General features: G+C 35.7%; 2 protein-coding genes and 1 long non-coding RNA gene across 3 annotated transcripts in view; 1 reads left to right on the plus strand and 2 right to left on the minus strand.

The window, feature by feature from the left end:
* Window positions 1-19813: 19813 nt before the first annotated feature.
* LOC140146097 (uncharacterized) lies at window positions 19814-32093 on the minus strand. Its single transcript, XR_011858187.1, has 7 exons — window positions 31939-32093; window positions 30131-30222; window positions 28969-29069; window positions 28189-28247; window positions 25891-25997; window positions 25153-25263; window positions 19814-19949 (listed from the first exon to the last, which is right to left on the minus strand). It is a non-coding gene; the product is annotated as an uncharacterized lncRNA (long non-coding RNA).
* A 174-nt stretch (window positions 32094-32267) lies between these two features.
* LOC140146096 (sodium- and chloride-dependent neutral and basic amino acid transporter B(0+)-like) lies at window positions 32268-53213 on the plus strand. The gene is given in 14 exon segments (XM_072167850.1): window positions 32268-32499; window positions 35704-35890; window positions 42437-42568; window positions 42860-43068; window positions 43070-43191; window positions 43900-44032; window positions 44579-44713; window positions 45299-45402; window positions 46060-46184; window positions 46659-46771; window positions 47176-47307; window positions 47811-48026; window positions 48542-48709; window positions 49492-53213. Coding segments are annotated over 14 exon segments (2019 nt in total). The 5' UTR covers window positions 32268-32472; the 3' UTR covers window positions 49708-53213.
* A 6383-nt stretch (window positions 53214-59596) lies between these two features.
* Window positions 59597-72089, minus strand: part of LOC140146098 (sodium- and chloride-dependent glycine transporter 1-like) — a 71427-nt gene continuing 58934 nt past the window's right edge. Inside the window, 5 exon segments of the mRNA XM_072167851.1 lie at window positions 59597-68121; window positions 68124-68229; window positions 68569-68736; window positions 71060-71275; window positions 71725-71853. Of these exon segments, the coding sequence (XP_072023952.1) occupies window positions 68030-68121; window positions 68124-68229; window positions 68569-68736; window positions 71060-71275; window positions 71725-71853 (711 nt within the window). The 3' untranslated portion in view covers window positions 59597-68029.

A 72089-nucleotide genomic window follows, 5' to 3' on the forward strand; every position in this document is an offset into this window, starting at 1 on the left:
AATGAGCCCTGCCCCTGGGGGAGGGTAAAATTGGGGGGGAAGAAAGTTTTGGCAAGCTAAAAGGGGGCAGGCAAGTGATTTTTGGCACCAATTCTTGGGGCGCCTTTTAAATAAAAGGCTCCAAAAGGCTTTGGAAAACAGAACGGAAACGCTTAAATATGTAAATTTTCCTGCTCGCTGCGCTCGCAACATGTATATAGACCATTTAAGGTTTGCAAATTGGGATCCCAAAATTTTGGCATGTTCAAGGGGGGGGCAAAGATTTTTTTTGGCAGGCCGAGAGGAGGGGCAAGCAATTGTTTGCGGGCCGAGAGGGGGGCGGCAATCAATTTTAGGCGAGCCATTGGGAAATTTTACCCCCCCGGGGGGGCTCATAATTATTGCACAGCCCCTTATGAAAGATCAAAATTTTCAATTGATTGTTGACTTTCATCCCAGCTAGGTTGAGCTACATACACTTTAAGTATTGGTACATTAGATTTAAAGAGTTTACTGAAAGGATTGTTTTTAAATATAAAAAATATCAATTTTTAATCATTTGCCATAAAATGTTTATTATGTCGCAAAATTTCAATCAATCAAAATTATTTGAAAGCATCAGTACATTCTTTGTATTCACAATGCAATTCGATATGCCTGTGCAAGCAAATATAAATGCATCAACCCCTACGAAATATAAATGCGTCCAAGAGCATTTCGCATACTACGCACCTGTGCAATTATGCAATAATTATGCACTGATTAGTTTTCACTAGTTATCAAGGAGTTTAGTCCCTTCGCATTTCATTCTTATTGCAATGAGTGTGTCTTGTAAAGAATTCCCGTAATTTGATTGGTTTTCTGGTGTATAATATCTCACAATAGTTGATAGTGATATTAGTCAGGGCACGCGCCGTCACGCAACAGCGGCACGCTTGTTGCTCCTCAATGATCGCACAATAATGTGTTCGCGTAATACATGTGCGAGAACTAAGAACGCGTTTCGGCGGCTTAGATGTTCGTGATGGTTTCGATCATTTAAAACAACAGGGATGTCCTCACAAAAGTAACTTTATTTTTTTCTGAAAAAAGGCATTTTTTCTCGCAAAAATTACATTAAAACTGAATAAGAATGAGAATAAACGATAGGATTTTTGTCTTTTGCCTATCAATATCAGTGTCATAATGGATGGGCTGGCCAATATTTTTATCGTGGTGTGCGCGGTATCCACTACTCAAAATATTGGCCAGCCCATCCATTATGACACAATATTGAATAGGCAAAAAGACAACATCCTATCTTTTATTTAAAATTATTAGTTTCCTGTTTACCGCCCGCGTCCAAAATTGAAAATTGATGAATGAGCAAAGAGTACAACTCCACCTTCACTATTTATAAAATCAAATATTGTTGTGAAATAATTAAATGCCCACGCTTGTCAAAACGAGTCAATAATTATTGCTTGTAGTAGTTCAAACTAAATAAAGAAAATAAAAGATTAAAAATAATTAATAATTAAAAGTCACCTCGTCCCTTTTTCAAAATCTTTAACAGGAAACTAATAATCAAGTGCGAAGGGACTTATGAATTGTTATTTTTTTGTTTTAACAGGTTATGGTCTCTGATCCAAATTCACTACTGACACCTGCACCCCAACCAGGACCTCAAATTCGACCCCCTGCATCATCTATCCACCAACACCCTGGACTGCCACCACCATCTCTTTCCCAACCCCCACTGCTTCTTCACACACCCCCTGGACTGCGACAGCCATATCTTCTGCAGCACACTGGACTGCCACCATCAGTGCCAACTCAATCACATGTGAGTGTCCATAATATCTGGATTTGAAAGAGTATTTGTACAGGATTTGTGACTACTGTCTGTTCAATTAGCTTAGATTCTTGAATTTTTAAGATATTTGAAAAAATTAAAAATAGCGGTCAAAGTCATCAAAGAAAAGTGTTAGCACAGCCTTAGACCTAACGTGATTTATACTTTTCAAATTCACAAGTTCAATTTAAAACCCCATTTCTTTTCAATTTTGCCTCATTTTAGGCAGTTACTTGGGTCCACCAAAAGGGTTCGCGACCTTTTTACAAATCGAGTAGGACGGTCCATTCTCAACTTAGGGCATAGACCCTATCCAATTTATCAAAACAATCTGTCCACCAATCTGTCCTGCCATTTCAATTGTTATTCCGTTCCGGTTATTGGATAGGTTCTATAGGTGATGATGGTCCACCGGTTTTTGTTATATGAAATTATATGTCGCGACTACGTTTTATGCATAACATTATTCTGAACATTATTTTTTCCCTAAACAATGACATTAAAATTATGGATTTCGTTCTTATTTCAACTGGTTTACAATGTAAATTGAGTTTTGTTTAATACCATCATTCCTTCCCAAGAATATCAGCATTCGCTTGACATTTATATAGTGACTTTACAAGAATTGTTTTCTGTAACCTGATTGTTTCATAATATTTTCTTGTACAAAAGTTCTTTTGTTTCCAAATGTCCTTCTCATAGTTTGTATATATTCAACAAACAAAACGAAATAACAAATTGAAAATAAATGTGTAGTTTTATAATAGGCCTATAGGCCTACACCTTCTCAGATCCATTCGCAAAATAAATAAATAAATAAATAAATAAATAAATAAATAAATAAATAAATAAATAAATAAATAAATAAATAAATAAATAAATAAATAAATAAATAAATAAATAAATAAATATATAAATAAATACGCAAGAATGTATTTATATAAGCTGGGCCTGACTTAGTTCAAAAATAAGAACGTAATGTTTCAGCAGTAGGATTTCAAACAATAGGCATACTGGCAAATATAGCTATTTTGCTGGACAATACTTCTTGATGCGGATGGTCGAATAAATACTATCTCAGCGCATTATGACATTCGTCCCCATTGCTCTAAATGGATTGATTCAAAAAAGTTTATGGTACCCGACGTTCTACGGCTTGTTATAAAAATATCGCGGGAAAAGACCAAAATTGAAAAGAAATGGGGTTTTAAATTGAACTTTAAAATTTTAAAAGTATAAATCACGTTAGGTCTAAGGCTGTGCTAACACTTTTCTTTGATGACTTTGACCACAATTTTGTATTTTTTCAAATATCTTAAAAATTCAAGAATCTAAGCTAATTGAACAGACAGTAGACAGAACAGTTAAGGGATCTAAAATGAGCGTTTATTATGCGTTTCGACAGTATTTTTGTGGGACATGAGAGCACCTCAGACCTATCGAATTGCATTCTGAATACGAAGCATGTCTTTCTGATATCAAATAATTTTCATTTTTGAAAATCACAATATAATACAAATTTTATGACAAAGTATAAAAATTTGATATTTTTCAAATTTTTGATATATAACAGTCCTCGAAGTAAATTATATAAATCTAATGATATATTCTTAAAGTGTATGTAGCAGGGAGGAAAAGCCGACGGTCAATTGAAAATTTTGACCTTTCATATTGAAGATATAGATTTTTTCCCCAAAAGACCTAATTTTTTTGGTGTTTTGGGAAAAAATCCATATCTTCAATAAAAGGTCAAAATTTTCAATTGATCGTCGGCATTTCATCCCACCTACATACATCGTTAAGTATAAATCATCAGATTTATAAAGTTTACTTTAGTACTGTTAAATATCAAAAATATCAATTTTAATGATTTGCCATAAAATGTGTATTAAATTGCGAATTTCAAAAACCAAAATTATTTGATATCAGAATGACATTCTTCGTATTCAGAATGCAATTGATATGTCTGATGTGCTCTAATGTCCCAAAATAAATACTGTCCAAACGCTCATACCCCAGCCCTTAAATTAATAAAATAAAAAAGTCCACAACACTATTTTTTGGAATTTTTATTTTTTATTGAATGTCATACTGGTAACATTTTAACATGGATCTCATAATAATATACGAGGGGGTATCCAAAAGTTTTTGACATCACCCAGAAGGAAAAGAGCTATATTGATGAAATTTTGTCAGTGTACAATCACTGGTCCTTATGTACATTATGGTCCAAAAATGGTCTCATAAGTATGTTTAATTTTTTACAGGTGGCGCTATGATGGGCAATAGGCGCATAACCTTTTCATGATAAGATCCGCCACTTTTTTGAGTTTCTTCACTCTGGCCGCATCATCCGTAAATGATTGACGTCCACTTCTTGGCTCATCTGTAAGGGAAATGAGGCCGGTTTGGAAATTCCTTTTTCAAAAAGCAACAGTGCCATATGATGGGCAATCATCACCGTAGATTGCTTTCAATTCATCATAGATTTTCTGAGCATTGTAGGCCTAAACCTCTAAATGCAGAAACTTAATCAATCAGCGTGCCTCAATTTTCACCATCTTACAGGTTATGCGCCTACTGCCCATCTAGCGCCACCTGTAAAGAAAGTAAACATACTTAGGAGACCATTTTTTTAGACCATAATGTACATAAGGACCAGTGATTACACTGACACAATTTCATCGATATAGCTCTTTTCCTTCTGGGTGATGTCAAAATTTTTGGATACCCCCTCGTAGTACACATTTTTTATGAAGTACATTTTGAACTATAACAAAACAAAATATATTATCACATATAAAATCCATTAAACCTTATTCATAATCTCATTAATATACGCTGCAAGTGCGATCCAATCACAGATAATAACTTTTAAATACGCGGACGCAAATGCAGGTCATTGAAAAAGTATAATGACGTAGCTATAAAGTACGCTCTACAATGACCGCTTTACGTGATGTGTTACTCGATTGAACTATTTACACGGATGACGGCCGCCCGTATTTGGACATCACATGATTGCGTGCTAGTGTGATTGGTCGCTAGCGGTATTTCCTTAATGGGCTATTCGATTTTTGACAGGCAAAACAACAGATAAAGTTAAATTTGTGTTCTGTTTTCCAATTAAGAGAAGAAAATGTGACATAAATTTAATTAAAAATAGTGAAAAGTGACGGTTATGAATGAGGTTTTAAAATGACTATGCATCAGTTATTTTCAGTTATGCATCAGGGTACTGTGAAATATCTAAACATTGTGTTTTGGACCTCGCAATATCCTTTGGTTCCAAAGCATGAGGTTTAGATATTTCGCAATACCCTCAAAACAACTGATGCACAGTCATTAACCTCTAATCAATACTTGCAATGGTTACAGCACTGGATAGTTTATAGTAATTTAGAATGTATAAAATGGTTTTATATGAAGCGTGTACTGAGATGTCAATAACTTGAATTATAAAGTATGTGTACTATGGTTTATTTGCAAGTTTATTTAAAAAATTTGACAAATGACATTTTTGTATGATGTGACAAAAATTGTTAAAAGATAAGAGAAATAAATGTTAAAAATAATCATGAGTTGTGTGTCAATTTCTATGACAAATATACTGTTTAATAATACCGAAATAAGGTATTTTTACCAAGGCATGAACCCCCTATATCCCTCCAAACATCGCAACAGTCGGCCAATTAGCGTGAGCATATTCCAATCAGAGTATATTGATCGGGATATTGAACACCTTATTTTATTTAAGGTGGTATTACACCCCCTGATAAATTTGGTTACTAATTTTACATTTTTCTCAAAAAATAACTCCACACTGGTATCATTTAGTAAGGAATCCAATTACTTCACCAAAATTTCAGTGATTCAAGACAAGTACTTTATTATATATTAAGAAATGAGGTACATTCTAGTACCTCTTTTATTATCATAAATAATGTACAACTTGTCTTGAGTCAAATTCTAGTGTAGTAATTGGATTCCTTGCCCCTATAATATACATAACTTTTTTTACCAGTGTGTGCAAAAATAGTCACAAAATTTATCAGGTGGTGCACATGTAGTACGGTACCATCTTACTTTATCAAAATAAAATAACATAAAACTGACTAAGAATAAGAATAAACGATAGGAATTTTTGTTTCTAAACTCAAGCCTGATATTGCCATCCAAAATAAGCAGGAAAATTCCATCCATCTTGCATTGAGTTGACTCACTTGACTGTGCCATTTGAAACCAACATATCAAAAGCCCAAGAGCGAAAACAAACGAAGTACCTTGACCTTGTGTCCGACATTTCAGATAATGGGTTTACATGATTTGACATGTTTTGAAGTCTGATCACGTGGGCTCATTACCCATGAAAATGTTGGACGCATTGTTGAGATATTTTCTTTTGTAGGCAGATCCAAACCGTCCAAACAATTCATGAAAGAACTCAGCAAAATGGCCCTCCTGTCTAGTTATACGATCTGGAATTCTAGGCAGGAGCCAGCCTGGGGCACCGAAGATCGGCCCCACATCCGTTTGTGATCGCACCTGCCGCCCTGCCATTTTGTTGGATTCTTTCAGTCCTGCTTGGTATTCCTGGTGTGTTAATGTTCGGCTTGTTTGTATATATTCTTGTGTATTTTTGCTAATGTATAATTTGTTACCCTGCATTAATTTGGGCATCTTGTGTAGATGTTGTCCTGGGTTTTTGTTCCTCCTTGTATTCTTGCATTGCTTATATTTTGTATTTTGCATTCCTGAATTCCTGAAGGCTGATATAACCACCTCTACTGTGTGATAGACGCACCAGGCATACTTAAACAGGTAGAAACTAATAAAAGTGCGTTTCAGTTTGCAGTTAAGTACCGAATGATAGTATGGAATGTAAATATATCTCATGGTATCAGTTAAACTCTAAAGTTCCTAGAGCGATTTTTATAAACTCATCACAAGAATACTCTGTTAGCAATATGAACAAAAGAGTTTATCCAGTATTCATGATACCAACATGGTAGCCCTCATGATAAATGCCTGGTATTGTCTCTAGAAAATGCTCTAGCTGTGCCTGGTACAACCTTGAATAAAGGTACAATGCAGTCTTGGGTTTGAGTCCAGTAGAGAAATAATAATTTGGTACGTGGTCAATAGATGAAATATTGCTGTGCAGCATCCACTACCCAAAATATTGGACCTGCCTGTCGTCTTTCTCACAGAAGAGGATAGTAAAAACAAAAATTCCTATCATTTCTTCTCTAAATTCCCATTATCCCACTCGTACCCGTACACTTATAGTCGAGCATTATTTTATCAATTACGCTACTGACAGTATGCTATCATTTTAACATTAATAATCCTTATTTTTTTCTTTATCATTTCAACTTTCATAGATTTTAGAGATTTACAAGTGTCCTATTTTTATAACTTGTGATACTGTTAAATGTTTAACTTGTACCAACTAATACACACACACTGAGATGTTGATATGCCTAATGCAGGATCTGTGCAGGCAGGCCTTGAAAAAATGGGGAATTCAGGAATCTCATTCCAGGACAATTTGGTAATCTGGAGAGAAATTTTTTGGATAAAGAAGAAATACGTAAGAAATGGTGGGAAATCCTAATATGATGGAGTGACATTTGTCTACATTCATGGAAAAGTACATTTTTTCCAGGCCAAGGTATTACAGACACATCAGAATCTCAGTACAAGTGCATCATTTTGTAGAATATATTGAGCAAGAAATAAGACACAATTTATTTCATACACAACAAAGATACTGTGATATTTGCTATTTTTATATCAAAATTGTCACTGAAACAAATATAATTCTATCAAAAATGACTCAATGACGTGCCTGTACTGTACACAAGTAATACACTCCTGGCATTTTCTAACGTTTGCTCGAGGTTCTCACTATCTAAGGGTGTATGAAACATTATTGTCTATTGTTTATTATATTATAGTTTTTATTAATAAGAAAATAATTGTTTTCCCTGGACATGTGTATGAGCTTCCATGTGATGTCCTGCAGCCACAAATTGCATAGACTATAGTAATACAGACTTTTTTTTCCAACAGTCAAAATCCCTGAGTTTTGAATGCTGTGAATTCCCACATATTCAAGAGGACTGATTGTTTGATTGTATGTGTTTAACAAACAATCACACCAGCATTGTGTGCTTTCGTGTATATGAAATAGAGTGTTACATCTTCACAAAAGATCGTAAATATACGTAGCAGTTTGGTCTGTTGCAATTCATGGAACAAATGGCCCTCATTGGGTGATGCTAAGACTTTGACTGATTGGAGTTAGTCTGTATCTCTTTAGTCCATGCCTACACTGACCAACTGGGTGAGATGGTGCCTAAGATTTATAGGTTAATGAACGCGTATTACTTGTTGGGAGAGAAATTAGACAAAATAATGCACACGCGCTGATGTTGATGCGTTTAATGCATGAGCCCCGAGGGGGGGGGGGGAGTGCATTAGATGCATCAACATCAGCGTGTGTGCATTATTATGTCTAATTTCTTGAGCAACAAGTAATACGAGTTCATTAACCTATTTCATAAACGAGAAGAAAAAAACATGTATAGAACCAAATATAAAATGCATCAACCCGCCCGAGAAATGAATCAATCCTACACGACGCGAACGAAACACTGCGGGTAGTACGCGGAGTGCAATGCATCAATGATTTTTCTAACACTTGCTGATTAACAGCTAAGAATGTCAAATGCAAAATGGCCAAACTCTCCATCATGTGTTGAACTTTTGGTTTTAACAACTAACTAAAGAAATATTATTTTCACCACTAATTGCATTTATTTTATTTTTTAATTGCTGCTATATTGTACATGTATGTCAATTTGTATTGATTTGAGCATTATATTGGTATTAACTTCACCATCAAAGTGATATAATTAGAGAATAAAGGTATTGTTTTTACGCCAAAAATAATGAGGTCGCCCGTGTTATATGAGATGATAGATGCACGACAGCGGCTAAAAACAATATCTTTATTCCCATTCTTAATTCAAATAAAAAAATCATAAGTATTACAAATTTTAATCAAATTAAATCCTACATTTTGCAAGGAAAGAACCAATAAGATTGCAGGAATGTTCTCAAGAGTTTAAGAATCTTGCATCTTGTAAACGTTATTTGCAACCCTAAGGTTGGTATTTATAATATAATAATCACTAGCCGTTTAAAAAATCTGGACATGTGTTGGACACTGTTGCATATCTATTGAGCATCCAAATGTTGTCCCATTTAGAGAACAATATATTAATATTTGCTGTTCATTAGTTCAATGGTAAGAACATTTGCATGGGTGAAATATGGACTGTTCCATTTAACAAGGCTTTGCCGATTTGTATAAATCAGTTCATATTTCACCGAATGACAATAGTCTTTCCATTGAGCGAATAAAACATTCTACATTTATTTTTGAAGTGGCACCCACACCTATAATTACGGACTCGAGGTGGTCACCGCACTAGCTATCCTTTACACGTATGTCAGACTCAGTGTTGCCATGGTAGCTGTGTGTGAGTGATATGGAAAATTGAGTGCAATAGTCCTTTTCTAAATATATCAAAAATAATCCATAGTAATTGACCAATCAAATGTCAAGAATCTTTGTACGAGCTATATAATATTACCTAACACACATTAAATATTGATAACAGTTTCAGCACATCAAATCCAAAGACCATTTTTCAAATTTTATCCATGGCAGACAATATGAATTTGGTTTAAAATTTCCCACTTCGGCATACAAAACCCATACAAACTCCCATCCCAGGGTCCAGCTTTTTTAGGCGGTGAATATACATAACAGAATTCCAAGGAGAATCTGGATGGGAATGAATGTTTTAGATATGCGTCCGTCACATGTGGCAGTTTTTCATTTTTCACTATTGTTCAACAGGCTATCAAAATATTGAAGTGAATGCATTGACAGGAGCTATCGACAGTTCAAGATTGCACAGAAATTAAAGCTATTATAGCGGTATACTGACACAATCTAGTACAGCATTCACAAGCAGCTTGTCAATCCAGAAATATTAGTTTCAGAGCCTTTTTTTTAAATCATGCAGGTTTCGAAGCATGCTGGATGCAAATCTTCACTTGCAATGGATAAGATTAAAAACAGGGAAAATATGACACAACATTCAATGGGTGAATAACTTTGTTTTATGAGAGTTTTTATTAACTTTGTTTATATATTTTGTTTTTTTTTAAGTTGTTTATATGTTTTATATCAAAAATCATTCCTTCATATTGTGTCATATTTTCGATGTTTTTAAGTTTTTAGAAATATCCAAATAATTCCTTGATTACTCTTGGTGTGCTCCACTTTTGTGTTCTTCAGGATGTACCAAAAACATTCTCAATTCCCTCGATCATGCATACAATTTTGTAATACCAGATTTTCAAACCTTGTGAGATCCATTTATGTGCCTTAAAAGTAGGGTCTTTCTGTATCCCAAAAAAATCTTACATGCAACTCCCCAATTTACCAAACATGAGAGCAACTTTACTGCAGATTTCCTTATTTAGAACAGGTTATTAACCCTAACCGCCTAGGGGCTTTTTGGCAACGGGAAGGGAAGGAAGGAAAGAATAAAGAGAGAAAAGAAAGAAAGAAGTTGTTTGCTCTGGGTGGGATTCGAACCCGAGACCCCTCGCATGCCAAGCACTCGGTCGGCGACACTTTGCCATGGGTCTTGGGCTTCGCTGGCCAGCAAAACCGTGCCTATATATCACTTAGGGCGATTGCGTCATCACACCACGTGGGATGCATGCACGAACAGCGCATATATCAAGTAGTATTTTGTAGTATTCAGGAGGGTTAGGGTTAAAGTACAGTTCTGAAATGCAATTTTCTACTAATATCCATATTTGTTTAGCAAAGATGCCTATCAGTGGTAATAAAAATATCCTGTGTAAGTCCTGAAAAAAAAGCACCCTAAGATACTGAAAATGCCCATTTTCCTATATCTTGTACAGGGAAGAACTGATTTAAAAAACCTGAATTCAGGCAAAAACTTTTTAAAGTGGCATCTCTGGTTTAAGCAACATATGTTAATGCTTTCTTCTTTATCTCTATAGTTTATCAATAATGACATGTACTTTCAGCAAGATTGTATGAAAATACTCAACTAATCACCTTTTATGATGATTCAAGGTCTCAGAGTATTACTGCCCTATCTCTACTGCTCAGACCAGTATTAACATACAAATCAGTGTATCCCTCACAAATCATATTTCACTCTAGACATACCACACACTGCATTCACCAGATTTTAACCAGTACTATAATGCAGACAGTGAATCAAGGTGTACATGCAGTACAATCCCATATTCATCATGGTCAGTAAATGGAGATAGTGCACTTATGCACTGAGACCTTGATATTGTTCTATGTTCAAAGAAAGTAATTAATACACTTCTAATACAACCAGGTAATGTATGGAGGATGGCAGATGATAGATGCAACAAGCAGTGCAGCTAAGTATACTTTTTCTATTTTAAAATGCATTTTTGCCAGACTATCACCTAACATCAGAGGTTTGTCTATGTCACTGTTATATGGGAAAAGAGGATGGTCAGGAAAATCAATCATCTTGTTTCGTCATCCATGGAGGCAAAATAGTGAACTTCCGACATTTGTGTATACAAACGAGCAAGAGTTGCATCTGCACTCTAGTGTGGTGTAAATAAATGTGTGTTATCTGCACAACCCATTACATGTCTAATGCCCAACAACCACACACTTTAAGCCAAGTTTCGTTGTGTGCTTAATGAAATATTCCAGAGTTACACAAATTGGGTTTCCATGAGCGACACAAGATGGCAGTGGAGTCAAGGATCTTGACCTCTGCAAATAAAAGAGAGAGTAAGCAACAAAAAGACCACCCTAGTAGAATGAAGTACAGACAGCTTTATCATAGAGGTGATAGTCTGGTTAAAATGGATGTAATAAGAGTTGAAACAATTATGATCCACTTTTCATTTTCACAATACAGCAGAGATGTTTTCACTGATATTGAAAGCTCATTATTAACTTCTGCCAAGACACTTCCAGGTTCCACAGCTTTCTTTGATAGAAGATTTTATACACCAATTCCCATATCAAATTGAAAACAACCAGCTGATATTGGTTAATGGCTGACATTTTGTGTCTGTCTATTAATGAATGGATCAAATTTGTTTTATTTCAATCTTGTTCATTTCTATGAATAAAAGAAGTAGACCTAATTCTGATTGACACATTTGCAAGCACTCCATCTGTTGAAGGTATTTGTTCAATCAGGTTTTGGTATATTCTACATATATACATTCACAAAATGCAAAACAAATAAAAGAAAAACTCCTTGAAAAGCAATGGTTGATACTAATTGCCATCATACTACTCAACTCACACTGATGAAAATATGGGGCAATATCATGATGAGAGTGTGATGTTTGATATGAATAAATTGGGCAATATCATTGTTATCAAGTTGTTTTCAATAGAAATGACTGGCACAAGATGGCTAATATCAAGTAGCGTATGCATGTTTGTCGTACAGTGATCTGTAACTTCACAAAGCTCTTATACACTAGCAGTTCTGGCTATGTGAATGATCAATTCATTACAGTTAATAATCTTACGATGCTAAATACACTGATCTCTTGTAAAAACTCACATGAAAATTGCTAAGTTAAGATTACTGTTACAGTCAATAGTGCCATTATTTCCATTGGATACCTTGTTTTGTATCTAAATATTGTTTTATTTAAATTTTTATGTACATTTCAACCAATCAGTAAAATTATTTTATCAAAGAATTCCTGCTGTATGCTTTGCAATGTGGTCACAGCTTGGTAAACTGGTACCCTTTCAAAGATTCTGCATAAGTTTGTGGTGTTCTGTTTATAAGCATAGTTTAATTTTAATATAAATTATTGTACACATTTTTTTTACAACATGTGTACTAAAGGGCATTTGTCCAATCAATATAGCCTCCACATAAATTCTGCACTGTTAACATTAGATAAAGGGAATGAATGGTAAGAAAAATATTCAAACCATTTCAAGAACATACTTAATCCAACCATATCCAAGGCCTAACAATGAATTAGAAGTTACACATCCCGGCCAAATGTAAGATAGCCCCTCCTGGGCCGACAAAATTCAGAATCACAAAGACAAATCATTTAACAATTTTGCTGAATGAAGATCAAAAGATCTAAATATGGCCATGCGTCATGAACTGGTATGTCATTTAGAGTGGCTATGTTTCATCGTGTTGTAAATTTTGAGCTGTTTCTCATTAGACAATACCTTTTGTCTGTGTCATTTTGATCAAATAAGCACTAATTTTCTAGCTTGTGGGATAGGCTTTTTACGACGGGAATTCATAACAATTAGTGGGTTTTTAGCGGGTTCGCCGTCGGACAAGTTTAGAACTGTCAAGCTTTCGTCAGGAGTAGCTCTGACTTCTTCAGGACAAAGTACCTAGGAATGAGACATGTAGACCACCCCTTGTCTAGTGATGACTCTAACAAGAGTCGTTCACTGAAGACTGCCCCTTGTCAACAGAGAACAAGCAGATCTCGCCTATCTGCTAATATAAAGGTTTTGGTGGCTCTGAAAAGAGCAGTTCAATGAAGACTGCCCCTTGTCTACAGAGAACTAGCAGATCTCGCCTATCTGCTGATTTAATAAGTTTTGGTGGCTCTGAAAAGAGCCGTTTGCTGAAGACTGCCCCTTGTCTACAGAAACAAGCAGATCTCGCCTATCTGCTGATTTAATAGGTTTTGGTGGCTCTGAAAAGAGCCGTTCACTGAACACTGCCCCTTGTCTACAGAAACAAGCAGATCTCGTAAATCTGCTGATTTAATAAGTTTTGGTGGCTCTGAAAAGAGCCGTTCACTGAAGACTGCCTCTTGTCTACAGAAAACAAGCAGACCTCGCCTATCTGCTAAGTTTAAGGTTTGTTGGCTCTGAGAAAGAGCTGTTCAATGAAGACTGCCCCTTGTCAACAGAGAACATGTAGACTGCATATACTGTAGTAGAAGTATACGGCTTACCAGGAACCGTTTGGCCACTCATGGACCGATTGATTGATTGTATGCACGATGAGCATTTATATCACTTAATTGCGGACGTGGTAAAGATTAGCGGCTCTGTGATTGGTTGTTTGAAAATAGAGAGCGCCACATACAGTGAGATAAAGATTAGCGGCTCTGTGATTGGTTGTTTGAAAAATTTTCTAGCTTAGAACGTTTCCTCTAATTTTACACCAAAATGATTACAAATGGACCAAAAATTAATCAATTATCTCTAATTAAGCTAACAAAGACGCAGGGTGGAGGAGCTCGGACATGTGTGCCGGGACACAGTACCATGTAATATGTAATGGGAGGATTGAGCAGCCCCTGCTCGTTTTGATTTTCTTGATCAAAAGAATAGTTAAATTTGTCAAATATGGTCTGATTTTAAAGCCTAATGAATGTTTATTTCATTCATTATTCATGAAAACTGCAAGTCACAAGATCCACAAATTTTCCCTATTCATTACACACAAAAGCAAAGATTTTCAGTGCAGCCTGTAACAAAATTAGATTGCTTTTCGAGGGTGTCATAAAAGTACCAAATGCAATAAATTACCAATTTACTAGTACAATCAGGTCTTTTTCATGATATCACCCTTTATAGTTTCTTACACACCCTGTATACCAACTTGATTTGTGCAGTTGGATTCTTTGGAACATTAGCTTTCCATAAATGTATACTTTTCCTGTAATTGGGTCTTAAGTTTTAAAGGTACATTTCCAATACCAAAAATAGATGTGTAAGTATCTAAATTTAACTGATAAAACAAAAAGTATAACCACTTTAAGACACATGGCCACATTTGTTACAAGCTTGTGGTTATTAATTTTGGGTATTCAAAGCATTTTGTTGTACACTTATAGAGAATAAAGGAATTGGTTTTAGCCACTGGAGTGCATCTATCGTCTCATAGAACACGGGCGACATCACTATATTAGTAAAAGAACAAGGCGAAGCCAAGTTGTTTTATGGCAAAAATAATGATATCGCCCGTGTAATATGAGATGATAGATGCACAACAGCTGCTAAAAACAATACCTGATTCCTCATTCTGAAACACTTCTATTCAGATATAAATATCATAGGTATTACAAATTTTAATCAAGTTAAATCCTACATTTTACAAGGAACTACCTGGGGCTTAAAATCGATCAGTCCAGTTAATGCTATGCGCCTCCGATTGGTTCAAATTGCGAGTACATGTATCGTGTTGATGCACACATGCTGACCCATGTGATATTGTGTCAGATTTACACAGTTAAGAACCAATGAGATTGCAGGAACGTTCTCTAGTGTTTAAGAATTTAAGATCTAAATTGCAATTGTGCTGTTCCCAAAGTCATACCAATTCGCTGAGTTATATCCGTTATGAGTCCTAGTAAACAAAGAACTAAGCTGGCATACCTTAAAGAAAATAATATATTTTGTTTATGACCATCTGTACTCTCTGAATCAATAAGTAGTGTGCAAACTAATCAATTGACTATAATTTAAGGAATATGCAGATGATTGGGGAAAAACAGCAGTTTTCATCAAGAAAGTTGCTTTCTTTTAGGTTTATGGTACATTACAAAAAGAAAATAATAAAGAATTGGACACAAATGAGTAAAAGAAAATGGGTACCATTTTTGTCAAACCTGTGACCCGATCAAGGGCACTATGATACCACTGGGCTTGGTGCAAAGATTTTATATCTTTGTGGTTCAATTCCACACTAGTGAATTAGTTGCAATAGATTAGCAAATTTGCATACTGAAGGAATAAAATATGCCAAAATGTCTCCAATACATGGAACTGTTTTACAGATTGGTTGAAACGTTGTTTAAGACCTCATATTGATTTCTAGTAGTTGATGTTAAAGATTCTCATTCACACAATGATAACTCTTTGGCAACCTACAGTTTGTCCACTCTGAAGTACAAAGTGACAACGCGCGCGTAAACAGCAAGTAAACAGTGCCCCGTGCTGCGTCTCTGCTGCAGGTATGCGTGCCTTCAAAGTCGGCACAATGTATGCTTCCGCGTTCGTACATTGTACTTCAGAGTAGACTGACTGTATATACAGTATTTCGTCAAATAGTCACCCCCCTCAAATAAACGCCCCCCCACCACTTTTTTCAACCAAGATGTTTCAAAATGCCGATATTTCCATGCCATCTTGTGTAGTAAGCTTATCAAGTTCCCAACATGGTCGGTAATAGCGTCAATAATTGGCGAAAATCTGGATTGGAAACCGGAAGTGAGCCAGAAGTCAGTGTTTCTAGTTCATATTTCATAATTTTAGCGTTTTTTACCGTTCTAAAATTGACCTTGAATAAACGCCCCCCCCCCCCTTGGGAAAATGTAACGCCCCCGGGGGCGTTTATTTGACGAAATATGGTATTCCTTGGTGAAAAACCCCTCAGGGTGTCCCTTCAATCTTTTAAAATATTATTACATGTAAATTGTGCTTTTTTTACAGGTATTGGTCTCTGATCCAAAGATACCACCAGTACCACCATCTGGGCAAGCACCAACACCTATTCATCAACCAGTTCTACCACCATACATATCTCCACAACCAGTTATACCACCATCACCATCCCTACCACCATCAGTTCAACCAGTACCTTCACAATCACAACCAACACAGCAACAACTCCAGAATGAATACTTATCCAGATTCAATTTAATTCGCCATCAAATTCGCGGTGATGGCAACTGTTTGTTTCGTTCAATTAGCTTTCTGATTTACGGCGATGATTCTTACCATTTAGATTTACGTTCCCAAGTTGTTGATTTTATAGCGGCAAGACCCGCAGAATTTTCCTTTCATTTTCATGACATGCAGTTGGGACTGTTTCTTCTTCGTCAACCAGGCCAATGGGCAGGAGAAGAAGCCATCAATTCTCTCAGCCAGATTTTACAAATTAATATTTTAGTTACTTATTCTGATAATGATCATCATCGTGTTTCTACCATGCAATATTCTGTTCCAAATCCAACAACAACTGTTCACATTGTATATACCAATTCCAATCATTATGATGCTGTGATTTACAATCAATCAACAAATGTAACAACATCAAACATTGATAATCCAACTGTTAATCCATCTCCGTCTTTGATCCACAACCAATCAACAAATGTAAACTCTGATCATGATTATTCCACTGTTAAACCATCTTCATCTCTAAACAGTTCAAATTATTTTTGTCAACATTGTCAGCGTAAATTTCTTTCAAAAAGAAGTACTAGTAATCATATCAAGATATTTCATTCAGGAGATCCTCCACCAAAAAGTATTAAGTGTGTTGTACCTACATGTGATATATCCTTTTTATCTGTAGCTAACTGCATGGAACATTTAAAAGCTAATCATGACTCACACCACATAATTACTGAACATAAATTCAACAATATGGATGAATTTCTTCAATTTAAGAAAGACGAGGAGAGAAAGAGCACATGTATTTTTGTAAAAAAAAGATCAAATAAAATGTCAAAAAAAACAACAACTGCACAATATGTATGCCATAGAGACGGAACCGGTACAAGGATTCACCGCAAGAAAGGTGAAGCTTACAAGGGAATTCGCTCTAAAAACAAAAAAGGTTCATGTAAAATCAGCAGCATGTGCCCAGCAAGATTTTATTTTACTCAGTTTTCTGACAATTCTGTTTCTGTTCGTTACATTCACAATCATGCCCATAGTGTTACATTTGATCAATGTAAATATGTACCTCTAGAACAATCTGTTCGAGATGATATTGCTGTAAAAATTGCTTTAAAAATTCCTGTAAATAACATATTAGATACAATCAGATCATCAATCACTTCAAGAGACAATCGTGACCAGATATCAAACCGAATCAAACAAATTGATCTCATTGACAGAAAACGATCCTAAATATTCAACGTACAATGAAAGACACCAATTACCAGCTTCATGTTGACAACGCCACATCTGTTGCATTGAGAGTAGAAAATTTAAGAAAGGAAAAGCATAATCCTATTTTATTGTATAAACCTCAAGGAGTAATTAATAATACTATGTATCCAGCACTTGGAAAAGATGATTTTATTTTAGCAATTCAAACCAAAGAACAATCAGAAATCTTCACAAAATTTTCAAATATTATTTTATGCATGGATGCAACTCATAAGACAAATGCCTACCGATACAAATTAATTACACTTATGGTTCCTGATCAATTTAGACATGGTTATCCTGTTGCATTTTGTATATCTTCAAAGGAAACCTCACTTGCACTTACGTTATTTTTAGAATCTATTAAACAAAAATGTCCTAATGCTTCTGTAAATATATTGATGACCGATGATGATTCAGCTGGAATAACAGCAGCCAACAATGTTTTTGGAAATGTAGACCACTTTTTATGTATATGGCATGTACACCAATCATGGCGTCGCAAATTACGTTCGATTACCAATTCAACAGATCAAGTTACCATGTATGCATATCTTTGTGCCATGCTGGAATCCACTCAAGAATCTGATTATCACAAATATTACAATAATTTTATTGCTCGTTTTGAAATGAAGTATCCTGATTTTGTAACATATTTTAAATCAATGTATGGTATGCGTCCACAAAAATGGTCACTTTGTTTTAGAAAGCAAGATTATGCTCATGTAAATACAAATATGTTTCTTGAGAGTTTTTATAATAAACTCAAATCTGTGTACTTTGATAAAAAATCAATCGAAGAGTTGATAGACTTGTGGAAACGTTACTTCAAATTGAGAAGGATATGTACATAAATCATTTTAAACAGGTCATGTTCAACTCAGGCAATTATAGTCATGTATTAGCTAATCGTCACACCAGAAGTCTTGAAATTAAGGACATTGCAGTTTTGCAGGTGAATGAAGAAACCTTTACTGTACAGTCATCATCTAATTCTGCAACTCAATACACTGTTAAAAAGCTGACAAGTGTCTGCAAGAAATCGCATTGTTATGTTAAGTGTAATGAATTCCCATGTATTAATTTGTGCTATCATATGTTTTCATGTACTTGTATAGATTATGCCAAGCATATATGTAAGCATATTCACAGAGTTCATTGTATATATAGCAAATCTCAATCAACTTCATCAAACAATACTGACCAAGATTGTGATGAGTTTGCTAATTTGCCTATGGATATACCTAACAATACAACAGATCACAGTCGCCTCACACAAGATATTCGTAGCATACTGCAAACCATATCTGATCAACTGGACAATCCAATCATTCAATCACAACGACTCAGTACCGTTAAAGAATGTCTCATGGGTATAAAAAATGCCAATAATGCTACAATCTCTTTACTTGACCAATCAAGGATAAAGCCAGTAAAGCCAATAGACAATATAGCCCTGGCACACTGAACACATTACAGCCACGTTTCAGACCAACTACAAATGTTCCAGGAAAACGCAAGAAACCAAGACTAACTGCCCTTCTGCAGAACAGAAGAAAGAATTACTCAAGTCCCCAGCTTCAACACCAACCACACCAAATCTGGTAGATAACCCATCTCAACACGTGCCTGGTCAAAGACGGTAAGCAAAAGCATAAACTATTCCCCTTAGGGAACAAAGCCAAAAGTAGATGAAGTTCTGTAAACATAACTAATTTGTAAATGAAACAGGAATCTAATTGATAACAATTTTATGCACAAAATATTAGTCTGAAGAATGTCTCATAATTCAATTTTCAATGTTCTTTACGATTATATTTCTAGCACACAAGAGGGGTCAGCCATGACACGAAACTAGTTATGTTTATATGACTTTAGGTTGTTCCCTAATATCATATACATTGCACGTCTGTAATAAACTAGTATTTTCTGTATCCAAGTGTAGCCCATGAACTCTGCTGATATTATTCATAAAATACAGTGTTAGTTCCTTAATTTACCAAACTTTTGTGTCTTCTTGGTGCCTTTGAACGTCAATAAGAAACTATCGATATCCAGCATGATGTGACAGCGGTGTATAACCAAACATCATCTTCATGATGTATTCACTTGCAGTACCTAAAAGTGAGCCACATGAAAAAACAAAGAAAGATGAAAATACGATTATTATACATAATGCAAACATAGTTCAAATGTAGACGGAAACATTCTGATACTTTCCTTTCTTCTGATGGGCAATGTGATTGTCTGTATCATATAATGAATTCTAATAAGTTTTATTTCATATTTTTCATACAGGTTTAGTCACACTGGAAGCACATTTTGGCCGTGATACCCATTATGTCAGAAACCCACACAGTATCTCCACACTACCAACAACAATGCCACTTATCAGGTAAGATTATTTCTTGTATTTTAATGGATATTTCAAAAAATTCAATTTGGTTCTTATATTGCTGTCAAAAAAAAGTAAAGGTTGTTGTAAAGAAGGCTGAAACATCACTTTTGTAAAATTTACATAACAATAACTCATTGACAACAATAAATCAAGCAAGTTTTCAAAGTATATGATTTGTTGAATGAACTTTTGCGAAACATCAACATGTTATTTTTCAATAATATGATTTAAATAATGAAAATTGATTTATGGGCTTCTTCGACCAACAACACCTACATGTACAATCAACAAAATTAATGTTGGCACACTCTGGCACCGAATTGGTCAAGATGGGAGATGCCGCGCTTGTTGATAGAAAGACAGCTTAGGCTAATAGAAATTGGCACTCCTTTTGTGGTGGATAATAATAAAGTATAAAACATGCAGGCATATGTCCGGCACTTAGGCAGGGTGATTCTTTGTTGGATTATTTTATTTGATCCTATTTGTGACCTCTTCTCATAATTTATTACTTTCATTGTCTCACAAGTGTGAAACATCGAGTCGCAGACTCGCAGTACCGTCCATGCGAACTTGGATGTAAGCTTAAGCTTAGGCCTATATCATGACGGTGTTGACGCAACTTAGAAGTATGATATATCTCCTTAAATTTGCCTCTGTGGGCCTACTTTAATAAATACGATAGAGTAGGCCTGTGACTGTGAATTAATTTAGATGCCAAGGCAAACGATTATATGTATATCGCTATGGTCGGGGCACATACATTTGTAGGCCTATTTGCATGCTTGTCATGGTCGACCTGGCTAAAAATCCTGGCGTTTGCGGGCCGAATGTGGCAACCCAAAATTTACGGTCGACCTGGGAGAAACCGATTTACGATAACTTAGGTGGTCTATCGTGTGCGATACGATATTTTAGGTCGACCTGGGATTTTTTTCTCCCAACTTGACCCAAAACGCCACTCTGGCATACAAAATGTAAATCGCCACCCCTCTCCCTCAGTTCAATGTTGATGAAAGCAATTTTCCATTTGGCTCTCCAGTCTCCCAACATTGATTGAGGGGAATGGGAGAAGGTACTATGTATCACTCATCAAACATAGTTATACTAATTTCACTAAACTATCAGAGCGACAATGAAGAGTTCCAACATTTTGTCAAGGTATGCCAACTATTAATTTCATTGATTGTTGTCTACCCTTAATGTAAAAAATGCCGTTTGGCAGCTAGATGGTTGTGTAGAATTTTTTAATTTAAAACAATGGGGAAGTCTTGCTAGAGTATAACTTTAATTGTTCTCACTTCCAAAGACAAAATATTTATATTTTCACAACCCCCTCCAAAGAACCAATGCAATTACCAATAATGGATAATATAACTGCACAAAATGTTTTACAAATTGCAAATTTCTTTTTCCCTAATAGGAGCACATCATCAACATTAGTATCAACACCATCAGCAATAGGAATTCCTTCTGGTCTCCTGGCGACACCATCATCATTGAATAGACCGATTGAGATCACACTGGCCAATGGAAAAAAGATGAAAATCATAGTCGGAAACAAGTATGCTGGTGCTTGTGTTCCTTTAGGACAGCCTGACCCTGATATCGATGCTTGAATACAAATGAATGTTCTTCTATAAGTTGTTTTAAAATGTAGCTGTGTGATTATGCAGGTTACTGCATTTCTAGCTAGTTTTGTTTCAAGGTACTTGCCTGCATTTGTTTATATTGCTGTGGTTTAAACATGTGCTACAACAACATAAGTTATGAACAAAGTATTGTAGGCCAGTCAAACTATGAAATCACCCACCAATAGAATTGCAACAGATGGTCAAATCTTGTTAAAAACATACCAATGTATTACTCTTGTCAATGTCATTAGGATTTAGAAAAAGTATAGTTTGACCTATCTCTGATGTACGCACAGGCATATACGTATCAGGGTCATGCTGTCCTAACACAAGCACCAGCATACTTGTTTCCTACTATAATTTTCATATACACATCTGTTTAAAGACACTATATCTATTCATTGACCTTGCGACCTAGGCTTGGACGTACATACTGCTTCCGTAAATGTGACCATATCAGCATGTCCGGTATGGTAATGAGCATTCAGCATATTAGTGTACTGCTATCTACTGTAGATAGCATCAGATAAATGTGGCCATATCAGCATGCCTGTATGTACATGTATGATATTATGTGTGACTATATGAGCATTCAGTGTATTACTATATACTGTTATCTACTGTGTGTCTTTCTGTACATAGGCCTGTAGAAAATAGCATTTACATGGTACATGTAATTATTGTATAGTCTTGTATCATGTGTAGAGTGTTAGTTATAGTAACAAGTGGGATACTCATCGATCCATAACAAAAGGTATAGAATTCATTGACAATAGAACCCAATGTTGCCAATACTGCGGTTAAAGTGCCAAATTGTGCCAATTCAGTTTATAACATAAATATGTTTACTTCATATTACTACCGTAAAAACTTGATAGTTAGCATATGTGATTACTCTCGAGTGCTTTTAAAACATGCAAACATGAAGAGCCCCATCCACAAAAGTGTAAAAGGTTTTGAACAAATCATCGATACGAACAAGTAAACCTGCACATGTGTGTCTCAAGCCCATAAGCTAAGTTCGTAAAGCGCCAGACTTTGGTGGTACAATTTCATGCTTTCAAAAGCGCTTGATAGTAAGCACATATGCTAAGCTATGCTAACTATCAAGTTTTTACGGTACTTAATTTTAGATCCCGGTTTTGATTATTGTTTAAGAGTATTTTTTCTTTACTAGTACTGGCAGCTGTTATGCTGGGGTTGGGTGAAGGCAACCACTTATTGTGCGGAGAGAGTTGTTCAAGCTTGTGTCCACTACAGGTGCGCAGTATTCAGCAGGGGTGTAAACCAAAGCCAGAGTTGCAGTGCGTAGAGTAGAAACGCTGGCTCCCCAACCTGTTCCTCTGAGCCGTAAGATCTCCCTGTGCTGTGACTTTGTCGCGGAAGCCTGCCAGGTGTTGCTGGTAGGTAAGCGATCTGTCAAATTTCACTCCAAGGTAGATAGGGGTAGCTTGGAAAGCAAGTTGACTCTTATTGACCATGATGTTTAGCTCCCACTTAGCTTCCTTGCTGCTGAAACTGTCAGTTCCTCAGATATGTTGATAGGGTATCCATGTCATTACTGAGGACCTTCTTGATGTTTGACCATTTCCTGTGTGTTGCCAGGATGGCTATGTTGTCTGCGTAGCCATACTTCTTTGATGTTGTCTCAGACAATCATGAATGTAGATGTTGAATAGCAAAGGAGCCAGTACAGATCCCTGAGGAACACTGTTGTTAAGATGGCGAAATCTGCTTTGCTGTCTGTCACTGGTCTTCAGTACGAAGCTCCGATTTGAGATCAGGTTCAGAATGTAATGAACCATCTGTCCGGTATCATACAAAGTAGCTTTGCAGTGAGTCCCCTGTGCCATACGGTGTCATAGGTAGCAGTTAAATCCACAAAAACAGCCCCTGCCTTCTCCTGGTTCTCAAATGTATCTTCAATGTCCAGCGTAAGGAGGGTCACTTGGTCTACAGTTGACCTACCCTGGGCTTGTAGCTCTTTGGATCATCCTTGGGTTTGTTCGGCTTCGGTAGGGCTTTTGGCTTTTGCATTGGCTCATCGAAAATGACAGAAAGAGGCGTAGCCAGTTGGTGACGGCATTTCGGGATGTATGATATCAGATCCTGGGGCCTTGCCTGCTTTCAGCAATTTGATAGCTGATGACATTTCCTCCACTGTGAACTGATTGGTTAGCTCTGTGTCCGTCTTCCAGAGACTGGCTACTTCCTTGCCAATGCATCTTGAGAAATCCCGATCTGGGTTCTTGAAACAGCTATTCTGGACTAGCTGAGATGCAATGGAGTAAGCACTGACTGGGCACTTGGTTGGAGATGAAGTTTTCCGGCCAGTTTGTTGGTTGACTGTGTGCCATGCTCTGCGGCAGGAGTGAGTGAAGTCAATTGACTCAACAGTTTCAGCCCAGCGTTCTTGGCGCTTCTCATCTAGGTGTGACAGCAGTATGGAAGCAGTTGCTTGTGACTTCTGACCTGGTTCAGCTTCGATGTCATACAGCTCTTGACATTCATCATCCCAGCCTGGGATGTAGCTCCTTTGGTAGAAATGTGGGATTGACTGCTTTGCTGCATGGATGAGAAGGTTGCAGTAGGCCTTGTATGATGAGTACAGGTCTTCACTGTCTGGGTGTGTTAGCCTTGAGACCAGCTTGTTTGTTATCCGTTGAAATTGTTCCAAGTTAGCCTTGCCAAAGTTCCAGCGATCTGATGGAAACTTCAGTTATGAATCAGTTTGTCTTCCGAAAATTGCGCAAATGTTTGTACAGGCTCCGAAACCTGTAATATCTTTGTTAGGATTTATAATCTGAGGCATGGCCTGATATAAAGGTTGGCCACCCCTGGTTTAAATGCTTGAGATAGCTCATTATAGCTGGTGTATCTCTCTAAATATCTAATGATGTAAATGCTGTAATAATACTAACATAAAGATACTTTGTATCCTCCTACCATTGTAGGATATTAAGTTGCTTGTAAAATGGAAGAACAATTGGAATATTATACCGTAAATCAAAAAACATGAAGTGTGTTTAAATGCTAACAGAGTTGGTGAAATTGATGTATTGTACAAATATTTTTGTTGCTGGTATAAGAATTGAATATTATGCTGTAAATTGCAGGAATTGAACTTTTATTACATGCATCTCTGAGAGTGTATAGTTACCTTAATGCTTGTATTGATGAAATTGTTGTTTTCTTAATTTTTGAATACCTTTGTATAGTATATGAGTGGATGTTCATCCGTAGTGATAGAAAAAAGAGTTTAATAACAGATACACTATTTTACACTCACCTGGAACATTTTCACAAGGTCAACTAGCATCCAGCAGATGGTGAATTGGTGATGACTGTGATGCTGTGATGATATCTTGTCTAGTCCTTCCTGATGACATCATATTAGGATCTTACAGCAAATAAAACAGTGGAGTGTTGATATTAAACTCTTATCACTATTGTATATTAAGTGCGTACATGTAATTAGTGTTAACAGAAAACATAAGAAAATGGATATGGAAAAGGTTCATAAATTTGCAACCAAGTACCGGTATTCAAGAGACCTAGATATTCAACATCAATAGTGTTAGTTTTGAGCAAGTCATTGATGGTAGTAACTCAATATGTACAGAACAATTCATGTGTATTCAGAAAGACTGTTGAATGAGCAAACCCATGTCATGGAGAAATCTTGCAGGACTCAATTCGATATATATCTTTAGAAAGCTCACACTGATTCAGACCTGAATTAGAAAATCTAATTTTAACTGAAATGTTCTGCTACTTTGGATTAAAAAATACTAACTGCATGGGTCAGAAACTCAGAATTGTGTATGTTACATTTGAAGTATAAGCAAATTTTCTCAGATAAGTGCTGCTGATTTTGATCATCTTTCATACCAGAAAGCACATTAATGTATATCATGATGCCATCAACATCAATAGTAGAACTTGGTCATGTATGTATACAAGATAACAGTCTACCTTATCCAATTATGAAATTATATCAAACTGAGTACAAATCATTTCAACTTACCATATACTTGATGGTGTATCATTTGAGAGGAGTGATGACACTGAATTAGTCAAGGTATCCAGCAGGTGAAATCTTGACATCAAAGAAACACATCATTGATGTAATGTCTATAAAACAAACAAACAATATACACTGTTAATTTGAAAAACTTGTAGATTTTATGTCAGGATGTAAAGTTAAAAGTTATTTTTATCATCTTGATGCTCATGGCATGTTTGTGGTTAAACAGAATGAAATAAGTTACCAACTGTTGAATATAATCTTTAGTAGTAAAAATGAAATTGTGCGGAAATTGTAATTGCTTAAAAGTATTTTGTGTTTCTACAAAAACATCATTTTATGGTTTGATAAAATAAAGATATTTGAGTCTTTCTCATTCTACCATCTCATTATATGTTGGTTGTAAAATGTAATTAAGCGCTGATGTTGATTACAATGTTGTTTATCAATGAAAATATGTTTATATGCTTGTGTGTTGATAAAATAAATGTATTAGATCTGCCTATCTGCAAAATGGAGGCAGTGTTATATATAATGCAGGTTATAAAATTAAAAGCATAAATGTAAAAATAATGTGGGTTGTGAAATGAAAAGCATGAATACAAAATGCTGGTTGTGAAACGAAAAGCATTAATACATAATGCTGGTTGTGAAATGTAAAGCATGAATACATAATGCTGGTTGTGAAATGTAAAGCATGAATACATAATGCTGGTTGTGAAACGAAAAGCATGAATACATAATGCTGGTTGTGAAATGTAAAACTTGAATACATAATGCTGGTTGTAAATGTAAAGCATGAATACATAATGCTGGTTGTGAAATGTAAAGCATGAATACAAAATGCTGGTTGTGAAATGTAAAGCATGAATACATAATGCTGGTTGTGAAATGTAAAGCATGAATACATAATGCTGGTTGTGAAATGTAAAGCTTGAATACATAATGCTGGTTGTAAATGTAAAGCATGAATACATAATGCTGGTTGTGAAATGTAAAGCATGAATACATAATGCTGGTTGTGAAATGTAAAGCATGAATACATAATGCTGGTTGTGAAATGTAAAGCATGAATACATAATGCTGGTTGTGAAATGTAAAGCATGAATACATAATGCTGGTTGTGAAATGTAAAGCATGAATATATAATGCTGGTTGTGAAATGTAAAGCATGAATACATAATGCTGGTTGTGAAATGTAAAGCATGAATACATAATGCTGGTTGTGAAATGTAAAGCATGAATATATAATGCTGGTTGTGAAATGTAAAGCATGAATACATAATGCTGGTTGTGAAATGTAAAGCATGAATACATAATGCTGGTTGTGAAATGTAAAGCATGAATACATAATGCTGGTTGTGAAATGTAAAGCATGAATACATAATGCTGGTTGTAAATGTAAAGCATGAATACATAATGCTGGTTGTGAAATGTAAAGCATGAATACATAATGCTGGTTGTGAAATGTAAAGCATGAATACATAATGCTGGTTGTAAATGAAAAGCATGAATACATAATGCTGGTTGTGAAATGTAAAGCATGAATACAAAATGCTGGTTGTGAAACAAAAAAATGCTGGTTGTGAAACGAAAAGCATGAATACATAATGCTGGTTGTAAATGAAAAGCATAAATACATAATGCTGGTTGTGAAATGTAAGGGCTCATATTGAAATACCCTACCACGTTTGCACACAGAAAGAAGGCAGGATTCCCCTCGCTAAGCGTGCGCCTCAGGAAAGCTCGGTCATAAAACAGATGGATTATATGCATCAGTGATACACCCTGCCCAGGATTTTAACAAAAGAAGGCTAGCACAGGAAAGCTGCAGGATGTCGTACACCTTCCTGTGTAAGGGAATTTCAATATGAGCCCTAAAGCATGAATACATAATGCTGGTTGTAAATGAAAAGCATAAATACATAATGCTGGTTGTGAAATGTAAGGGCTCATATTGAAATACCCTACCACGTTTGCACACAGAAAGAAGGCAGGATTCCCCGCGCTAAGCGTGCGCCTCAGGAAAGCTCGGTCATAAAACAGATGGATTATATGCATCAGTGATACACCCTGCCCAGGATTTTAACAAAAGAAGGCTAGCACAGGAAAGCTGCAGGATGTCGTACACCTTCCTGTGTAAGGGAATTTCAATATGAGCCCTAAAGCATGAATACATAATGCTGGTTGTAAATGAAAAGCATGAATACATAATGCTGGTTGTGAAATTAAAAGGTAGCAGGTGATACTTGTGGTTTAAGAATCACCTTGTTATAACATGTGTATAAATATGCTCACCTTCAGCTAGAGTTTAATACATGTATCGTGCCTACCCCATTTTCATCAACAACATTTCCCTAATTTAGATAAATAGAAGAATTAAAAAAGGAAGATGCAAGATATTAATTGTTAAAGTTGAGCATTGTTCAATCTTGTTCCAATTGTGCAACTTGAAGTATTTTTACATTGTCTATGTACGGCACTTGTAAGCACAGATATTAATAGCAATGTTTATTCATACTGTAGTACCGTACTGAATAAACTATAGGGTCAATATTCTGTGAAGTGCACTACTGATACAGTAAAAGTAATGCTTACTATGTCCTGTTACTCTTTAAAAGTAAGTACAAGGCCATGCATAAAGTGTATTCAGGGGTTGAGTTTTGAAAATAACAGGCACACTACAAATCACATTTCTAAAAATGTTATGGCAGGCTGTCAGGTGTGTTATTAAAATACAATTAGTAAGAAGTTTAGGAACTGAGGTGTGCTATAGTTTAGGAACTGAGGTGTGCTATATAAATTGTACTTGGACAGGCAATTCAAGGTGTGCGGTGGTGTATGATCACACTCGCATGCCTTAAAACTCAATCCCTGTGTATTAAGAGTGTACAATATTATTATGCATTTGAACAGCAAAATGCACTAGCCTTTATTGTTGAACATACAATCTGCAGATTTCCCAGTCATAAAGGTCTAATCGTAAGAAGTTCATAAATGTATTTTAAATAAATTGGAATATCAATGATGAATATGAACACAACAAAATAATGAATGTAAATAAAGCTGTTTACTTACTATGTACATGTTTTGTGACTGGCTTGTTTGATTGTAGTTTGTGCACATGAGACGTATGAACTAAAACTGAGTCCATCATGTTTTTGCAAAATATCACTAAACTGTAAAGCAATAATTAATACAAATCATGAATTCTAGCATAGTTACGGTCATTCAAAAAATCTTTTGCTTCCACCCTCACAAACCACAATTGAATTAACATGGAAAATTATCCTCAGATTAGTAGATTACCAACCTGAATGAAGGAAGCATTAGACTAAGTTGACAAAAGAATCACTCGATGTTATGTCACTACTTGAGACTTACAAAATGTATGTTAGGACATGAAAGGTCGATAGACTGCCCAAAAGCACCACCTAAAACAAATCAATACCAATATCTCCATGGCCATGGCATATTGTCAACTGCTTAAGAAACAAACCATAAGATTTAATTTGATTAAAATTTGGTATAGGCCTACCGGTACTTATGATTAATATTTTTATTTGAATTGTATATAACCGGCCGTTCTGGGTGGACACACGCTTGGGTCCTGATGGGACCAAGCTCAAGCAAAATGCTAAAGCCAAGCCTTAAAAGCTCATAAGCTAGCGTACTGGCCTATATGAAGAGAAAAGAAAGAAACAGGATTGAGGAAAAAGAAGAAGGAAAAGAAAGGTCAGTCCCAACAAATCAATTGTACAATTTTGCTCTCAATCGAGAAATAAGAAATTGGAAATTTTTATTCCATGCCCGATACAAAGGCTTAGAATTGACACTTGTGTTTAAGAACGAGGAAAAAGGTATTGTTTTTAGCAGCTGTTGTGCATCTATCATCTCATATTACACGGGTGACATTATATTTTTTTGGTGTAAAACAACTTGGCTTCAACTCAATGTTTCAAAATAATGATGTCACCTGTGTTATGAGACGATAGATGCATGACAGCAGCTTCAAACAATTATACCTTTATTCTCTTGGGGCTAACATGCATGGCGAAGTGTTAAAGAATGCAATTCACTGAGTAGTTCTACACCAAAAATAATGTCGCTAATGTTATATACAATAGATGCACGGCAGCAGCTTTACACAATACCTTTATTCTCTTATAATAAATTACAGTATTAAATAATGTTAAATAATAATATGAAACATTAATAATTTGCTTAAATAAAAAGTTACCTTTTTCAGAGTCTTGGTTAGCAGCGACGTAGCTTGCAACACCATCACATCATCTTCATTCAGCATAGTGTTTAAAAGCCTCCGGTCACTTACTAATAATGATAATAACAATTTATATTAGATAATAAAATTAACATAACTAGATATCAAACTTATTTCTCCACTGGAAATGAAATACATTTTGCTCAGCTTAATTTTACGATCACCTAGTATTTTGGTATATTTGTTCACAGTAGAAACATGGATCTGCATACCTAATTAACTTAGTTATAAAGTACCTAACTTTTTGACATTTGCAGTTTGGTCCATTTTTAGTGACAGAGTTTTTCTCTAAAAATGGCAAATGCAATGTCTATATTATGACATTGTGAAGGCCTATGCTAATATTTAGCGACAGAAATCATGTTCTACTATGAAAATTAAACATGAGTGGTTTTGATTTCATTAAAATGGATGTCTTTTCTTTATTAGAAAAGAGAAGACCTATTACTAGGCCTACATACATGTATGATCATGATTTGTATTTGGTATAAACTGAGGAGTAGGCTCTATAATAGTAGAACATGATTTCTGTCACTAAATAAATAGCATAGGCCTTCATCACAATGTCATAATAGACATTGCATTTGCCATTTTTAGAGAAAAACTCTGTCACTAAAAATGGACCAAACTGCAAATGTCAAAAAGTTAGGCACTTTAGACCCAAGTTAATTAGGTATGCAGATCCATGTTTCTACTGATAGTACTGTGAACAAATATACCAAAATACTAGGTGATCTTAAAATTAAGCTGAGCAAAATGTAGCTGATGAGAAAAATATATAGCTATACCGGGTACCCATCTATTCTCTTAAAATATAGGCCTACCGATATATCTGAACATTAGATTGCGTAACTCTATCACCCCCCTTACCACTTATTTATACAATGTTGAATCATGGTATGTATTATAGAAGGAGGTTCCACAGAAAAATCCTAATCCACTCAATAGGGTTAAGCCGATTACGCTATTCAACGCTAGTCATCACTTGAATGGATTTAATCAGTGCAGTCCCTCAAACACAGCCTTTGATGTTTATGATCGTTATGCGACAATATCGATCATCTATCTTAAAATTCAATTTAAACAGACCCCCCAGGTGACCCCTACCGGAAATGGATGGTATTAGTGCCCTTTTGCATCGGTCACATGATCTTCGATTGCGTCATTGTCTTTTCGAGTTCAAGTTGATTTACTAGCGAAAACCTGATCGAATTCCCTCATTTCCTTCCAAAGTTACGGTGAATTTATGTATTTTTTCTGATCATGATTAGTAATACTGGCGGGTGTCTGCGGGACTTTAAAACCAGTGGAAATGATTTGGAAAGGTTTTCCAAGACTGGCAATGTTGTTTCTATGATCCGCCAAGCTTGGCCATAAGAAATAAAATTACCGGAAGTAAATCGTTTTCCTTTGTTTATGGTCACGGCCACAATCACAATGCTTTGTGGGTAAAAATGACGTCATTCCGCTTAGAAGTCATTGGAAGTCACGATAACGGTGGTTCATAACCGGCCAAGCTCAATAGATAAGAAGCTTAGCAAATCGATAGTGCACCGTTCATACCTGATTGCTCAGTATCGACTCATAACGATCATAGTACAAAGGGAACTGGGTTCGTGCATTCTCCTTCTATAATACCTACCATGGTTGAATGTATCATTACATGATCGATTATACCCATCATTTGTAATTATGACACACACACACCCGTACGTACGCGAACATGGTTCTGAAAAAACAATAGCAAAAAATCTACAAAGACTCACCAACTTCTATTGCATGTACACGACAGACTTGTGTAAAGTTAACTGCATGTTCAAGACGAATCTGACACGATAAATCGCCATAAATACGCTCTCTAAATTATCGTGCAGCACATTTTCATACATGTTGCACATGTGATTTACGTCACGTTGATAACAGCTCGTCGCCACTTACTATGTTCATACGAGCTCTCCGATGCGATGGAAAATTTGCATATCACGTGGTTTGAGGTTTGCTTTGGTGCTGCCCTTAGTTGGATTCGTTTTTACCGGCGAAGAGGCGGGGCTTAATTACTACTCCACTGTTTATGTTTTGATTTTGGCACGAGGAAAATAACCGTAGAATCAGAAACAAACTGCGATTCGGAGACAGAAGACGTGAAACAGCATTTCTCCTTCTAAACTAGAGGAAATTTAAGTTCGCGCCTTTTGGATATTTTGTAATTTTATACTTTTAATTTAGTACATCGAAAGGATTTTATACATCATACCATATTGTTATTTTGCTGTATATTTTTGACTACACGTGTTTTCAACATGACTGACAGTGCCTCGAACGAGAAGGTAAGTTTGATTTTGTTTTCACATTTTCTTTATAAATAATATTGAACAAGATGTTATGTCGAATGAATGTTGTATTTCTGATAGTTACTGTTTACTGGGTGCCAGATATTACCATTGTATTTAAGAATATATCATCACTAACTATACTAAATTGACAATTTATTTCTCAATGTTATTGTTTTGATGTGATACCTGAAAATGTTATTTATGACTTCAAATATTTACTCCTTTGACCATATTAATGATATTGAGAATTGAGAGTTGTATATTGTTTTTGTTTACTATTTTCATGAACCACGTGGTTAATTTTATTGTAAAACTGAAAGCATCTTAGCAGGTACCGGTAGATGAAAAATGATGCATCACCGGTGGCGTCTTGATGAGCGCGAGGGTCCAACATGCACGGGGCCATGAGTAATGAGTACTATGGAAACTATTATTTCGTAGAATTAAAACTTAATTTATGCAATTCATTTCTATGTGTCATCAAATGTAATTAATCAACACACATTGCCTGAAACAACCTGCATATTGTAATTTTAATTTCAATATTTTTGTCTATTTTTTCACGAACTTCAACTTTAAATCACTATTGATTCACTGGTACTTCGGAACTAGCTTTTCAGTTGATACCCGAAATATTTACTTTTCTTTTATTAATTTAATTTGGTGAATTGTTCACATTTTTTGTTCATATTGCCACTCCTTACAATTTTACAAAGATGAAAAAGAACACAGATTTTCCACCATTTAATTGAAGTGCCAAATCGGTTTTTTGGGCTTTTTGATTCTTAACATATTTTGCACCTGTTCTTGATTGCTTGCTCCATGATTTGCATAAATTATTGCGTAGTGATTCCTATTTTATGATTAAAAGAAAAATTACCTGTATTGCCACCTTTGACTTATTATGTTACGATAGTAAAGCGCTAGCTGGCGGCAAATGCCGGGGTAAAATGTACCTGAAAGATCTCTGACTGAGCGTTGTTTCTGTTGTAGTTTTAGGACAATTTAAAATTGAATTTTGTTAGTCAATGATTTTATAAACAAAACAGAGAAATCAGTATGATGACCAATTGGTATGACTAGGGTAATTTTCTTCGTACGGTGTATTTGCAAAAGGTAAATACTCAAATAAATGAACCTTTCAACGCCCAACATTTTTGCTATTTCAGGCATGCATGGTCGTAAAAGAGCGTCACGTGCTCGAATACGTACGCCCACGCGTTTTTGTTTATTTACATATTTTTAATAAAGGCATCTTGGGTATTTCTTTGAGGATAAAAAATGTATTTATTTCTGAACCATTCGGTTTTCAATTTTGTTACGAATAAAAATCTAAATTTCATTTTTCTTTTCATAAGAATGAAAGGTAAAAATATATGTGTAGATCGCGTGCTGATCAATACATAGGAAACTAAGCAATTTATAAAATAGTATCAATTCCGGCTGGAGATCTTGATTTTTCCTTTTTCTTTGTTGCTAAATTAAGACAGCAAGTAAAACCATCATTGAAATAACATAACCATATAAGAATTTCGTGGTTTCGTTTCCCAAAAGAGACTTTACAGAATCCAATTCATTAACAGCGCGCGGTTTTATTCTCACATTCCAAACATCACTCAGAAATGACTCTGCCATTGATGGAAATTTACTACAACAAAGTGGGCGTGGTCCTGTGGTGGACATTTGCCATTGGACAAATTGTGGCATGTGACCTTTTTGTTGATAAACAAAGGTTTGGCCATGTGTAGTCAATGAAGAGAGTTGACCAACCCCTAGCGGGCCCCTGGGGAGTACACGCTGGACGGACATCTCAGGACATGAGTGACCATTGTCGAGTTGTCGTTTATTATGGTTAAAAACGCGCGAAAAATTGATGCCTTATTAATTGGAGGCCACTTGAAATGTGTTAAAATCAATAATTAGGGTGTGAAAATGTTAAACGCTGCAGTGATGATGTTAGAGATGCAAAGACCAGGAGCGATGTGAAGGATCTCAATCTTTTTATTTTTATCAAGTTTGTCAATGTCAACAAGGAAAGGTGTTAATCTGATAAATGGGGGAAAACAAAGATGAATTAAAGATTTTGTGTTTGGGCTTATTTCCTGGCAAAAGCAAACATCTTTGGGGATTTGGCAAACAAAAAGAGGAACAAGACCGGCTATTTAAAGTTCTGGGAGTAGGCCTATAAACTGTACTATTAAGCTTATCATGTTTATTATAATCTTGATATAATTCTCATCTGGTTTCCTCAACTAAAAGTTAAACTTTAGTAAAGTAGGAAGTGGAAGTCAGAAATGTTTTCTCAAAACATACATTTGAGCTTTTGGACATGTTTAGTTTATGCCAAAGTACAACATTTATTGAAATGAGTTTATGGTTTTAATGGTACTCTCTTGGCTGTTTTAGTTTTCTATTAAATTGTGTTAATAGGCCTATCAATTTATCTAGAATTCTGAAAGATAACATCAAGCATGTATGATCACTGCTATTAGAGAAGATGAGAATCTTCGTCTTCTCTGCTGCATGCTATCAATGATCAGTGAATTATCTAAATCGCACTTTACTTTGTTGACCGATCTGTGTAAATGTGAAAACTGAAATGCATACTATAATATAGTGACCTTTTGACCAGGCTGTTTGACCAGATTGCATTAAATTAGTGCCAAAATTGACCCCCCCATTGACACTAGGGTGTATGCACAAGGTGACAATGTACAGGGTTGACATCTTTAATTTTCCAAGGCCAAGTTTATTGCCATTAGCCTAGTTCAAATTGACCAATTGACCCCTGTGCCTTGAAGTGGATGATGTATCATGTAAAACCAGGGGGTGGGGTACTCAAATTTGGTTTGGGTAGGCAGGTGCCGCTTCATTCACTAGGATCCACAACATGCTCATCTATCAGGGCACAGTTCTTTAACTCCTATACATTTGTACGTTCATTGAATGTTGAATGACCACGGGGAATGACCTTTGAAAATTTGGGTACAAAAACTCATACTCTGCTACTTCAGGTCAAATTTTTCTCTATGACTGTTTAATTGAGGTTATTGAACTATGCCATTGGGATAAAGCCATTGTGGTCCATAGTCACTGAGAATCTGAAAGTGGACCCATTGCTATAGCAATTTTACAAGAAATTTGGATCCATTTGTATACCAAAAGTATAATATTTTGTGTCATTTATTTCTTCTTTAGATTCCCGTCCAAGTATTTGTGAATGACCCCGCTCCCCTGCCTGCAAAGAAACCTGGAAGCGGAGATGAAAATGAGGAGAGAGGAAACTGGACCAGTCAGATGGACTTCATGCTTAGTTGCATTGGATATGCAGTAGGCCTGGGCAATGTATGGCGTTTTCCCTATCTGTGCTACAGTAATGGAGGGGGTAAGTAAAATACATAGAATAGCTTTCTCTTTGATTTCAGAGGGATGTCCGAATCAGCCATGTACAATGTATGTGGTTTATACTAGTATATGGTTATAGCTGTTAATGGTTAAAAGCTAGGGAATTTAGGGAGTAAGTAGGATGTCAAGAAGAGCAAGGATCTAGGGAGTAAGCAAGATGTCCAGAATAGCAAGGATCAAAATAACTCTAGCATAACCATATCATTTCAGAAAGAAGATTAATTATCATCATTCATAAGACTTCCTAATAGATAATCTAAATGTCTAGGAAAGGGATTTGTGGTTAGATTTGTAACCATATTTAAAATGTTTCAAATTCCACAAAGGCTTCAAAAGTCATAAAGGAGGCCCACAACATTTGCATTCACCCAGACCTGCATACCAAGATATTTATTCCACAAATAAAGACTCATTATATGATATAGTTCCTTGCAGTATCATGTTTGCATTAAATATCATCTTCAGTTTATCATGATGACCGCTAATTCTCTACCGGTCAAACTTTATCTACGGTCGCGGTAGCTCTTCATCTTATCATGATGTCTGCTTGGTTTGGCTACTGGTAAATGGTCAAGCTTAAAATAAACTGTATGTATTTTGATCTGATTAGCATGCAGTGCACCCAGGCACGTAAGCCAGACATTTTTAGCAGGCGCTTATTAAAATTATAAGAAAATTTACTCTCTCAGAAAAAAAGTTCCAAAAAGTTCTTAAATTACCTTTATACTTTAACTCTCAAAAAGTTCCTGAAAATCCAAATAACAGTTTTTCCTTCGTCATGAAAGTGATATTACTTAAATAACACATTACACTGTCAGTGTAAATATTTTTTTAAATATGTCAGAAAACATGGCAATTAATTGTTATATCACGTTCTGTGGTCATATTTTTCTGCAAAAAATGCTGGATTAATTAAAAACATATGAACACAGCATGTTTTTTCATCATTTCATATAAAAGTCAGTTTGTGAATCATGTAATTGCTTTAATTGGAATGAATCACCGGAATGAATCTATTTAACAAATTTCAAGTGAAAGAAACAAGCATTGTTTTGACTGAGTAGAAATATGTTAATTTTATCACTAATGAATAAGTCATAATGAAACATGCTATAATTATATCACTATAAATGAAACAAGAAGTAGGATATATAAATGGGCTATTCCAGTTGAAATCCTTACACCCCCTATGAAAGAAGATATGACCTTAATCTCCCACACAGGGTGTGATGTCAAATGAAATCACTCATTGAAATTCACACTCCCTGTGTGAACAATTGAGGTCATGTCATCACTAGGGGGAGTATGGATTTCAACTGGAATAGCTAGCCTAATTACCAGTTCACAATCTAGATAGAGTTTCAATTTGGACACAAATCATTATCAAAACAAGGAAATTAACAACTCTTTCAAAAAATTAAAATGGGATTTTTTATATTCACACATGGAAATTCATAAAGAAAATATACTTCCGTACAAAGTTAAACAAAATTAATTCACAATTTCAGGGTAAAAACATATATTTCTTTTAAAATTTGAAAAATGTGCACCAAAATGGCCAGGTCAGATCAAAAAGTTTTTTTCATTCAGTAGTGCTGGTTGGTGTTATTTTTTTCCAGCTACATATTTGGCAAAATTGGACCATTTACCATTTTCAAGAAGATCCAACAACCATCCATTTGGTGCCCTAAAATTCTAAACACGCTAAAGACAGGAGTAAAAACTGATTTACCCAGCTAGTGGCCTCTACAAATCTAGGACAGAATTGTGTTTCTTTTGGTAATCAAAACATTCATTCTCTATACATGTTGAATCATACGCAGTTCACCTGCTGTGCTAAATACAATCAATTATATTCATTTATTTAATTGTTATCATTTACTATTGCAATTAAAAAAGAAAAGAGAAGATCATGAGGACATGAAAGGCAATTATGTAAAAGACAAGGATTTTCAGCTGCCCTTATCAATCATGTTACTGCTTTTCCAGGATATTTCAGTGAAGAATGCACTTTTTGAAACTGTCTCAAAGGTTCCGAATCATTGATTTGAATCATGGCTTTGTTTGTTTGTTTTTGTGTTTGTTTTTTCGCGGGGTTCTTCTTCGCTGCTCTTCCATGATAACCCACATAGCCAGTGATGAGAAATTTACAGGTGGAATGTGATCAAGCTTGCAGGTTTTATTGTTTGTCTTTTGTTTATTTGTTTTCTTTTTTTGACCATGCTTGCAGGTCTTGTTGTGTTTTCTTTTGTTTTCTTTTTTTGACCAATGACCCCTTACAGATTACGGGCATAATGAGGGCAGTCAGATCTATGACTTAGCCAAGGGGGCAGCCACAACTTCCCCTTGTGGAATATCTTTCCTTCCCCCTTCCCGTGGGATGCTGGCTGTCCTGATATTTTAGAGTGTAGACTTTTTTGACCATTAATAAATTTTTTCAAATTTTGCTCCCAGCCATATCTTATCCTGGTACGGTCTGCAGGCTTCATTTCTTTATTTATCTTGATGGTTTGATATTCGTTCTCTCCTGTTTGTTAAAAACTAGCAAAAGGCGGGGCAAAAGGTAGTGGCATATTTTTGCGCTTTTGTAAATGTGTGTCATTTCAGGGTAGCTGCACTTTTAGGTAATAATTAGCCTTATTTTTACCTTCCATGCGCTTTGTACCTTGAAGTACTTGGTCATGGACTGTTGATAACTGATAATTTCAAGAATGATTCATAAAATAAAAAAACCTGAAAATATCAGGATACAGATATTGTGTGTTTATCTATGGACCTGTTAATTAAAGTACATCATGGTCAATCTGAACCTTGAACTTGAGAAATTCATAAAATTTGTCTTTTTAAATGTTTTGTGTGATTTTATTTGTATGCATATTCTCACAGTATAAAATTTGCCATGGTGAAAATAATTCCACAAAAGCTGAATTTTTGCAAACTTAGAAAATGCAGAAAAAACAAACAATTGAAGTAATTAATCAAAAAAATAACAAAAACTTTAAAAAAAATCACAGATTTTGGACAGGATGCAAACATAATGGAAACTGTCAACAGATGTTAAAAAAACAAATGAGAATTGAACAAACTATATTATTATATTATTTATAAATGGAAATTATGTGTAACTGCAACAGATGAACTGACCAAGCTTCCGGTATAAGTAAACCAAAACAATTGTATAAAAAATTTCTAACAATAATAATCTATAGCTTTCAAATTGGATTTGTTTGCATCACATGATGTTGAGCTGGGGAAGGGGAAAATTGATTTTTCCCCTTTTGATGTTAAACCAACCAAAACAAAGACCCCACTTTTGGTTGCCAGTTTTGGAAACTTTCCAAAAAATTTAAACATTTCCATTCTGGCAATATTAACTGATAATTGTACATTTAAATGCTATTGAAATGAGAGACAAATTCATGATAATTTGGTACCAATTTTGATGTTAATTATTTTAGCAACCATCCAGACTTCTAATGTTAGACACAATATTTAAAAAAATGTCAACGGTAAAAAAAATGCAATTTTAAATTTTTTCTACAAATATTAGCATTGAAGAGACAAAAATTAATTATGAAATTTGTTTTGTTAGTGAAATCTTGGAGACATTCCAAATATTGAACACAAGATCACATGACTTTGTTTACAAACAAAGGGAAAAAATAAGAAGAAAATAAAATCCAGCCTGGACTGGTTAGAACTGGTTTTGTTAATGCGATGGAATTTATATTGTCCGTCTGTAGTCTATACGAAAATGTCCTTCGAGTAACTTCATCTGATTTGATTACGTATCTCAATTTAAAAGCGTCTATTTTTGGCGAGAACTAATATTACTTGAGTATAGCTTCAAGGACTTGGCATGCTGCCAATGCATATCGTATATTCATTAGAGAGTCATCACATGACCCGTATGACGCATGCTGGCGTTTACGTAAGAATAACGCATACATTATAGTATCCTCCGCAGACACTCAAAATGTAAATAAACAACCACAATCGCTAGCTATATATGAAGCGGAGCGGAATTAATTAAACATACGTACACTGAATTACTATTATATGAGCCACTAAATTTGTCAAATGCTGTGAAATATTGAAGTTTTAATAAATTTTATCACCAATTGTAAATATTATAATATTCAGTTCATATTTTCTGAATAATATAAATAATTTCTGATAATTAATATTACATCTGTATCATCCCTACAACAAAATTAATGGCATAAATTATGATGCTTTTTCCATCAATGGTAGTCTGCATATGTTGTTAATAATTCATATCCCTAATTTACATATCCACTTCCTGATTGGCTCTATATCTGATTGGTTCATTGCCATTTGGAAGATACCACTTTGTGTGTAGGTAAATGGTAATGGAAATTTTGTTCAAGTTCATAATGGACGCTTAAAGCTTGAGTGATTCATCATGATTCTTAGAACTGAAAACCACATGGCTAACTGCAAGTGCAAGGGGTTGAATTATTTAGGGTTTATGGTTTTAATATCAACAATCAACATAATGATAATAATATTATGGTTTTAACAGGAAGGATATGATAGATTTTTGAATTCATAATAGATTGAAAAGTAATCATTCTTTGTGGTTTTATTGTACTTCATTTTTATTTTATTTTACACAAAGCTGTTTCCTCTTGATAATAATGTTCAAAATTTGATCGAAAGCAAATTTATCTTATTTTTATATTCATTTGTTTCAATTTTAGTTTGAATATTAATGTGGTAAAATATGTTATTAAAAATATTAAAGTTGAGAAACTTTTAGAATATACATGTAATGGTGGTCTTATATATCATTTCTTTTACAAAAGGAAGTACATTTTTTGTAGTATAATTTGCAAAAATATACAAAAAGTCCCAAAATGTAAGAATTTGCGAGGGTAGCTAGCCAAACAATTAGATTTTTAAAGCTTTTTTGCTCAAAAAAAAGGTTCAAATTTGGGGAAGAAAGTCTACTTTTCACAAAATTGAAGAAAAAAGTCCACTTTTTCAAAATCAGCACTCCCCACAAAAATTCCTGGCTACAGGCCTGATAATCCCACCATTGAAATTCAAAATCATTTTAAAACATCTGCCATATTGGTCCAATAAGAAAGCTTGACCTGATAATATATAGGCCTAGTGCATTGTAGACACCAAGTCTGTTGTGCTGTACTAAAAATATTGAAAAGCTGGTATAAAATGCTTATTAGGCCCTTCACAATTAATTCTTAGTTTCCTGTTTCATTGTTGAAAACCAGGGATGAGGCGACTTTTAATTATTAATTATTAATTATCTTTTATTTTCTTTTTTTTTAATTATTTGGTCGCAACCTACATCAAGCCATTTTGACAAGGAGCATGCATTTAATTATTTTACTACTATGTTTGATTTTATACATAAGTAATGGTACAATTAGGTTCTATGTTTATTCATCATTATAGATGATATGATCAAAGTCAGAAAGTAGCAAATGGTAGTCATTAAAAGTTATTTTTAAAGAGAAAATCCAAAATATAAATAAAATAATTAAATATTTTGCAATTCTCTACTTTGGACGCGGGCGGGAAACAGGAAACTAAGAATCAATTGTAATTGGCCTTATGGGAATCTCATCTGTCACACCAATGAAATAGATTCATTCATGTGATGATCAAGTCAAGGATTCAAGGTCAGGGATGGGCGCTGGTAGTATCAGTTTGAACTTCATTGGACAAATTATTATCAAATCACAAATTTGATGGGAAAATATGATGATGATTACATGTTTCTTTCACACTACTACTGATGTGTGTCAGGAACCAGGATGTCAGTGCATTCATCTTGATATTACAAGTCAGTTTCATGGGTGCGGGTGTCAAAGGGGGGTAATGGAATCGTCCCCCATTCTTCCATAAAATGACCCATTTTTTGCTCTTTTCAGCCACTTAATTGACAATTCAGGCAGATTACACCCCATCCCATTTAAAGATAGATTGGCATATGCATGGTCAATACAGTCACCTTTTAAATCAGTGGTTTTAAACAAACAAATGTGATGAAAAGAATGTTAAAAAACTTGGGGGGGGTGGTTATGACTGTTATATCATGGAACTTTAAAAGCACTGTCAATGGTCAAACACCATCTAACACCTGCCCACCAAATCCAAATATATGAGTATTATTCTACTCTGTTGCTCGCCATGAACCAGGATCCTGACCAGGATGCAGGAAGTGGCTCTTGTTTCAGTTCCTGGAGCCAGAAATAATGACCTGGGCAGCAAACACGTCCTTCGACCTTTTATTTAAAAAAAAATGTAGTAAGAAATCTAAAAAATTAACTGATGCAACGTACCCCTTGCCCCTTAAGCTATAGAAAATGCACATGTGAAGTTTACTTTTATAGTTTCACATGAGAGGGGGAAGGAGGTAGCTCAGGGGGGGGGGTTGCAAAATGTTTCACTTCATCCATGTTTTCAAACAGATAATTTCACATTTTATATCAACATTGTACTCATTCTCAGTTATTTACCGTTTCTTTTTTCACAGGTGCTTTTCTGATTCCGTACGTCATCATGTTGATGTTCGCTGGGATACCTCTGTTTTTTCTGGAGCTGAGTATCGGACAATACGGTAGCAATGGACCAATCAGATGCTGGCGTTCTGTGCCTGCAATTAGAGGTATGTAAGGAAACAATCAACGGTGACTTCCCTTCAACTTTTCCCCTTCCCCCACCCCCTAAAATGCAAGTGCTACCAAAATCATGCATAAAATAGTAAGAGAGGATAAACAAGAAATGTCTTTAAAAAGACAATGCCTCAGAGATACCAGCGGGCACCTTTTGTTATTAGTTATGAAGATATTTGAAATGCTAGCTTTAAGGTAGCGCTATTGGAAAAAAAGAAAACAAAAAGATGTTATAGGTCTTCCGAGTCTTTAGTCTCTAACACAATTTTATCTTACCATTGCAGGTGTCGGCTATGGTATGGTAGCTGCCTCAGCCTTCGTCGGAATCTACTACAACGTAATTATATGCTACACGATATTCTACATGATACAATCGCTAACCTCCGTCCTTCCATGGGAAGACTGCCATCACTCATGGAACTCGTACCTCTGCAGCGAGCTCTTCGACGAAAGCGTCGATGAGGGTGGTATTGTTACGCTGAACAAAACCTGTTCCTATCGCTAATTTAACAAGTGAGGAGAAGGCTTTCTACAATGTTTCTGAGGATGGCAATCTGACTCACTACACAGATCCGTTCCATGATGATAGGAAAGGGCCAAGTGAAGAATTTTACAGGTATGTGGAAAAAACTAACTGTACACCAAGAGATTATATTTTTAGGGTTAGGTTTTAAAATTAGGATAGAGGTTACAGGATAGAATTATTACAAGATTAGGGTTAGGATTATAGCTGTAGCCTTGCAACTTTTCTAAAGTAAAACTGCACAAAAAAAAATCCCAAAACATGAGAGTCACATCATGAGTCAGCCTGGAGTCAGTGTTTCTAGAGTCAGTGTTTCCTAGAGTCAGCATTTCTATTAATCTTTCAAGTAGCAGTTAGAATAAAGATGTTCCTATAATCATTTCAAACTTAGAAATTATTCTAAGGAAATTTATACTAGATCCTGACTTAACCCCATGAGAACTACCTGCCTATTGGTCAAAAAGAAGTTTTCATTATCAATTGGACCAATCAGAAACATTGTTAGAATAATTCCACCGCGTAAAAAAATTGGGGTGAATTATTTGCAAAGCTCCATTTTGATTGGTGATTAAAATGAAGGTATCATGTAATTGACCAATCAGGGGCAATGTTAGATCAGCAGGTAGTGTTCAGGGGGTTATCTATAGATTTGGAATTGTATTGTACTCGAAAAATAAAACATAATATTTAGAATTATTACCAGTATTTCAGGAAATTATCAATGCAATATTATTATAAAACATGATTTTCATCTGTGGTGTTGTCATTTTTAAAGACAGTTCTTGTTTTGTTCTCTAACAGGAATGGTATGCTTCATGACTCTGGTTCCATTGAAGAATCTGGCTATGTCATCTGGCAGTTGGCCCTCTGTCTTCTTCTTGCATGGCTCATTGTCTTCCTGTGTCTTGCCAAGGGTATCAAGTCTTCCGGAAAGGTAAGTAGTTAACCAGAGGATCGGATCCAAACGGATCTCATCTCCAATATAGCCTCAATAAAGATGCGATGTGTCATACTTTTAGAATATGTACAATGTAGATGTCAAAAATGGTCAATTATGTTGTAGGGCAAATTTGCCCATGAATATAAATCTACTGGTAGAGCAATTATAATAATTGTCTCTTTCTATAAACCCATTATCCTTTATTTAAATTATTATACATTGTGTACATAATGGTTTGAGGAAGGATACCCTCATTTTTTTAATTTGCTCCAAATGCTATCTCCATGTGGATGTCTACTGTAGACAAAAAATTCAAAAATTGTAAATTTGCATGACCATATTTGGAATCAGCATGAAAAATGCATTAAAATGAGTACAAACAAGCCTAGTATTGGTTCAGTGCTTCTTGAGATAGCTCTTGATGTTTTAAGAAAATATCTCAAAACTGGACTTTTATATGTTGAAGCCTATATAGTCAGCTAGCACGCAGAGCATTAAATTTGCTTCATCACTCCCATTCTTCCCTTTGTTTTTATACAGGTTGTATATTTCACTGCTACATTCCCATACATTGTCCTGTTCATCCTGTTGATCCGTGGTCTGACCCTCCCTGGATTCAAGGATGGTATTATCTTCTTCATCACACCAAGATGGGAACTTCTTAAAAACCCTAAGGTAAGTCCAAAGATAAATGCTTAACTTTTTGTTGCCCCCCCCCCCGACTGTTCTAGATCTGCCACCCCCACACATGATATGCCATTGCCTAACAATAGTAACCTAAATTGTAAATTAAGCTTTATTCCTTCTATTTAAAACAAATCCGCCTGTTTTAAAATTGATAATTTTACCAGCCTAAACGGTTACATTTCACCACATCACATCAAAGCTCCTATTGGGCGCCCCATTCCTTTTTTAAAGAAATTTTTATTTTAAAATCAAGTAAAAACCCTCGGTAAAGTGCAAATAACATTAGGTGGAGGCGCCATATTTAACGTTAGCTTTGGACATTTAATTATTTTATTGATTTTTCACCCTGGTAAGTCAGGCCGAAAATAAAAATAATAATTTAACTAAATAGGGTGCCTCCTCCTAATGAAATGCCGAACTTTTTGTTGCCTTTTAATGAAATGCCTAACTTTTTGTTGCCTTTTGAAAACCCCAAGGTAAAGTGCAAATAAAATGCTTAACTTTTGTTGCCTTATTTAAACATTCAAGTAATAAATGTTTCTCAATCAAGTGTACATTTTGATTGGTATGCAGGTATGGAAGGATGCTGCTGTACAGATATTCTACTCACTCAGTGCTTCATGGGGAGGACTCACTACACTGTCTTCATACAACAGATTCAAGAACAACTGCTTCAGGTAAGAGAGTTACCATGTCAATCAATCAATCAATCAACAGATCAATAAACCTATCGATCAATCAGTCATATATCAATTATTTGCACCAGCTACAATCCTGTAGAAACAGATCAATAAACCTATCGATCAATCAGTCATATATCAATTATTTGCACCAGCTACAATCCTGTAGAACTTTGACTGACATTGCTGCTGATTTCTCCATTCAATCAACCAATCAATCAGTCAGTCAGTCTATCAATCCTGATATGGCAAAAAAAATAATGGTTTGTCTCAAAGCTCACGAGTGGTTTGAAAACAAATGCGAAATGCAATTTTTTTTTTTTTTTTTTTTTTTTTATTCCCGACTTTTTTCATGGTATTTGGAGAAAAAAATCTGACTTTCGCCAAATTTTTCTGGAAAAACTAAAAAAATTTTTTGAAATAAAACAAATTTCCGATTTGTTTTTTTTCCAAATCTCACGATTTTACAAATGCGTTGAGCTTTGAGACAAACCTTTTTTTTTTTTGCCTAACATAATAATATTTACAAATTTAAGCCATCATCTAGAACGATCAATACAATTTTTTATCTTTTTGGAATAAATAACTTACCATACTTTCACAAATATCATCATTTCAAACAAGTGATTTTCACCCATTTTTATGTTATTTCAGGGATGCTATGATCGTTCCACTCCTCAACTGCGCCACCAGTGTGTTTGCTGGAGTGGTCATCTTCTCCATCCTTGGTGCCATGGCTTATGAACTCGGAAAACCAGTCGCTGAAGTTGTTGATGAACGTAAGTATATGAAAGTTGAATTGCAAAATCATATATTTCTGTTCAGATTACTTAGAACTATTTTGATTGGTTGCAAAGAGGGCTATATCATGTATTGAGCCAATCAGATATATGGTAAGAATAGTCAGTGGGAATGAAGGGAATGAAATTACTAGAGATCTATTTTGATTGGTTATTTGGATGATTATATCATGCAACGAACCAATCAAGGGTACTGTCAGTGGCATAGCAAGGACTTTTTCAGAGGAGGGGGGCAAATTTCCAGCGGGGGGGGCAAAGTTTGATGAAAATGGGCAAAAATTACAAAAATAGGTCTTCCACAGGGTGGCAAGACTTCTCCCCCCTTGGCCACGCCACTGGGCACTGTAAGAAAGGCAGAAGTGCCCAATATGGGGTTAACTCTTGTCTAAACATTGTCTGTTGGACGTTGTAGATAATTTTTTGTAAATGATTTTTATCTCTTGTCGTTTTCAGAATTTGGATTGGCTTTTGTAGCTTACCCTGAGGCGGTCACCCACATGCCCGGATCACCAGTCTGGTCTTTCCTCTTCTTTTTCATGCTTCTGACCCTTGGACTTGACAGCCAGGTAAATAATCAATTGAGATTTTCCAATTAAAATCCATACACCCCCTAATGGAAGACATAGCCTTAATCTCCCACACAGGGAGTGTAGATTTCAAATGGACACATTCAGGTGTCCCCATTTGAAATTTACACTCCCTGTGTGGAAGATATGTCTTCCATAGGGAGTGTATGGATTTTAAATATACATCATGTAGGAGATCGTGAAACAAGGGGAGGGAGCAGGGAGAAAAGCAAACCCATCAAAAAGACAACTCACTCTAATATATTCCGTCAGTTACATATTTTTCATATTAAAGAAGTTGAGAAATGCATAGATTAGAATTATAATTCATTGCTTCAATTAAACAAAACTTTTAATTTCATTGCTTCAATTAAATAAAACTTTTGGATTTTTTTATATTCCAGTTCTGTATCATCGAGACCGTAGTGACCGCTCTCACTGACCAGTTCCCAGATTACCTGAGACCGAGGAAGACCAAACTTGTCGCTGGGTACTGTACAGCTTGCTTCTTCATTGGCCTCATCTGTGTGACTCAAGTAAGTGTGCACAATTTGGCTACTCTGTGATTTGGCAACTTATTTTTCCTGTTAAGAAACAGAAATCTTTTAGAAAAGGTGCATTTGATTCACTTCACCCAGGTGTATTTTAGGGAGCTGCGGTTAGATAGTGTTTGGAGGAGTCACACCTTTTGGTGACAGTGTCTTGATGCTTCTGACTCTTCCTGGCTAGCCCATTGGGTCTATTTATTTTACTTTTATTTCCTTTTGTATGTATTGCGTAATTTTACTTTGCTTTTTGATGTATTTTAGCCAAATTTGTAAAAAAAAAAAAAAAAAAAAAAAATAAATAAATAAAATCACCTCTTAATACCTGTCTTAAAGAGGAAGCCCCGCCAGAGCAGTTCTTCTGGGGTTATTGCATGGACAACACTCTACCCTGGCGCATTAGGGAGCTGTGGTTAGATAGTGATTGTCTTTATGTTGCCATAATATAATAGCAGTCTGCTCTAAATATCTTAACTCTTATTTTTCTACTTCAGGCTGGAAGTTACTGGGTCGTTTTAATGGACAAATATGCAGCTGACTTCGCCCTTCTTATCTTCGCTTTCATGGAATGCATCGGAATCGGATGGATCTACGGAGCCAAGAGATTTACCAACGATATTCGTACTATGGTCGGTGACAGAATTGTTGACTCTGTTTTGTTCAAATGGTGGTCTCTTAATTGGTGCTTCCTTACACCTGCAGTTCTCTCGGTAAGTTGCATGATGCTCCTAAGGACAATGTTCTATCATGGATTTAATAATAAATCTAAAAAATAATTTGTTGTTGTTATAACACTAGCAGACCAATGGGGCATGAGGGATCCCCATTCTTAGTCTCCCTCCAGTTTGCCCCCCCCCAGTAAAATAAAAAAATCATGAATATATGTTTGATTTGATTACATAAAATTCCAAAAACCGACACAAGTTTCTGCCAAACACTCAAAACAGTTTTGATTGGAAATACAAAGAGGAGTGTATCATGTAATAAGCCAATCAGAGATATGGTAAATAGTCAATAGGGCTGAAGTGTAGATTCAATTGCTGAGAGTTCTAAAAGCTCAATTTTGATTGGTTGCTGAGATGATTATATCATATAATTAACCAATCAGGTGCTTCGATAATTTGTTAAAAACAATTGATGAGAGTTCTAAAAGCTCTATTGTGATTGGTTGCTCAGATGATTATATTTGTTAACTAACAATGAATTGCATTTTTATCTTTTTCAGTTTGTTCTTCTGTTCAACTGGTCTTCATGGTCTAATCCAACCGCAGGAGATTACGAATTCCCCGCCTGGGCGCATGGGTTTGGCTGGGTTCTCATTATGTCCAGTATCAGTTGGATTCCTATTGTATGGGTGTATGAATTTGTCAAGGCAGAAGGATCAATTTTAGAGGTAAGCAAATTATGCTCAAATCTGGTGCAATGTATTGCATGGGTCATGTCTATGTAGGGGTGGGTGGGGGTGAAGTTGTACAGTTAGGTATACACTTGCAATAGCTTGCAATGTATAATGTCTTTGTCAAGAGCTAGTGTGGGTGTGGGTGTGTTGGAAGTGAAGTTGTATGGCTTAGTAAACCCTTACAATGTACCAGGTCTATATTGAGGGGAAGTCGGGAAGGGGTGTGGGTCTGGAAGTGAAGTTGTATGGTTGTAGCAGCTACTAGCTGTAATACTAATAGACTCAACTGGATAGTGGATACCCTGTTTGAGTTCATGCTACTCAAATGGATACCTTAGTCTCTGGCTGAGACCGTGTCTGAGACTAAAACAGTTTATTGCATTTCTAAACAGGTAGGTTAATACCCTACATGAGACCGTAAAAGTTACTAGTGGACATTTCATGCTCATTTGAAGCTCTATAATGTTCTGCTTCAAAAATAGTTTATTCTTTGAGAATAAAATCCAAAGATTTTACATCTCATTTTAATAGTTTATATCTTAAGCTCATCAACAGATTAATTATTCAAGTATAAAATCCTCAGATTTTATACCCCATGCCCATTTAATGGATATTTTAAAGTTTTGCTCCAATAACCATATTATTATTTACAAAATTACTGATGTCACATGCCTGAAAAGACAGCTCAAACTAGTTTTTGAAATATGTTTCCCCAAAGAAATTTTATAAAAATGAAATCTAACCAATTATTATTTTGTGTCCATTTATTTCTATAGCGATTTCGCGCCATGGGTACGCCAACCTCAGACTGGGGTCCAGCTCTTCCAGCACATCGTAACGAGGCTTACAACGTACATGAACGTCACGGCACCACCATGGGTGGGACGATCGATGGATTCGCACCAGAAGACTACATGCATGTAAACCAACCAAAATACGTCCCAACAGAAAACGGGATCGCCATGGGCAACCTCAGGGGTGAATCTGTTTGAAGGGGATGGGATGCAGGTAGTGTGTCTCTATAAGAGTTGAAGAAGAATATATGTGGTTATATTCTTGGGTATGATGGATGCAGGCATGGGGCCATGGGTTGGTCATATGGGTTAAAAAGGAGACAAAGAAAGATGATAGGTGATCCTTTTATCATCTGAAATGGACAGAATGTTTAGAATAAGCCAAAAGATCAATTATTCTTTACTTGAAATATTCTGTATCTCGATCAGTATTGTTTTACACATTCAATGTGAACAATAAAAGGAATGGGAAACAAATTTACTGTTTTTGGTAAATTTGCAATCCTGAAAATAAGACTTTTTTGAAAAGTCTTCCCGCAGTGCAGCTGTCTGCTTGTGTGTGATACGTGACAGTATTGTGAACAAAATTGTGCGTATAAAGAAGCAATAACTATTTATTTTTACATTAGTGTTGCCAAATTGATGTTATATTTGGACAAATTTGTGTATTTCATGATGATAATGTGAAATGTGACGACAGTACACAAGTGCACACATATATTAAACATGTTAAACTGATAAACAGTACGACTCATAAATCGATCAATTTAACAAATTGTTGTTCTTCTTGATATATCACAATACAATATCTTGCTGACTGAAAGCAAAGCAAATAAAATTCTTCCCAAAATTACGAAAAAGTGCTTCAAAAGCAGTGTCTCAATGCATACACAATTACCCGTGGCCAACCCTATATGCCATTGCCGCATCATATCTTCATAAAATGAAACATGTTAAGAGGGTTTTGTATGCTATGCTACAAAGGAACTTGAAAGTATGGGGCAAGACCATCAGGTCCAATGTGAAATAACATTGGTCAAATTACGCCTCCTTGAATTATGCTCTCTCAGTTTCACCCTCTCATTTTCCACAAATAAAAGTACAGGGTGTTTAATACAGGGTGTCTCCAAATTGTTCAATCTGATTCTGATTACCTTGTTATGAGAGACACTTATACTTAACTTTTAAACTAAATTAGTTGATTTCATTATTATACATAATTTTAATAATTTTTCATCCATGTAAATTTGGTTCAGATACATACAGTATCTATATAATTATGAAATACAACTCAAACTGACATTGTAAAATCCTTATAAAGGTTGATAAATGAAGATTTTTCCAATAGCAATGTAAAATATAATAGCAAGAACCACATGCACTATAGGAGAATTGATATATGACAATGAATCTAAGGGCTGAGTTTTATCATGTGGGAAGTCATCTTGTTACACCCTGATGACTCCCCTGAAGACAGGTTTCAGGAGAGCTATCGATAGCTCCTCTGTGGAGATCCATCACTATCAAAAACATGTTGTCTTAAACATGTCTGTAATAATAGCTCTCCTACATTATAATAAAAACACTCTCCTAAACACTGCCAGGAGAGTCATCTACAACTCCCCTGGAGTTAAAACTCACCCCTTCAGATTGTGTTGCTCTGCACAAATAAAAGTAACCAGTCTTTACCATAAATAACCATGCACTGCCATGTTATTGGTTATTTGAACCAGATTATTTGGTTCAAAACTAAAGATATTTTTGTTTTCCAAGTGTGCTAAACATTTAGTGGTGGCGCCATTTTTGTTGGTCTCAGAAGACAACTTTATTCCAAAGTGGGTGGGGGGTAAAATGTGTGAAGGATTTTGTGTGATGTAATTTTTATTTTCTTTTGTACATAATACCTCCCCTGCCCATCGATGGACCACCACTGAAACAATGCCTGACTGGCCAGACCCAATATTCTTTCCCTTAGCTTACCCCACATTCAGGTCATATAGAACACCAAAGTGGAGCCTTTTAACACTGAGAACCCCTGGCTGGGTGTTTTAACAGTGTTGGTGTGTAACAGTACTTAAGGTTTTTGACCAATCAAAATAGCCAAAATGGACTATTTGGGAGGAAACTCTGGTGGGATTGTGCACCCCCCAAGCCATACCCTCCTCTTGACCCCCACCCCCATTACTGTTACTGGGAAAGGATTTTGGCTTGCAAGTCAGGCAATTTAACATTGCAGGGTTATAATTTATTTGTTTGGTAAATTAATTTATTTGATTTACAAAATGTTTATTTTTTGAAAATATATTTTGAGGTATTGCACTCAGGTAATATTATAAACACCCTAAAAGTTCTTTCACTTCATTTATTTATTATCTTTAATATAAAGCCACTACTTGATGCTCTGCATGCTAGCCATAGGCTTCAACATAAAAAGTCCAGTTTTGAGTTATTTTCTCAAAACAGGAGCTATCTCAAGAACCACTGAACCAATACTAGTCTTGTTTGTATTCATTTTAATGCATTTTTCATACTGATAATATGGTCATGAAAATTTACAACTCTGAAATTTTTTTAATTAAAAAAATTGAAACTTGTCGTCGACATCCACATGGAGAGAGTTAAAACACAAGATGTGCATTTTCAAGTAGTGGCTTTAATCCCCTGTGAACTACCATCTTACAGTACTTTTGATTGGTGAGTTATGCTGTATATGACCAATTCTGACCAAAAGTGACCAATTAGAATACAGTTTCTAGATATTTAAGCTCAATCCTCTTCAGGTCTACCACCAATCTAACCATGTTTCTGATTGGCTCAATTAATCATAATAGTTTTCTTGTAACCATTCAGCAGGTAGTACTCACAGGGTTAAATCCCCTGAGAACTCCCATCTTACAGCACTTCTGATTGGTTAATTATGCCATGTATTCATCTCAGTGACCAATTGAAATGCAGCTTCTAGATATTCGAGCTCCATCCTCTTCAGTCCTATCACCAATCTTACAATGTTGATGATTGGCTCATAAAAACATAATAGTCTTCTTGTAACCAATCGGAAGGTAGTTCTCACAGGTTAAGTTTTATGAACCCATGATACCCTCAAAATGCAATATGCCTACCTGAAATATAATAAATTTGGTAATATCAAGAAATTGATGCAATTTTGTTGCATAAAAAGTAAACGTTTTTGCATTAATTTCTTTTTGACCAAAGAACTAGGTTATGCAATGTAAAATGTACATGTAGATACATGTACATTTATTAAAAAGCAATGTACTGAACAATGCATGATTATATACTGTAGATTAGAAAACTGGGGACGAATTCATTAAGATACATACGCATCGAAGAGGGCGATTCACATGGAAGAATGTTGAGGGGACAATACATAGCCTCTCACATATGTATCCATGCATTCAATACCCTACTATATTATAGGCCTACGTTTAGCACAAACATTTAAATTAATTTATATGCACTGTTTTGCACATGCAATGCACTTGTAAAGTACATCATAGGTGATAGCTTTAACTAGTAGTAGATTCTCAAATTTTTTTAGTTAAGAAGTTTCCGCATCTCCCAATGTTTAAATACTATTACAAAAAAAGGTATTCAATTCCAGTTGAAATCCATACACCCCTTTGGAAATCATTATTAGATGAATACCATATTTCGTCAAATAGTCGCCCCCCCCTCAAATAAATGCCCCCCCACCACTTTTTTCAACCAAGATGTTTCAAAATGCCGATATTTCCATGCTATCTTGTGTAGTAAGCTTACCAAGTTAGCACATGGTCGATAATAGCGTCAATAATTGGCGAAAATCTGGATCAGAAACCCGGAAGTGAGCCAGAAGTCAGTGTTTCTAGTTCATAGTTCGTCATTTTAGCGTGTGTTTTTAGTTTACCTAATGATTTTAACAGGAATTATCGTTCTAAAATTGACCTTACATAAACGCCCCCCCCCCTTGGGAAAATGTTACGCCCCCGGGGGCGTTTATTTGACGAAATGCGGTATATGTATTCTATAGTTAAAAATTTAAGTTTTTTTTTTTCATAGTGTGCTATTGAAATTTTGAAAATGTTAATGTTGATATGTTTGATCCATTTGTGTGCCTAAAACCTCTAGGGTATTTTCAAAATTCAATAGATTCAGAGAAAGAGATAAGTTCACAATAGCCATATAACTTTGATAGACTATTAACAAATAGCTTAATTAGTTTCTAGCAATCAACACATGTAGCATTTATACAATAATTATGTATTTCAAATTAGTTCATAATATAGTTCCTGTATGTATAGGTTCTTGGGTATGAAAAAGCATAACAAATGCCAGCAACTATAGTCAAATTAATGATTATTTGAGAAATATACATGTATAGGGTGAAATAATGATGATAATAAAAAATTGTTAAAGCTATCAGGACACCATACATGTATACGTCATCCAAATATTGTGTCAGTAAATAGTTCTATGTTTTGTGCGCATTTGATGCTGGCACTATGCATGAACTATCTACAGACTGTCAGCAAAATATCAAACTATATTCTGGCCCGTCCGGCCATAAAAGAAGCAAAAACCAAATAAGCATTAATGTTTTAACTCATTTCTTACTATATATGTACATGTTTTTTGTATCACCCTAGTGGTAAAACAGTATTAATTAACACCAAAGCAAATGATGTTGCTGTGTTTTACTTTGTATTTTGAGGTTTATATTCTGATTACTATTTATTCTTTCCCCAGAGTCGGCCAAGGAACATATTTGTATGGTCAAGAATGAAAGTTCTCTCCCTTTGTTGACTTACGGGAAAAAGTAAATTGTGATCATGGTTGTTTGTTTGTTTGTTCGTCTGCTGGACAGATACCTTGATATTTATGTATTTTAAGCAATGCAAGTTTCAGCAGTGATTTTTTATGATATTATAAAAAGCAGCTTGGGATAACTTTGAAACTTGAAGTACTAGAGCCAAATTTTACAACAAAAAAGAAGAAAAAGATAAAAGAATTTGTTTAACACACACAAAAGTATTGGTCATTTGGTGATGGTGAAAAGCTTCTAAAATAGGGGGTCAAATGTTGAAGTTTGGACAATTTTGTGTGGATCACTAACCATGCAGATTTAAAAAAAGTAATCAAAATTATGAGATTGGCAAAAAAAAATCCAATTCTGTTAGTTTTAGAGAAAACAGTCATTAAAGAGATTACTTATTTGCATAGAACTGCTTAAAATGAAGTTCATTGGGGCAAAAATTGGATCATTGGGTGCTAACTTTTATACTTATTACTTGAGCAAGTTAAGAGGCAACAATTTTGTTTTGTAAAATTGGGCTCTACGATTCTGCAAGTTCACACCACCAGAGTATTTGCAAATTGACCAACTTCAGTCCGAGATTTTGCAGTTGGTTTGATTTTGTGAATATGGACCGAAGTTTTCTGTTAATTCTTATTACTGTATGTATATTGAATTGATGTAAATAATTATACAGACATTTTTAAATTATGTTGTTCATATTATTATCTGATATTTTATATTCTGTTGAGAAAATTGTGTGGAAAAGTGGAAATTTTTGCGCTACATTTATTTTTGTGCCTTTTGTGATCCAAGCAGCTAGCTACGGTGAAAATAACAACACGCAAATATATTCCCTTTGTGTTTAAGTCACTGTATGGAAGCTTATAATTATGAGGGGAAACGGTTCACAATTGGCAAATCACAAAAAATTAATCATGCAGAAATTTACACTTGCCTTTGAGGCTTTGCGGAGACAATATTACGCAATTTTCTTTGTGTACTGTTGATAGTGTATAATTTAATATTTAACGAGTATTTATTATTGTCAACTTTTGTAAAAATTCTTGTTTTAAGGTGCTATTAGAAGTTGGGGAGGGATTCTTAAAAACTTGGGGAAGGGGATGCACATTTTGGAATTGTTTAAAAACACTTGTTTATTAATATTCTTCCAATTGGGACCCAGTAGGTCTTTTCTAAACTATTAGGCCTAGTATAATACAAGGCAATAACATGATTGACATCAACATTGCAGAATGTCACTGCTATACCAACATTCACTCAACAGGGTTATTACTAAGTATTCGGTGATGGCTTTTTAATATTAATGTACGTAATATTAACGTAACATAATATCAAAATGAAAGTCAATAACATATGTACCAAATGGATGATTGGAAAGAATAATTAATTCAATTGTACCATTTCATTATTACCTGGCTGGTAATAATGATGGGTTTAAGCCATTCTTTTAATTTAATTTTTATTAAAAACAAGGTAAAAAATAATTCATTTGTTCTGACATGCAATATTTTTGTATACTCGTGCACGAACCAATGTGTAAAATATACCATTTGAAGCTGCAAAGCATCATTATTTTAATAAACCCATTAAATCTATTTTTTGATAATCCTAATAAAATAATTACCATGGTGTCATGTTAGACAATTGCACAGTACAACACAGTATTCAACAACAGTACAACACAGTATTCAACAACAGTACAATAACCTGTTTACACTGTAAGTAAATCTGTATTTCACATGTATTTGTGTAAGACTTGTATGTAAACAATTACCAAAAGCTAGTCTGTGACATGATAAAATCAAAAATTGCATAATTTATTCAACATTAAGCTTAAATCCTAAAGTAAGCTATATAACCCAAAGAAAGTGGTATGTAGTACAGCGTAAATAAGTTAATCTAAATAACAAGTACAACTATGGGTTAAAGACAGTCACATTTATAAAATGAGTGATATGGACTGTCAAAAATTGTACAAAGTGTACATTATTTGTAAAGTGTAAATAAATGCATTATGTAAACCAGAAAATATATATCTGCTTGTCTTGTTCTGTCATTTGCTATCCAAAACTTTTTTTTAAAATTTTTTTTTTCTGAATCTTCAGACTAATTCCAGAAACCTTTTTTTCTTTCATTTTTTTATATTGGCCTCATTTTTTGAGATATTGACCATATAAGGCAACAAAATGACCTTTTAAAAATTCACACACACACACACACACCAATCTGCACAAAATGATGCATAAAATCGGAAATAGCCTGTGTTGTGTCTGGAAGTGATCTTGATCTTAATTGCAAAAATAATCCAAACCTTTATTTAAATCTGACCTCATTTCTGGAAAGTCAGTGACACAGATTCAAAATAATGCAGCCCCAAAATTGTGCATTGAGCAATTGCCCCTGAACCCTAGTACATAATCAATAAACACCTTGATTTGGGTATAGAATAGTGTAAAATTGCAAAATGTTCGTACTTTGTGCGAAATGAACCCAATGCCTGGGACCCAATGTTTACCAACTCACTTCAAACAGTATGAAACTGAAAATTTTGCATGCTGCATGCACCAGTAAAATGATGCTCAGTAGACAAATTTTTTGCCCCTACCAACCCCGACAAAAAGTGCAGTCCAGGTATGCCGTTGCTTTGTCCCCGGGCTTTGTCCACCAGTAGACAGGTAGCAGTACTCCATAACTTGCTCCAATAGAAATTTGCTAAACATTATGGTTAAAAGCTGGAAATAGGTTTAGATACATTGTATAGGAATGCAAAAATACATGTGTCCAAAATCTCATGTTCTTTGTAAACATTTTACATCATTATGACTTTTGACCTATGCTAGTGACCATACATAGGACATGAGATTTTGGACATAGGTATTTTTGCATTCCTATACACCTATACAATGTATCTAAACAGCTTTTAACCACAATGTTTAACACTCAGTTTAATTTTTGGAGTTGCTACCTGTCCATATGGGGCCTAAAAATATCAAGCATCTGAAAAAATTTCCCACAAGACTGTGTGTTGTCTTTGCATCTGATCTTGATCCCACACATAGGCTACCTTTCTTTGAATCTGACCCTGTTTGGTAAGTCCGAGTACTCTTGACCACGAGACATTGTGTCATGTCTCACCTCAACCCAAAATAGCTTGCTACGAGCTCAACTTGAATCGTATCATGATCTTGATTGAAATATAATCCCAACCGTTCTTCAAATCTGACCATTTGTGAAATTCACTGACCATGTGTATCACATATCCTTTTTTCTGGTCAATATCACACATCTTGATATGAGCTTAGCACTGATCTTGATCTTAATTGAAAAATAATGTAGGTTTCAAACTTTCTTTAAATCTGAACTTGTTTCTGAAAAGTCTTCACCAGTCTGTGTCAAAATTGTGTTGCACGTGCCCCACTTTATCATATTTCTTAACTTTACTTTGGAAAAATTATGTGCATCTGCATCAAATGGGAATATCCCCTTCCCTGAGCATTCAAGATGGCTGCCATGACATGAGCAGCCATCTTGGATGTGCAGTTGAGTTGAATTCAAAAAACTTTTGAGAAATGATCAAATGAAATGTTTACAAACTGAGTTAATTCGCTAGGCTAGTGCACGTTAGAATATGACTGATGCTAGGTCAACTGGCTCACGCTTTCGTTGTTACAAACCACTATCAAAATGATCACAACACAAAGCCTGTGGTGTATCATAATTTGGAACAGGTGTATGAGCCCAGGCTTGAACCAGTAACCAATGGTTACTAATGTGTACTTCAGCAGCGAATTGGTAGTATGTTTTCCTCACGCCATATTTTGTTTACCAATAAACATATCCAAGATAGTGGGCTTGTGCCATTGGCAAAATACACCGAGCATGCAGGGGCGAAAGCGGGGGGGGGGCAGGGTAGACAAAGTCCATGGGCCCTGAGGGTTCAAGGGCCCCGAGCACAAAAGCGAAAATTAAATTAGGGCTGATAATGGAGAGCAGGGCCGGATTTACCATTGGGCCAGATGGGCCCAAAAATTTTGAGGCCCCAAATTGCCCTATCCATCTTTCTTTTAACCCCAATAACAGCATGTTTTTGGGCCAAAATTGTAAAATTTTCCACGCTTCGCGCGCATTCAAACAACAAAATTCATGTTGATCTGGGGCTAAAATATTATAGTAACATCGGAACAAAATATGTTAGTCCCCCTCTGTTATACGTAAACCAGAACTTGGCCACTGACTTGAGTGCATATATGCCTTCCTCGCCATGTGAGTGCGGGGCCTCCAAATTTTGACCTGGCTCAAGGTAAGCCCTGATTAAAAGGGCCCATACTGCTCCTTGTCCATTGGCCCCTGATGCTCTTGCTACGCCCCTGGCACAGCGTGGGAGTTTTCTGTTGGCGCATTTATGCAATCCCGAGCAAAGGAAGTGTAAAATTCTATCTAAAAAACAGACACTGCATTTTCACTCTGAGAACCAAAAGTTTGATGATATCCCATAAAAGAAAGTGGAGGAGAGGGCCAGAAAGTCTGATTGCACACACTTACGTAAGGGTGGGAGGGGATCACCCTTAAAAGGTTAAACCTTTTAACAAAAGCACTTCTTCGATAATATTAATAACTTTTGGGTTGTTCACTAATAGGAAGGCAATATTCTCAACTAGTCTGGTCACCAAAAGTTTCTGTTTGGTCAAGCTTTGTTTTGAAAATTGGCTGGAATTGAAAAACTTTAGATTTGGATGCATTTCTTCAAATTCAGAATAATTCCTTTACTACAAAAGCTTTTGTTTGCGAATGGTCAAGCTTTATGTTGAAAATTGGCTGGAATTCAACAGCTTTATAGATCTGGATGCATTTCAAATTCAGAATAATTCCTTTACTGCAAAAGCTTTTGTATGCTAATGAAAAGTATAAGTAAAACCTACTGCAGGGTTCACACAAGCTTTCTCAAGAACATCAAGCTTAAGTAGGCCAATTGAAAAAAAAAAGTAGGGCAAAATATTACAGGGCTGAAGAGAACCCAAACTTAATATGGGAAATACACTTTTTCAACCATTTGTTCAGACCTTAAACTTTTCCTGCTTTTAGCGGATTTTAGCTTTTTATGTTGATCAAATTTACACATTTTCTTTTATTTTCATCCCAATTTTACACTTGTTTTTCAGCTTTTTTTTAGCATTTTCAGCGTTTTTCACTAGGTCTGTATTTTGTAGGTTCATTATTTAAAAACTTTTTTCAACACAAAAAACACAAATTAATCATATTCACACATCAATATTGGTGTCTTGAGTATTTTATTTCTTCTTCCAATCCAATGAAATCAGTTACAAGTAACCCAGGAGTGAATCCCATATGATAATATATACAACATAAGACAAGGACAATTAGAACCTTAGAATATGACGGAGTGTCGACATCTGACTCCATCGTACACAAAATTACCCACATCATTCTCCAGCCACAGTTCCTTAACCCCAACATATTTGCTCATTCAATGAATGACCTTAGTGTTGGATACATAAACTCATACCCACACAACTAAAAGGTCAAATTGAGTGTTTAAATGTAGGTTAACGAATTGTACCTTTTGGAATCGGGCTTATAGCGTACACACACAGGTAATTTTGGGTATTTCTATCGAGTCAAACGTACATTTGTTCACCCCTTTTTGTGAAAGCGACACCAAAATAATAACCTGTTCACTAAAACGGGCCAAGCTCTTCTTTCAGCACACCTTTTTGTATATATTTTATGAAAGACGAGTTTGCGCTCCGTTTATAGCGCGCAGACTATCGTTATTTTCATTTCTTAAACCTTTCGCAAGTTTGGATTGTTGTCATTATATTTACACAAGTTGTACAATACAAGTCACTTTTTTAATTTAAAACCTCCCAACATCATCATCCTCACAGTCAAAATCCAATCCTTGCTATATCCCTGCATACACATCTCATCACCTCTAGGTACTCAACATCATACCCAAAAACAACGAGGTTACAATTTTTCAGTACACAGGTAAATGCTTGCATTGGGACATTGCCATGGGAGTTGATGTTATATAGAAGCTTTAAAAAAAGTGAGATAAGAGCTTTTCATTCATTCATATAATACATTATAAGCCGAGGAATGCGGGTTTACCAGAATTCCAACCACACCAGTACACATAGTCTTCCCATGATGCACACATGGATCTTGCTATTCTTTGCTTCAGATAGGTTGTCATCATTTGAATACAGAACATCAACAGCATCAGCAACATATCTTGAAGAGATCATCTCAAACCATTCAATGCTCAATTTGGCAAAATAACAAGATTATGGTATGGTGCTGGTTATTACTACTGCAGCAATGCATTATGGGAAATCACAAGTATCTGGTGGATCCAACGGATACTGGTACCCAGGTGAAATGGAGAAACCGGCAAATTGCACACCTCATAATGTGCAATATGTAATGCCCCATCCAGAAATAGACAAACCTGATCAGCATCACAAAATGGTGCTCGAAAAGTGTTCATCCGGTTTCTGGACGTATACATAATGCAGAGGGCGCACTTCTCAACACAATTATAATACAATCTTCACCGATAAGATTTATACATGCAAAATGGTAAATAATTCCATGGAATAAAACAATACTCTGGAATTTACAAGGGCACTTAATAATTTACCACCCCCAAAAAATATATTACAATTTCACTCAAGGTGGTCAATGTATGATTACAATTTATAGAGGGACACAATGAAGGTCTAGATGCAGACAAAATATATTTCAAAGTTCTAACAAAACAATAATCGTTGTGATTTAAATTTATCTTCAGGGTGGTGGGGATATAGAGTTGATTAAATTACTTCAAATGTAATAATAAAAAAAAAGTCAACAAAACTCGGGGGACAACAGAAAAGCCTGCCCTCGTGTGGCAAATAAGTATTCATCTTACAAAAAAGTCCTATTTACATATTTACAAAATATGCACAATTTATGCATCATGCTATTCCAGTTGAAATCCATACACCCTCTATTGAAGACATGATCTTAATCTTCCACACTGTGAATTTCAAGTAGGGATCATTCAGAATTTCACCCCCAGTGTGGGAGATTATTTAAAGTCACATCTTCCATAGGGGGTGTATGGATTTCAACTGGAATAGCTCATATTTAAGCCTCTCTGTATATCATTTTGTCATCTTATCATTCCTGATTATTGTTTTTACAAGAACAAACAAACGCACGCACAAACAACCAAAAATATATAATATTCAGTTGTGACACAACACTTGTTGAGGGTAGTTTGGTTGACTAGGGACTCGATTGCTTGCGGGATGACTTGTACTTATTTTTTAATCGACCCCAAAAGCCTTTGCAATTGGAACCACTGATGACGCATATTCGATGCTCACATCATTCTGCACATTGTCAAGTTGCGCAGTTAAGTTGCGCACATCCATGACATCATCAAGGATTCAATCGCAAATGCTTTTCGATATTTTGAAAAGGTCAAATGTTAACACCCCAAAACAGTGACAGGTAAATCCGCTTTATACCCAAACCAAGCATTGATTCACCCAACTGTGTGGAATCGCTAAAATATCAAGGAGCTAGGTTACACTAAATGATGCAAACTACAATTATTTCTAATGACTGATGGGTGTCGCTATGTAATTGGATAAATAATGTGGGGATTCAAACGAAAAAGCAAAAAATCCCAACCAAATTCAAATCACAATATATACACTACTAATGTAGCATGGTTTACATCTTGAGGTAGAGCCAACTAAAAAGTCGACAAGTTTAACATTCTAAATGCTTTTGTTTCCAGTCTTTGACATCAATTGGAAACCTTGTATGAGTTTTGATTCCAAACCGTATTTTTCCATCAGATCAAAAATCAGTTCTCACATCGGTTTTCTTCAGTAAATAATCATATTGATTATTCAATATTTGACCTGCTCTGATGACATTTGTACTATAGTATGCAGCCACGTTTAAAACAAAATCCTACATGTCCTTCCACAGAAAACCAAAAACGGGGTAAATTACCACTATAATAAACTACATGTATACACATTGTATCATACATTATTAACGTATCAATTCTGTACTTCACACAACACAAATCAGTAAAAAATAGCGGTATCCAAGATAACCAACAGCCTCATCCCCAACATGCACAAAATCTTGAACCCCAATAATATTCACACATGAAAGTTGTTGACCAGTGCATGATAAGATGAGGCGCTCACTGCTCCCATTGCATGTGCGGGAGCGTAACCCCCTGGTTTTACGAGATCCTTCGTTAACCCTACATCAACACCCCCCTTTTTGGCTCATATGTTTGCAACATTTTTTATAATAAAAGGCAGTGGGCCAGCCACGTTGTACCGTACTTTCCTGCATATAAGCCGCAGCTTATCAGAGTTTCTCTTGAATACGCTGATGGGCAATATAACTTGAGATGTACAATCTTGGATGACTGGCTGGAACTATTTGGTTATACTCATCCACTATCACTACCAGTCTTGCACTTGTGGTTACATAAAACATTTATAATAATGGACTGTGTAATAAGGGATGAGAATATCCAAAGTTGCCTAGAGAAAGAGGGGCGGGGGTTGGGGTTCGGCTGGTGAGAATCAGCAGAGTCATATTCCGCAGATCCTCGTAAAATACACTGGTGTCAACCAATTACAATTTAGTCCTACCAAATGTATTTTACCTTTGTTTGCACAAATTGGATCGATTTTACAAATTACACCCAAGGATCCGAATCTGGCAAACATGGACCGAAGCGAACCCCTTTCTGGTCGAGTTTTTGTACTTTTTTTATACATGATATATTTTATATTTTTGCATTAGCTGTGCACACATACACATAGCCATAGATTATACGACAAACAACACATAAATGTATACCCTGACATACAGCAGACAACCATGCCTACCCAGCATGCCGCAGTTCAGTGTTTCTAGAAACCCAAATTTTGAAATAAATTCAAGACTAGTGACATTTTGGTAAATCTCATAATTCCTTCGCATTTCAGGTCTAACCGCAAGGAATTATGGGATTTATCGTCAAGCGCCATTACCACCCAATATGGCAAAGCAAGGTTCTGTGTGATTCAGCGTAATTGCACGGTCACTGTTGCATTATGGGTAGGCATGACTTCCTGTTGTAAACCTGACAGTCACAATAAGGTCTGAAATATATGAAATATAAGCTAAGTAGTATTTACAAGAAATAAGCATGGTCATGAAGAAACCCTTTCAAAGAGAGAAAAATTGTAACATTTAGAATAATCTAGATTGTTGATTTTTGGAAACTCAAAAAATATATTTTAAATCAAAACAATGTTTTTTTAAATCCAAATTCTACAAAATTATTGTCGGCTAATTTCTTTTGAATTCACAAAAATTAATATTGTCCGGTAAATTTTTGTTCGCATTTGTACCCCCCATTCGTATAAAAGCATAAAAATTAAGTTCAGAGCTGGAATGCAATTGCTTTTGACGTTTCTCTATATTCAGAGTCATGCAAAAGATCAACAACGTACGTCAAGATACATGTACGCAAAACTATCAAAAAACTGCTACAACTCCATACATAAATATAATTATTCAAAAATTGTATGCATTGTTTTTGTTAAACTCATTTCTTACAATACTCCATTTGTTTTCAGTATTGTGACAAAATACATTTTTTAAGGCAAACATTTATAGTGTCAGGTGATACAATATAATCGTAAAAAAAAACAGGATTTTTTTTTTTTGTATTTTTCTTTTTCAATTTTTTTTTTCGGTGGCAGAATACGACCTTTTCCCATCAACCATTTTAATAAAATGCTGGAGCATGCCGTTGCAACATGACGGACAGAGACCACGAATCGGGCGCTTTGTCTCTACGCCATGGCTTGGCACCTGAGCATGTGCATTGACCGCATTGCGAGTAACGACGAGACGGTGGACTCTGCGCGCAAAGCGCCACCCATCTTCGTCCGGTACCCAGGGTGTCATTGATTTCTGCATTGTTTTTGCATTAGTGAAGAACATCAGAGTTAATGCAACAACTACTCATTGTTTTTATCACTTAGATACAGTAAGCGTAATAAAGGGTCACAGTAGTAGCACAATGAATATTCATGAGTATAGGAAGTAATGAATATTCATGACTTATTACCACCTCGGCACACTACATTTCCCTTTAAATATGTAACACCAAAACAAATCGTGGAAATTGGTGAACTCTTTTTACAAAAAAATAAATGTTCATTACACATCGTAATAAAAAGACATATTCCTTCACTTGTATAGATATTATAAACTTTCATGTTTCTACACTTACTGGTATTTAGAAAGGATACACTTGATAGTATTTAGAATGGATACACTACTAGTATTTAGAAAGCATATAAGCTTCCTACAATGATTGTTACAAGCTATATTTATGAGATTATGTTTTTGTGGAGAGTAGTCGAATGCAGTAATAAAGTTAGTGAATACAGTGTATATTGTTTGCATTGATCTCTTTATGCAAGTTTAAATTAGCAGACGTTTTGTTTTTGTAGATGCTGTATTGTGCTGGCATTGTCTTAATAATAAATTGTGTATGATAGTATGAGTTTATACTTGTTTTTGTTAATCCGAACAATAAGCACAAATCTGAAGGATAGGAAATACCGCTGGGATTGCACTGCAACTTGTTATCTAGCTAACAATACAGTCCTACATAAGTGCAACGACACATTTTGGATGGATCAACGTCAAACGTGTACTTGCCTGACGTGTAAATGCATTGCCATGGCTTTTATTATAATACAGTACATCACTTCAGCACACTTAATACTACGTGGCTATTTATCAGCGCGCTTTCATGACGATTCAAGTTTTTTTGTCACGCTCACTCGTATGAACGACATTTCTGCGCATCGCTGCAAAGATTTACATACTCCACCACAGACTTGTTATAAATATCTTGGGAAAATATACACACCGTTTTTGTTGCGACTATTTTAGCATCTACACTATATGGACATTGTCACACAATGGGCTATTCCAGTTGAAATCCATACCCCTATGAAAGACATCAACTTTATCTCCCAAAGTCAAATGGAGTCGCTCCATGTGTGGGAGACAAGGTCTTCCATACAAGGTGTATGGATTTCGACTGAATGACCCAACATGGGGTGCCCCCGACTACAGTTACAAAGAGTTACGAATACCATGGTTTCACCCTGTACGTCTGAGCACCATAAAACATGTGCAGCCAATAATTACGGTCTGCTTTAACTTACAATTTAGGGAGAAAAAATTGTACAACTACTAATAAATGCTTTTGTAATATTTATATACCAAAATATATATCATGTAAACGGCAGCTCGGGTTGGGGAGCATTAGTGCTAAGTAACTGGCAATGACAGGTTCAGTTTTTTGCCCCATTTCGCTTTAATTTCTGATTCATATACGTCTTCCGATGGACATCCATGACGCCATGTCCTGTCCCACACAGAAGAGTTGCAAATTTTTACCAAAAAATTTCTGCTACCAGACTTGTCATTTCCTTTTATTGCATAACTTCTTGTGAGCTCATCCACGTAACCATGGTAACAAAAACCAAACCTGTCCCGATTATTTTCAGCTGCATCGATACCCTGTGGTGTCCGAGATAATAGAAAAATGGAGTAAAGACTTTAAAAAAGGCTTTTAAATGAGTCTTCTTTTGGAGGCGACTCCATTTTGAAATTGACACTCCGTGTGTGGATGATAAAAGTCACATCTTCCATAGGGAGGTGTATGGAACAGCTCATTAGCCAGTCTTCGAGCGCAATTACTTGAGTAGTAGTCGTAACATAATTAACCTTTACTCCATTTTTCTTTGTATTAAATTATACTCTTAAAACCAAGTGATGAGGTCATCAGGGGTTGCGTTATAATTCTTCCTATTTTTTTCATAATCATTTGAGGCTTTCTTTGTCCCCTTACATCATAGAATTATACTCAATATACATAAATATACCACAAATACGCATGCATTTGCTTCTTATAGAAATGTAAAATATGTACACACATTTTATACATACACAAAATTCATTTATTTCCTCAACTTTTATAATTAATTTTTTTCCAATTCGGTTTTTTAAATCGGTTTCATTAATAAAGGAAGACCAAAGTTTTCGAGGAATAATTTAAAACAAAATAATTGGAGACAGCCCAAAAAGCCTAAGCTTTGAGCCTCTGTATCCCTGATATAAGTATATACAACTGTGATACAGAATGTCCCAGGCAGTTTATATAACAAAACGAGGAGTTATAAGAAATAATATTAATAGAAATTCCTGTTGCTTATCTAAAATTGTTGAACTGTTTGCATTAATGGATAAAAAACCAAACCAACCTTACTAAGTCCTACTACTAATAATAACGGAGAAAAACAATTGCTTTGATTTGATAATAATTAATGACACGGATGAGTTTTGTTACTAAAATGGTCAATTTGGACCAGTGATTAAGGAATTTGGTGTTGGGCCAAATTGACCATTCACTGACTGGCGCAAAGGCTTGGGCCAAAAAATATATCAATAAATGGTCAAATTGGACTGCAAACCTCTTTTTCTTCCTAGCTTAAGGCTTTGTGCCAATTCCGGCCAAGTCTTCTGCCGATCTGCTAATACAGTGTCTTCCACAGTGGGGTGCATGATTTCCAACCAGTACAGCCCACTGTATGCGAAACACAAAACTTGCAATACCACAATCACTGGCGTGTCTGTGGCCCTGAACATGTTTAAAACAAAACTGCCAACCAGTTACATAGGAGGTTTTGCTTTAAGCATGTTCAGGGGCCAATGACACACAAGGTTTTTCCTGCCCAACGACCTGGGTGGACGACGCCCATTTGTTCATTGAAGGGCGGGGAGGCCAATATATATTTCAGGTAGTAGGTTCAGTAACTGCATTGATTGATTGCCTATATACTAATTTAAAGCAGAGGTGTGAAGCTCCCATGTTCTATCCTTCAATAATTTTTTTTTTTCAGGTTTTTTAAACCCTTTTTTTATATGCCTCCACCAGAGGTTATTCTTTTTCAAAGTTTGCTTTGGTGACATTAATAACGTCACTAGCAGCTACCCATTATTTTTTGGTTAAGTCTAGCCAGGTCTTCGATTCAGCCTTACACTTGTTCAAGTGCCATTTCAGTCATCCAATTTTTTGGAAGCCAACAATGATTAACGCTCCCCTTCATATTCTATGAGTTTAACAACAGTTTTTTTTTTGGTTGAACATTTCGGGACTGTATACACTTGGCTGAACATTAAAAAGGCATTACAAGAACCATTCAGTCTGGCTATTTACAAAAATATGGCCTTAAATGGTTGTCAACATTCAGCTTAGCGACATATATATCCATCCTTTTAAATAGAGTTTTTTCAACTTGGGAACTGCATCCAAATGTTCATAAAGGGTGAAGGGGGCCGTTATGAAGCGCCCTCTTGGGACGGGAGGCATGGCGACCGGCTGTTTACCATCTCCATCTCTTGCGTAAGCACTCTGGCTTCTTCCGCTGTGCTTCGGTTGCAATTTTACAAGTTCTTAATTCAGTCAGGAAGTGCCAAGCGCCCTCTCAAGAGAATACGTACAACGCTGAGAGTTCTAGGGTAGCATCAGGGTTTTTAGTTTTTTTTAGGTGAAATCCCTCTTCACACCAGCAGCACCACTTCCTAAGCCATGTCAGATTCATCTAGTTTGGCTGGTACATATTTGACGGAGTAATCTACGGGTGGTTGCGATTTTTCCGAGTGTGGATCTAGGCGCCGCCCAATTCAGTACCATATTGTTTGTGAACGTCAGATGCTTCCCGGCGATGAGCGAGAAGGGCTGGTCCCCAGTCTGGTGTTGGTTTTGTCATTTGTTTAAGTCGCTGCAAAAGACGTAAGAAAATTGACCATAAGTAAATAAAGTCAGGCTGGACTTGGAATTTCATTTATTTTAAAGAGAGATGTTAGTCAATGTTGTCAAAAAATCCCGAAATATCCTGCCTGATTTCGCATTACAGTTGATAGCTTTTTCTTGATACTTTCTTTTTCGGCTGTTGCTTTTAAAAATTTTTTTAAATAAACTACCTTACTTTCTTTGCAAATTTCATAATCCATTTTTTTCCTTTCATGACCAATTTCAGCCATGTTTTCAAGAAAATCCGGCATTTTCAGGGGTTCATATTTGTTCCATCTCCTCTTAGTACTTAGTAAGTATTACTTACCTCCATAGGAGAGCCATCGGCACGTATAAATTCAAAAATCATGTTGAGTGGGATCCAGATAAGACTTGTCATGATCATCATCCAGCCAAAACCATGAGCCCAGCCAGGGAATTCGTAATCGCCGGCCGTTGGGTTTTCCCACGAGATCCAGTTAAATAATAAGACAAACTGCAAAATAAGGACAGAAAAAATAAAAAGATATTTTTAGTTAAGACATAAAAACAAGAGCATCACATGTAAGGAAATAATCGGCTCGTAATAGGCGAGAATTAATCGGTTTTTGTTGCTGCACACCAATAAAGGCCAAAACACTGAAATTCTGCTAACAAATCCATACCACGAACATAGCCTAATTTCAAGGTTTGAATTGTACTTCACAAGCGCAGACTTTCTTCCGTCCGTTTCTGGGTGGGGTTAGAAATCCATCACTCAAGCAACCACCTATGATTGACAGGCACAAGCAAAAATTTTGGCATGTACTATAACCGAAAGAGGAAATTTGTGCAAAACTGTCAAAGCACTTGATTCCATGCCAGCTTGTTGAAGGCAAGTTGGCTAAGCACACTGGATGATAAGGTAGCAATTCATTAATGTTAGCTTTTCTGTTTCACTGCCACAAGTTGACTGAAGGGTCAATGAGAGCATTCTTGACTATCATCCAGAAATGTGAACTCAAAATTTTTTACAAGAAGTTTCGAAGATTGGTAAACAGAATTAGTTCAATAGTTATGGCAGCATTTTCTTTCTAGACTGTGTACACAAGCCTACCATCGACTGTCATGATCAAACAGAATCCCATATTTCCGTGAGGGGGGGAGGGAGGGAGTGTATACAAGCCTACCTCCCATGACATGTTGCATTATCAGGCTGTGCTCAAGGTATGTTGAGTATGTGAAGTGTGTCATGTCAACAGAATTGTTTCCAGCACAATTTTAGATTGGTAATAAACATAAGTTAAATACTTTAAATAGTTGTGGTAGGTTTTCTAGGTAGTGCTCTCGCGATGTTTCTGGCAGTCAACAGATTTGTTTCTAGTACAATTTTAGAATAATATTATTGTAAACACAAGTTAAATAGTTGTGGTAGGGTTTCTTGGTGTTTCTGGATCATAACAATCAATCAAACATAACCTCGCCCGTTTGATGCAGTTGTTTTGCACAGCTGCTTCAGCGGTAATCCATTATGATCTTGATGGGCCATACTGCTTTGTTTGTTTTCCTTGTTTAATTACATCGGGTCAACCACCCATCAAGGTAAACCACAACAGCTTGCTACAGCAGTGTTTTCCTTGGCAACTTTTTATGTCGGATCAAGGTGCTTTGGAATAAGAGCGCTATAAACACGCTTAATTATCATAATATTATTATCATCACATCATTCTTGACACATACTTTCCCCTGATTACCTTGTTACATCATTTCAATTTAATTGCCTTTACCCGCAAGGCAAGGTTGACGTCATTTCAAGCCATTTTCATACCCTATTAACATTACCAGATGTTTACGAGTTGTAAGTCCCATGCCGCATCCTCACACATAATTAATCCAAAATGCTTAATCGCCCTAATTAATCAGCATTACCCACACCAATCACCTTGTTCTGTAACTTGCTAATTAACGTCTTCAAGGCCCGCAACAGGTGCGACCTATTCCCTTTGTCAGTTTGTGGCATTTCAAGTGAGCGGCCAAGTTCAGATTAAATCAAATTCAAACCATTTTCAAAATGGATATCGCACCATCGAGCTATTCCAGTTGAAATCCATATACCTCCTATGTTAGACTACATTTATCTGATCTTCCACAGGGGGTGTCGATTTCAAACAGAGTCACCCACACAGGTAACCCAATTTAAAATTCACACTCCCTGTGAAGGTTAAAGTTATGTCCTCCATAGGGATGTTTGGATTTCAACAGGAATGGTCCAATGCATTTGCAGGGATGAAAACAAGCACTGACATAATTTCCTGAAACTGATTTAAAATTTCCTGAAAATGTGCATTTCCCTATATTTTGTACATAGAAGATTTACATCCCTGCATTTGTGTATATCTACTTCAGACCTAATGTTGCTGCATCCTTGTATTTTCATTACTTGTATGTTGTAAACAAATGTGACATAACACGCTTAATCCTCCTAATTAATCACCAATCGCCCACACTTCTATAAGACCCTTTCAACAGGTGTCAAGTTTGTGGCATGCCAAATGAGAAATACAGGCGCCAAGTTTAATACAGCATCAAAATCAAATTAGGCCGTACAGATGTACCATAGCAAAAAGCATGATTTGTTAAGCTTAAGGATTATGATTCATGATGAATTATTTAGGTCACTTTTTCCACACTTGCAACAAATGGGTCGCACAAAATGTGTGTTTGGCAGCATCAAGTATTTTCACTTCTTGCAGCAAGATATTCAATGCCCAGGGGTAGGGACAGGGTTAATGCATTTTTCAAAAAATAAAAATAAAAATGAAACTTTTGTGGGTCCTTACCGAGAGAATAGCCGGAGTAAGTGCACACCAATTGAGAGGGAACCATTTGAAGAAGGGTTGCTCCACGACTCTGTTTCCACACATTGTACGAATGTCGTTGATAAACCTTCTTACGCCGTAGATCCACGCAAGACCGACGCATTCACATAAACCGTAGATGAGGAGGGCAAAATCCGCCGCATATTTGTCCATTAAGACGACCCAATAACTACCAGCCTGTGATTTTTTGAAAACAAAAACAGTCAATTATCATCAACCCACACACATCATTATCTTTGAATAACTTCCAGTTATCTTCAAATAACTTCCACTAGTTATCTTTCAATTACTTCCCATTATAAACAACTTCTGCCAATTGGCGAGACATTGGATGACCTTGGAAATCTACTTTCCATGAGTAGTTAAAAAGATGCGCACTTATATAATTTCCTTATCCTGATAAGCACCGCCTCCAGATTACTTCATTTAATGTTAAATGTTATATCACAACATCCTATGATCTATAAATGTCGGAGATCTTATCTTACACCTCCCACAATGTATGTACTGATTTGCTTTTATCGGTCATACCAATAGCGATAAAAAAATATCTCAATTAGCACAAGACAACTGATCTGTCTGGCATTGATTGGTACCAGGCATTGAAGGATTCTTTATAATCTTACCTGTGTTACACAATTAAGACCAAGCAGGAAGGAAATAGTACAGAAACCACCGAGGACAAAGATTTTTTTATTTCTCAGACGGGGAAAGTTATCTGTGATTGATGTGATGACGGTTTCTACAATACAAAGCTGAAACGAGAAAAATGGAAGACAAAAAATGATGCTTTAAATGGTTACAACAAATTGGGTGATATTAAATCAGGTTAGCATGTAGCTTAATTTTATAAAATGTTTTCGAGACCAAAAACCAACTAAATTAAGCCAAAGGATAAGTTATCTCAGATGGCGGCAAGACTCACTCCATTTTAAAATATTAAAATATTTCAGCAATTTGATGGGGTTACCTGAATGGGCAATTCCTTTTG

Source organism: Amphiura filiformis, chromosome 2 (genome assembly GCF_039555335.1).
Source record: "Amphiura filiformis chromosome 2, Afil_fr2py, whole genome shotgun sequence".
Classification (NCBI taxonomy): Eukaryota; Metazoa; Echinodermata; class Ophiuroidea; order Amphilepidida; family Amphiuridae; genus Amphiura; species Amphiura filiformis.